Source organism: Terrapene carolina, unplaced genomic scaffold, assembly GCF_002925995.2.
Source record: "Terrapene carolina triunguis isolate 2854851 unplaced genomic scaffold, T_m_triunguis-2.0 Scaffold32200, whole genome shotgun sequence".
NCBI classification, from domain to species: Eukaryota; Metazoa; Chordata; order Testudines; family Emydidae; genus Terrapene; species Terrapene triunguis.
In genome coordinates this window covers 56,047-107,704 of record NW_020696551.1, presented here as the reverse complement: position 1 = coordinate 107,704, position 51,658 = coordinate 56,047, and the positions used below count along the sequence as shown (strand labels likewise).

General features: G+C 52.4%; 2 protein-coding genes and 1 non-coding gene across 3 annotated transcripts; 1 reads left to right on the top strand and 2 right to left on the bottom strand.

The window, feature by feature from the left end:
• Positions 1–21,168: 21,168 nt before the first annotated feature.
• LOC113409301 (uncharacterized protein C1orf194-like) lies at positions 21,169–29,715 on the top strand. Its single transcript, XM_026663063.1, has 5 exons — positions 21,169–21,249; positions 22,468–22,584; positions 25,572–25,687; positions 28,788–28,921; positions 29,645–29,715. The coding sequence occupies exons 1-5, from the start codon at positions 21,169–21,171 to the stop codon at positions 29,713–29,715; spliced, it is 519 nt and encodes a 172-aa protein (XP_026518848.1).
• A 4,768-nt stretch (positions 29,716–34,483) lies between these two features.
• Positions 34,484–34,890, bottom strand: LOC113409304. The gene has a single exon (XR_003370505.1).
• Positions 34,891–37,991: 3,101 nt separating this feature from the next.
• On the bottom strand, positions 37,992–40,191 carry LOC113409300 (protein kish-B). Its single transcript, XM_026663060.2, has 3 exons — positions 40,082–40,191; positions 39,700–39,831; positions 37,992–39,351 (listed from the first exon to the last, which is right to left on the bottom strand). The coding sequence occupies exons 1-3, from the start codon at positions 40,089–40,091 to the stop codon at positions 39,269–39,271; spliced, it is 225 nt and encodes a 74-aa protein (XP_026518845.1). The 5' UTR covers positions 40,092–40,191; the 3' UTR covers positions 37,992–39,268.
• Positions 40,192–51,658: the final 11,467 nt, after the last annotated feature.

Here is a 51,658-nt window from a genome sequence, read left to right as displayed (position 1 = left end):
AAGAGGAGAGGTGGCGTCAACTTGTAATCAGAAAGCAAGAGTCGATGCTCCGGCTGCTGGAGCATCAAAGTGATATGCTCCTGCGTATGGTTGAGCTGCAGGAAAGGCAGCAGGAGCAGAGAACGCCGCTACAGCCCCTCTGTAACCAGCAGCCCTCCTCCCCAAGTCCCATTGCCTCCTCACCCAGACGCCCAAGAACACGGTGGGGGGGCCTTCGGCCACCCACTCACTCCACCCTAGATGATTTCCATAGCAATAAGTTTTAAAGTTTTAAATTGGAGTGTGTCCTTTTCCTTCCCTCCTCCCCCACCCATCCCGGGCTACCTTTCCAATTATCCCCCTAGTTGTGTGCTGAATTAATAAAGAATGCATGAATGTGAAGCAACAATGACTTTATTGCCTCTGCAAGTGGTGCTCGAAGGGGGGAGGGTAGTAGGGGAGGGTGGGGTGGTTGGTTTGCAGGGAAGTAGAGTTAACAGGGTGGTGGGGGAGGGGCAGAGGGTTCATCAAGGAGCAACAAACAGAAGTTTCACTCCGTAGCCTGGCCAGTCACAAAACTGGTTTTCAAAGCTTCTCTGATGCGCACAGCGCCATGCTCTGCTCCTCTAACCGCCCTGGTGTCTGGCTGCGCGTAATCAGCGGCCAGGCGATTTGCCTCAACCTCCCACCCCGCCATAAATGTCTCCCCCTTACTTTCACAGATATTGTGAAGCGCACAGCAAGTAGCAATAACAATGGGGATATTCTTTTCGCTGAGGTCTGAGTGAGTCAGTAAGCTGCGCCAGCGCGCTTTTAAACGCCCAAATGCACATTCCACCACCATTCGGCACTTGCTCAGCCTGTAGTTGAACAGGTCCTGACTCCTGTCCAGGCTGCCTGTGTACGGCTTCATGAGCCATGGCATTAAGGGATAGGCAGGGTCCCCAAGGATCACGATAGGCATTTCAACATCCCCAACGGTTATTTTCTGGTCCGGGAGGAAAGTCTCTTCCTCCAGCTTTCTAAACAGAGCAGACTGCCTGAAGACGCGAGCATCATGTACCCTTCCCGGCCAGCCCACGTTGATGTTGGTGAAACGTCCCTTGTGATCCACCAGGGCTTGCAGCAGCATTGAAAAGTACCCCTTGCGGTTTATGTACTCGGTGGCTTGGTGCTCCGGTGCCAAGATAGGGATATGGGTTCCGTCTATGGCCCCACCACAGTTTGGGAATCCCATTGCAGCAAAGCCATCCACTATGGCTTGCACGTTTCCCAGAGTCACTACCCTTGCTATCACCAGGTCTCTCATTGCCCTGGCAACTTGGATCACAGCAGCCCCCACAGTAGATTTGCCCACTCCAAATTGATTCCCGACTGACCGGTAGCTGTCTGGCGTTGCAAGCTTCCACAGGGCTATCGCCACTCGCTTCTCCACTGTGAGGGCTGCTCTCATCCTGGTATTCTGGCGCTTCAGGGCAGGGGAAAGCAAGTCACAAAGTTCCATGAAAGTGCCCTTACGCATGCGAAAGTTTCGCAGCCACTGGGAATCGTCCCACACCTGCAGCACGATGCGGTCCCACCAGTCTGTGCTTGTTTCCCGGGCCCAGAATCGGCGGTCCACGGCATGAACCTGCCCCAGTAACACCATGATTTCCACATTGCTGGGGCCTGTGCCTTGTGAGAGGTCTAGGTCCATGTCCATTTCCTCATCACTCTCGTCGCCGCGTTGCAATCGCCTCCTCCTCCTCTGCGCCTGGTCCTGGTTTTGCTTTGGCATGTCCTGGCTCTGCATATACTCCAGGACAATGCGCGTGGTGTTCATAGTGCTCATAATTGCCGCGGTGATCTGAGCGGGCTCCATGATCCCAGTGCTAGCTATGGCGTCTGGTCTGAAAAAAGGCGCGAAAGTAGTATCTGACGGACCAGGGGAGGGAGGGAGGGAGGGTCGAGTGACGACATGGCATACAGGTACAGGGAATTAAAATCAAGAAAGGTGGCTTTGCATCAGGGAGAAACACAAACAACTGTCACACAGAATGCCCCCCCCCCCAAAGATTGAACTCAAAAGCCTGGGTTTAGCAGGAGGAAGGGGGGGAAGCAAATGAATACAGAATAAATCTATTTTTTACATCTTAAGACGACGGTGCAGCATGACTGATAGCCCTTGGCATTTTCTGGGTGCTTGGCAGCAAATACTGGGCGCTTGGCAGTTAGCCTTCAGGTCTATTGCACCATCTGATACCCAGTATGACAACGATGGATACCAGTCGTAATATACTATCTACTGCCCAAAAGGCAAGGGGTTGCTGCTGTGTAGCAATGTTGCCCCATCCTGCGCATAATACGTCTGATAACCATCATCATCAAGGCAAGGGGGCTGGTGCAATGCAGCCCCACGGCTGCCAGCCCCATGTCTGCCAGCACCCAGATCGCCCTCGGCCTCTTCTGGGTGCTTAGCAGAAAACTGGGTGCTTTGCAGAAAATAGTACACTACGACTGATAACCATCATTGTCTGCCCAGGTGCCCATGATTGACAGCCACTGCTGTCCGATGAGGACGGTTACCAGTCGTAATAAACCATCTACTGCCAAAAGGCAAGGGGGCTGGTGCAATGCAGCCCCACGGCTGCCAGCCCCACGGCTGCCGGCACCCAGATCGCCAATGAAGGCTACCAGTCATGCTGCACCGTCTACCGCCAAAAGGCAGTTAGCTGCTGCTGCTGTGTAGCAATGCAGTCCCACGTCTGCCGGCACCTAGATGACATATGGTGACGGTGAGCTGAGCTGAGCGGGCTCCATGCTTGCCGTGGTATGTTGTCTACACAGGTAACCCAGGTAAAAAGGCGCGAATCTATTGTCTGCCGTTGCTGTGACGGAGGGGGAGGGGCCTGACGACATGTACCCAGAACCCCCCGCGGCACTGTTTTGCATCATCCGGGCATTGGGATCTCAACCCAGAATTCCAATGGGCGGCGGAGACTGCGGGAACTGTGGGATAGCTACCCATAGTGCAATGCGCCGGAAGTCGACGGTAGCCTCGGTACTGTGGACGCGGTCCGCCGACTAGAGCACTTAGAGCATTTTATGTGGGGACACACACAATCGGCTGTATACAACCGATTTCTATAAAACCGGCTTCTATAAATTCGACCTAATTTCGTAGTGTAGACATACCCTTTGATTCTAAAGTCCAGGGCTGAGCACGGAGCCTTCAGCAATTCAGGGGTAAGATTTCAAGTGCAGCCACTGAATTTGAGGCCTCAGTTTTGGGAAGCCCAGCAGCAGATGCCTGGGACTTTATTTTCAGAAGGTGCCAAGTGTCCACCTGAAGCCAGTGGGGTGGTGGGTGCCCAACACGTCAGATCAGGCCCCAGCATCTTACACAGGGATCCAAAAACTGAGGCATCCAGGAAAAAAAAAAAAAAAAAAAATCAGTGGCCACTTTTGAAAGTTTGGACTTTAACTTCCCCGTGCCCTAGCTTGCCCACCTGCAGCACAAGGCTGATGGCCTGCCTGCTTCCCAAAGGGGTGGGGAGCCTGAAGTCACACTGGGAGGGTGTTTGAAGATTAAAGGCTAGGAGCTCAGTCTCATTTCTAGTCCATGCCACACTGCTCCGAGAACAGGACCAGGCTTGGGCCCGGACAGCTCCCTTTCCCACAACCAGGGCCCTTGGGATATTACTGCATGTCCTGGAAACGATCCTGCTGCTCACACATGCTGTGCTGAAGGCACCTGAGATGAGACTGACACCTGCTGCTGCAGGAAGAATGTGCCACGTCTTATTTGGCTCATGTTAAAGCAGCCCTGCTCCTTTGTGACGACTGGTCCCGCAGGAAAGGGTACGGCCTCCGCATGGCTGGCGAGCCAGCTCTGCAGAGGGTGAGCTATTGATAATTATTACTCATCCATCATGTGCATTACAGCAATGCCTAGGCACTCACCTCCTGGCTTAGGGCCCCATGACGCTAGGCTCCAGAGGCGTGACACGGATGACAGTCCCTGCCCCAGCGAGCTTACACTTCAGATGATCTATTGTTCCTGCCATCAAATACAGACTAGCTGCAATCACGGCTGGGATCTCCTCCCTTGTCATGCCAATTCCGTGAGAGGGCTCAGAAGAGGGTGAGATGGACACACCAGAGGGTGTCACACTTTCTGTGGTAACTACACACTAGGGCAGGCTATGGATGAAAGCAAAGCCTTGCTTGGAGGGGCTAGGATCTGCCCACTACTCATCCCTCATCTAGTCCATCTTCAGAGATCTCCTTCATCCCCAGTAAATAGCTCCCATGCTTATCTGCTGCGGAGACCTTTCCCAAGCCGAAGCAGAGTGTTCACCTTGTTCATGTCAGTTTCAGGCTTCTCCCCACAGGGCTGTGAAGAAAAACGGTGAAGACGTACAAGAATTGGAAAAGCACTGAGGCACTGCTCTGCCTGCAGACTCAGGCAGCGAGCCTGGCACCTGGCAAAGCTAGCTCCGCTGGGAAGTTTGTCTTCACAGCTCTAGTGGCTCAAATCTTTGTCCAGATTCGACAGCAGTTGATGATGCCTGCCTGGGACAGAGCCCTGCACACCTCACCAAGCGGCATTTTCAGACCTGGAAAGCCTGGTTTTAGAGCGCAGGGACCATGAGTGAGCAGATCCCACCCTGCTCTCCTCCCCAGCCCAGGGAGCAGAGAGGTGCGGGAGCAGCTGGTATGGCTGAGTGCCAGGCTAGCTGATGCTGAGCTATTCAGCGATGCAGATGTGTCTAATGAGCCAGGGTGGTTTATGAGCCACAAGATGCTGAATCTGCTCTATGCAGAAGCACCAGCTGAGTGATGTATAAACCACATTCATCTGGGCTTTAGAGAGCTGCTACGCCTAGGGTCCCAGGGATCACACCTCCTCTGGACACCGGGCACCACGCTGCCGGCTCCCCCACTGTGCACGTGTCTGGCACGCCCAGCTGGGGCAGGCTCTGTGCTCTCTGAACACCAGGGTAGCTGGCCCTGCAGCGAGATAACACCAGGGGGAGCCTCTCAATCCCCCCCGCCCCCGCACCTGTAAGGGGGCTGGGTGTAACGTGGCCCTGCTGCTGCCAGCTCCTTGTGGCAGGGTCCAGGTGGTCCCATGACCACCAAAGAGCCACGCTTTGTAGGTGAACAAACTCCGCCCCAAGGAGGGGGTCTATTGATATCCATCCTTTGGGATGTACAGCCCCCATCTCCCCACAACAAGTTGCCACCCCCCTCCCAGTCCCCTTGCCGCAGGCAGCGCACCTCACCCCCATCAGCCAGTCTCTGAACAGCCCTGCTACTCTGTTCGTGCCAAGAGTCCCTGCCCCCCCAGCTGCTGTTGCCTTCATGAGCCGCCCTCCCCCTTCCAATTCCAGCAGGAAGGGGGCAGGGAGCAGCACCTGGCGGCAGGGGGAGGTGGGGCAGAGAAAGAAGGTCGATTGGCCCCAGGTTTGCCCAGATTGCCTGCTGAGGCAAATGTTAGCTCCCTGGCCCAGAGCCCACAGACGCCTCCTCTACAAGCTGCAAAGCTGGCCTTTCCCAGGGGAGCAAAACACTTCAGAACCTGCCCGTGTGGGAAGGGTTAATGGCATCTGCTGTATGTAGCTGAGCAAACACGCAGGGAGCCTGGGAAGTGCCATGTGGGAGAGCTCGCTGCTCACACTCGCCCTCCTGGAGCAAACACCCCCCCCTGCAATGGAGGGACCGGTGGGGCAGACGGACACTTTCACACCAGCTGCAGAGCAGAACGATTCTCTGGAATCAAAGTCCAAACTCTGCATGGGCCAGCCCTGCCCCCACATTCCCAACGGGACCCCCACCCGACGCCCACTTCCCAGCATACAGCGCAATTCCCCCAGGGGCCCATCTAACCTGAGCACTGTAGCACAGGGGTGGGCAAACTACCGCCTGTGGGCTGCGTCTAGCCTGTCAGACCATTTAATCCGGCCCTCGAGCTCCTGCAGGGGAGCAGGGTCAGGGGCTTGCCCTGCTCCACACAGCTTCCAGGAAGCAGCGGCATGTCCCCCCTCCGGTTCCTATGCGTAGGGGCAGCCAGGGGATTTTGCACGCTGCCCCCGCCCCAAGCGCTGGCTCTACTGCTCCCATTGGCCAGGAACTGCGGCCAATGGGAGCTGCAGGGGCAGCGCCTGCGGATGGGGCAGTGCGCATAGGAGCCGGAGGGCGGACATGCTGCTGCTTCCGGGAGCTGCTTGAGGTAAGCGCCACCCAGAGCCTGCACCTCTGACCTCCTGTGCCCCACTCCCCTGCCCCAGCCTTGATCCACCTCCTGCCCTCCGAACCCCTCGGTGCCAGCCTCGAGCACCCTCCTGCACCACAAACCCCCCATCCCCCCCCCCCCCAGCCTGGAGCCCCCTACCCTCCACCCCACCCCCCCACCCCAGCCCAGAGCCCCCTCCTGCACCCTGAACCCCTCATTTCTGGCTCTACCCGGAACCCACACCCCCAGCCCAGAGCCCAAACCCCCTTCCATACTCCAAACCCCTCTGCTCCACCTGCAGCCCCCTCCCGCACCCCAACCCCTAATTCCATGAGCATTCATTGCACGCCATGCACTTTCCATACCCAGGTGTGGCTCTCGGGCCAAAAAGTTTGCCCACCCCTGCTGTAGCATCTGAGCCCCACAATCGTTAGTGCATTACATGCTGTGGGGCGGGGCAGGGCACAGCTGGGGGACTGAGGCCTTTAGCCTGTCCTGCGTACATGCCTAGGCTCTCGAATTCGGGGGCTGTGACAGGGAGCCAGTGTAGGAAAGTCCATCCAGACTGGAAGTTACCCTGCCATCACCAGGGCAGAGGTGCCCAATGTCATAGGAAGAGTCTGTGGTAGAGCAGGGAAACGAAGCCCAGGCTGGCCCTGAGCACTCCTCTCACTCCCTCAGACAGGCAAAATGCTGCACCTCCCCATGGATCAATGTTAGACAAGCTCATTCTTTGTACAGGGACCGGTACATCCTCTGCCTAGGAGATGGACAAGCAGCTACCCAACACCAAGGAAACTCACCTGCACCACTCGCGCAGTCCCACTGGGCCTGCTGAGTGCTGGAATCTGGCGTCAGGAAGGAGCCTTGTGGCAACACAACAGCCCCAGCCAGCAGAGACAGCATGCTCAGTCCCCAGCACAGGGCTCAGCAGCCACCTAGGCCTGCTCTCCCTGAGGTAAAATGGGGGGTTTTCAACCCGCGCCAGCACCCCCCTGGAGACAGGCAGTTGTGCTTAACACAAGTTAGCTGGCAGGCAGTTCTGCAGAAAAGGACCTGGGGATTACAGTGGACGAGAAGCTAGATATGAGTCAGCAGTGTGCCCTTGTTGCCAAGAAGGCTAACGGCATATTGGCCTGCATTAGTAGAAGCATTGACAGCAGATCGAGGGACATGATTATTCCCCTCTATTCCGTCTTGCATCTGATGAAGTGGGCATTCACCCACGAAAGCTTATGCTCCAATACTTCTGTTAGTCTTAAAGGTGCCACAGGACCCTCTGTTGCTTTCTACAGATCGAGACTAACACGGCTACCCCTCTGATACTTGTCCCCTCTATTCGGCACTGGTGAGGCCTCATCTGGAGTATTGCGTCCAGTTTTGGGCCCCAGACTACAGAAAGGATGTGGACAAATTGGAGAGAGTCCGGCGGAGGGCAATGAAAATGATCAGGGGACTGGGGCACATGACTTACGAGGAGAGGCTGAGGGAACTGGGGTTATTTAGTCTGCAGAAGAGAAGAGTGAGGGGGGTTTGATAGCTGCTTTCAACTACCTGAAAGTGGGTTCCAAAGAGGATGGAGCTCAGCTTTTCTCAGTGGTGGCAGATGACAGAACAAGGAGCTGTGGGGGAGGTCTAGGTTGGATATTAGGAAAAACTTTTTCACTAGGAGGGTGGTGAAGCACTGGAATGCGTTACCTAGGGAGGTGGTGGAGTCTCCTTCTTTGGAGGTTTTTAAGGCCCGGCTTGACAAAGCCCTGGCTGGGATGATTTAGTTGGGGATTGGTCCTGCTTTGAACAGGGGGTTGGACTAGATGACCTCCTGAGGTCCCTTCCAACCCTGATATTCTAGGATTCCACATACAAACCTTCTCCTAGCACAGACAGCCGCTAAAGGCGCCTGGACCCCCAGCCCTCTTCTCACTCCGAGGCAGTGCCATGACATCAGTGGGTCATTCATGACTCACACCAGGGTGGGGGGGGAGGGAGATCAGGCCCCCCCAAAGCATGAAGGCAGCAGACTCCCGGCCCCAGCAGACCTTCAGGGAGCTCCCTTGCAGACAGGCTCTGAATATTGGAACCAGGCACGTGGAAAGCTCCAGAGGCAGCTCCAGGTGCTGGGGCCCAGTCTGGTCTGATCTGGGTTGCAGGGGGAAGATGGACCAGGAAATGCCCAAGGCAGGCCAAGTGGGCACATGAAACACCAGGAAGAATTCAGGCCCACTCTCGCTCCCACTCAAGTCATGGGCAACTCTGCCATCGAGGCACTGGGCCAGGATTGGGCCCTTTGCCAGTTACACTGGCTGGAGTTGACTGTGCCGGCTGGATTCGTGTCCTTTCAACAGCAGCAGGGCTCCCAAGGGCCCATCCCGCCCCACCGTGGTCAGAGCACATGGGATCAGGCCCTACGGGTGTGATAAAGCCACAGCTGACCCCTCCCCGCCACACACACACACCCCCCAATGCTCACAGTGGAGATGGGCAGCATGGAATAAAACCTCCCTCCATCAAGCGAGCTCAGCTGGATACCCTCCCTAGGTTCCGTGATGAGAGTTAACGGGGTGTGTGCGCACACATCCATGTCCCCATACGTAGCAGCCAGGCCAATCACAGTCCCCTTGCCCCCCGTCCCCCGCTCAGGGCAAGGGGCGAGATATGTCAAAGGGCACGTGACACCAGCAGAGTGTTCCAGAAGTGGAGGAAGGAATACATAAAGTGATGCGCCTTGCTAGCCTGTTTTAAAGGGACAGTGCACATCTCACCAAGCTATTCCTTTTGAGATCTACATTGAGAACAGCTGGTGAGCTGGGAGACAGGACAATATAACTCCAGAGTCTAATCAAGAGGCAATTCAGTTTTGAAGGGGATCAGCAGGCTGCACCGTAACTTCAGAGCAGGGGACAAATCCCTCCCCGGTTTCTTATGCAAAACCAGGTTGGAATAATACTTCAGCACAAGCAGAGCTAATTGATCCCAGCTGCGCCAGCCTGGGGTAGGGCCGACCAATGCTTATAAACGCTCAAGAAGCTGTGTTTGATTTACATAGGGTCTACAGCCCTGGAGCTGACCAGCAACATCAGTGCTGATGCGCCCAGGTGGTTCTGTTCAGACTGACAGTGAGGCGCTCCCAGGACTAGGGCAGCCCACTGTGCAGCCTGTGGGCCCTGCAATACAGACAGCTGACTACAGGTCACAGCAGGCTACAGCCCCAGCTTGTGTTGGGAGATGGAACACTTTCAGGGGATGGATCACTTGGTGATTACCTGTTCTGGTCATTCCCTCTGGGGCACCTGGCATTGGCTGCTGTCGGCAGACAGGATACTGGGCTAGATGGACTTTTGGTCTGACCCAGTAGGGCTGTTCTTATGGGAGCCCCCACTCAGGCTAAGGTGGAGCACTGCATGCTGGGGCCTGTGGTCTCTGGAGGCAGCACCTAGGCTGCAGGACTCCCCTGCAATACAATCCAGGGCTTTGGAGTGGAGCCCAGAGCAGCTCCGGAGCAGTGGAGCTGCAGGTTTTTGCCTGGAGCTGGAGCGGAGCCAGAGCACAGCTCCAAAGCCCTGATACAATCTGCTCCATTTTATGTCCTCAGGCGCCTGGTGAGTTGCTGCTGCAGCCCCAGTTGAGTGCTGCTGGTGTGACCAACGCAAGCATGGCACCATGCTTGGCAGAGCTAAGGAAACTGGCTCCATACAGGACAGGGTTGATGCCTGGCTCCTATGACAAGGGCTTCAACAAGCTTGTCAGGCTGCGAATCACCCTTATTCTGCAGCTGTACCCAGGATCCATCACCCAGCTCTTCATGCGGGAGGATCCAAGTCCACTGCACAATGTTACTACTACCCACCATTCACAGGCCTTCCCATCTCTGGCACTAGCAGCAGATGCAGGATGGGAGCTGCCTAGATTTTCCCACAATGCACTGGTACAAACATGCTTGCACAACATGCCAGGTGCTGACAGGTGTATTGGGAAAAGGTTGGCTGCAAATGTGTCTGATGAGTGCAGCAGTTACATGGCTCTGTCTGTACACAAATGGCACCAGAAGCAGCCCCAGTAACCAAGCAAACATCCCCTAGGACAGGGGTTCTCAAACTGGGGGGCGGGACTCCTCAGGGGGTCGCGAGCTGACAACCTCCACTCCAAACCCCGCTTGCCTCCAGCATTCATTATAATGGTGTTAAATATATTAAAAAGGGTGTTTAATTTATGGGCGGGGGGGGTCACACTCAGAGGCTTGCTATGTGAAAGGGGTCACCAGTAAAAAAAGTTTGAGACCCACTGCCCTAGGAAAAGAGCAGAGAGGAAGGATGGCCGAAGACCCAGGTTCAATTCCCTGCTCTGCCACCGACTCCCACTTAAAGTGTGCCTATGCTTAAATGCTGCAGCTGCATGTCAGCATGGCAGCTCACCCCAGAAGGGCTCTCCCCGGGCAGCCAGGTCAATAGCAGAATCCTTCCGTTGATCTAGCGTTGCCTACACCAGGGTTAGGCTGGCATAGCGCCATCTCTCAGGGGGTGGATTTTTCACTCCCCTCAGAAATAGAGCGATGCTGATGTAAGTTTTCAGTGTAGACCAGCCTTCAGCAGGGGGGCTGAGAGCCATTGAACCAAACTGTAAACCCTGGGTATGATGGAAACCACTTCAAGCCAGGCAGTGCGACAGCACCTCCAGTTCCAGCACCTATGTGCTCTTGTGCCTTGATTCCCCATATGAATAATGGCAATCAGAGCACTTTTCTAGCTCACAGGGTTAATGGGGACCAGAGAAACACCTTTGCTGCTGAGCCAGTGATGACTAACATGTTTGCACACACAACAGCATGGGAGATACCGAATAGAAACTAAACTCTGTTCTGCTGGGGTCTGTCCCTGGCTGTGATCAGAACTGTGCTCACTACAGCCGGATTTCAAGTGAAACTGCTCCGAGAAGGGACACTACAAAGAGGGCATGGGGGGGGGGGGGGGGGCTCACAGCTCAGCCCCAGTCTGCTCCGCTGGCAAGGAATACGTTTTCCTTAACCACCAGCCCCTGTCTCAGCCGGAGCTCAGAGTCAAGCTGGGCTCTTTCCAGCACTTGCATCATCAACGCCACAGAGCCAACAATCAAGAATGCATAACGAACGTTACTGCAGATGCCTGAGGAGGAGAGGGACCAGCTCACTCTCCCAGCTCTGCTAGCCCAGGGGGCTGACAGGATTAGAGAGGTGAAAGCTTGCAGTAATCACCGAGTCAGCAGCTCCCACTGACATCCTGGGAACAGACCAGCTGGGGAAGCAGGGGTTGCTTTTACGTGGGCTCTTTGCAGAGTGGAACCCATGGATCCCTGCGGTCAGTCATTGCCAGCAGGGTTCTACCACCATTGCTCTAACCAGCAGAGACAAGATTCTTTGGTCCAAGCCCAATGTAATCAGCTGGGCCTGTGTCCATTATAGGGGCTAGCTCGAGAGAGGACTTCCTGAAAAGATTCTTTACATCATCCTGTTACCTATGTGGCTAAAGCCCTCCAGCCATTCTCCCCCAGCCATGGAACTAGTAGTCTCGTTTCATGCTTTTAAACCTAGTACAGGCTGCAACTCATGCAGAATATAAGGTATAAAAACAGGGTCTGATCTAACTTAAATAGGAATGCGGAGAAACAAAACCACTGTAGAGGGAACACTGCCACAGCCTAGCAGCTACAGCCAGTGATTTCTACACAGCTCCTTGCCGTGTCGGACTGGAATAAGATCCATGCTCCAAGCAGCTGGCCTCACCTGTGCTGAGGAGCTGTTCTGCAGCCCTTGTGTAGCTGAGGCTGCTATGTTGGACATCGGGTGACATCCCATGGCTCCCCCAGCTGGCGCCTAACCGGCTGATGCGCTGTCAACATCTATACTCTCGGCTCCTCGAGTCACGCTCACTGCATTATTTTTAGCGCTCATTAAGCTTTACGGCACTGCAGCTTCAGAGCATCATTGGCTGGGGGAGGAGGGTTAGCTTAAGGAACAAAGGACTTCATTGACAATTCATTAAATCTACTGATTGCTACCTACAAATGATTAGGAGAGAGGGAGGCTGTCCTAAGCACTAGGGCAACCTCTGGTATTGACTGGACCACCTCCCACCTCCACGAGGTTAAAACTGAGCACCTCATCTTTCCTCCATGGCCATTACCTTGGATTTCTCCTTCTCCCCACACATCCACATCATCACTAAGCCTTGTGATGTTTCCTCCATGACCACGCTGCTTGAGCTGAAGTAGGAATGTCTCTACCCAGTAGCAGTAGTAGACTCTTATCCAACAAGTCTGATGGCAAAGTGCAATACTGGCCCGCTGCCTCGATGACTGCAACACCCTGCTCCTCTCTGGCCTCCCACGGCCACTCTCACTCCCCTCCAGAATGCCCAGTACGCTGCTGCCAAACTGCCGTCCTTGCTTGTCAATTTAACACTGATCCCCCTTCCCAATGGAGTCCCTCTACTCCAGTCGTTCAGAGCAGGGATAAGCCAGCAGAAGCTCTGACTGAGGGCCATTTCTAGCCTAACAGCCCCTCAGATGTAGACGTACCTAAGTAACTTTGTGGATCCGGTCTCAAGACCGTAAGTGGGGATCAACCCTGGGAGATTCAGGACTAAAACCACCGGCCTTGCCACTTGACCTACCGTAGTAACTCCTAACTGGTAGCAGTAGTAGGCTCTTATCCAGACAGTCCCCCAACCTGAACCAAATACTCACCAGCAACTACACACCACACAACAGAAACACTAACCCAAGAACCAACCCCTACAACAAACCCCGGTGCCAACTCTGTCCGCATATTTATTCAAGAGACACCATGAGAGGACCCAACCACATCAGCCACACCATCAAGGGCTCGTTCACCTGCACATCTACCAATGTGATATATGCCATGTGCCAGCAATGCCCCTCTGCCATGTACATTGGCCAAACTGGACAGTCTCTAAGCAAAAGAATAAATGGACACAAATCAGACATCAAGAATTGTAACATTCAAAAACCAGTAGGAGAGCACTTCAATCTCCCTGGACACTCAATAACAGGCTTAAAAGTGGCCATTCTTCAACAACAAAACTTCAAAAACAAACTTCAATGAGAAACTGCAGAACTGGAATTAATTTGCAAACTTGACACCATCAAATTAGGCCTGAATAAAGACTGAGAGTGGCTTGGTCACTACAAAAAATAAGTTTTCCCTCTGTTGATACTCACACCTTCTTGTCAACTGCTAGGAATGGGCCACATCCACCCTGATTGAATTGGCCTCGTTAGCACTGACCCCCCACTTGATAAGGCAACTCCCATCTTTTCATGGGCTGTATATTTATACCTGCCTACTGTATCCTCCACTCCATGCACCTGATGAAGTGGGTTATATCCCATGAAAGCTTATGCCCAAATAAATTTGTTAGTCTCTAAGGTGCCACAAGGACTCCTTGTTGTTTTTACTGATACAGACTAACACAGCTACCCCTCTGAAACCTCTTGTGGCTAGTCTCCATAGTGGAGATGACACATTACATGTATTATGGTAGCACCTAAGAGCCCCAAATCATGCCCCAAGACCCCATGGGGCTAGGCACTACACGCACACAGAACAAATAGATAGCTCTATGGGGCAGGGATTGACCATCTAAACAGGTAATCTTAGCAAGCGTGCTGCACTGACTGCCCCAAAGCTCCCCTTACCCCACGTATCTAGAAGGTTTGGACAATTCCTTCCCTTGAATGGGTACATTTTGTGGAATAAGTGCCTGCAAATCAAATGACTGACAATGCCACTCGTCACATCAGCAACCTTTGCCATGAAGCGTTACCATTTTGGGGGGCAGGGATTTTTTCCTCTCAACCTGTCCAGAAAAGGTGGGTTTTTCAATCACCTACTTGCCATCAGTATCATGCGCACACCCACAACCTGCCTTGCCAGCTATGTCCTCTGCAGAGAGTGGTCTGTCTGTGACTCGGAAGCAGCAGGGTGAAAACACTAAAACAGCTTAATTAAAAAGGGGAAAAAAGCCGCTTTGCTGGCTGCATCAAAAGCGCCAGCTTTCCTCTGCAACCTCAGTTGAAAGAAACATGAGGAATTGCACTCCGACCTCAGTTACTCTACAATACCTCGCTGATGGGCATTATACTGCTGTGAATGCAGAGTGGCTGATCAGAATACAGCCCCAAGTTCTCTTGAATTAAAAATGCTCCTCTGGAGAACTCAGATGAAAGACAGAATTTGCTCCAGTTAACCAACAGGACCGCAGAGGAGGTGAATAGATTTTTATTCTAAAGATTTAAGATACGTCTTTTTTAAAAACAATTTTTCAAAAAACTGTACACATCCTCCACCCTCCTAATCCACTTGCCACTGTTTTTTCAGTGGTGTAGCCACTTCAAGCAAATATCACTACAACCCCAGAAGGCTTCATCAGCTTGAATTTGTATGCTGCAAAATTTTATAACTCAAAATACATGCACCCTAATTCATCACTGGTGTAATTGTATTTAAGTCAGTGGAGTTGCACCAGGGACAGATCCAGGCCAAAGATGCAGCTCTGCTTTATGCAGAGGAGTTCAATATAAAATCTAACGGCAAAGCTGCTCATTCCAAACTCCAGAGTAGTAGAAGGCAAATATGACCTTTCTGCTGCCAAGACTTCAGCCATGTTGCTGGGGCCAGGAAGGGCCCGGGCTTCCCTGCACTTGGGTGTGACAGAAGAAAACTAGATGTTGGCAAAAGTGGTGCCAAGGAAGCTGCCTGAACCCCTCGGTCTGGAAGGCAACCTGGTAGTGAGGTGGCTCCAGGACTTCTACCTATTCCTAGGAGCAAGAGGCATTGCAGAAAAATACAGGAGGGTGGGAACCCTCCCCACTGCGCTAAGAGACAACCCCAGAGACAACAGGGAGCTACCATACACCTTAGGGGAGCACCAAGGGTCTGTAACCCCATGTAAGAACATGGATACTCCAGTGTCAAGAGAGAAAAAATTCTTGCCCTAGGAGAATGTTACTTGGGAAGGCAAGTTTTCAACAAACCAGCTACCAGGCAAGACCTTTACATTACAGACCTACCGAAAGCTAAGTAATATGAATTGGAACAGTTAGTTCTACCACACACAACTGTGTCTCTAATTAGTCTGTCGAGAACCAGATCAGAGCAAAGTTGTATTTTGAGAAATGGTGCAAAGAGCACGTATCTGCACAGCTAGTGAAAACTCATCACTGATGTGTCTGAAATACAACATGGAGGCCTGTTGGGGTCCAACATGGGGTCGAGCACACCAGATGCTAGGTCATACATGATTAGCGATAGAACGACCCATTTGGCATGCATCTCTGTAGAACGGCAGACCCGCAGAAAGTGACTCCCTGGCGCAGCAGTTGAACAGCTGTCGCAGTGCAAATGACCAAATGGGTGCACAACTTGTCTGCAAGAGACACAAGGCACACCAAGTCCGAGGTGCTGCTTTACCGAACTCAGGGCGCTGGCAGAAACGTGGGGGCTACACAGAGTCTGTCACACAGAGAGAAAAGAAGAGTTGATGATGCACTAATATGGAGTGGTTCTTCAGGTCAGACCCAAAGAGCTCTGTGTAGCTCAAAAGCTTGACTCTTCCAACAGAAGTTGGTCAAAAAAAAAAAAAAAAAAAAAAATAATTCTCACCTCACCCACCTTAGGGATTCATGGCCACGTGACATAGCTCAGCAAATCCAGCACTGATTTGTCATGAGCAAGTACTACTCCACTCAAACTGCTTACCCTAGTGCCGTTCTGCTCCGCCCTTGCACAGCAACAAGGGAAAGGCTACCTGCACCAAAACTCCAACACTAAACAAAGACTCCGATCTCCATCTGGGCAAGCTCGCCTGGGTGGGGAGCAGTCTTCTTTCAAGACGATCGCTCGAAGACATGGCACAGCTATGCCCAGATTGAAAAACAGAAATGCTAGCCATTGTAGAAGGATTGCAGGAGGTTTTGTGGATACGTTAGTGGGCAGAAACTGGTTGAGGTAGAAAGACCATAAACTGCTGGAAGCCGTATAACAGAAGCCATTGGCAAGAAGACTTCAGCAAGGGATCAAGCACCGAAGTGTGAAATACAAGCCCAATAAGTGGCTTCATGTAGTGCCCCTGCTTTCAGGAACGTCTGTATACAGGGAAAGCAAGGAACTGCAGCAGGAGTTTGAAGTAAATACGACTCGAGCACTACCCACTTGCCAGACAGAATCTGACAAGCAGAGACAGAGTGACCCAGCCTCACACCTGCTTGGGAGAATAACTGTAGATGGAGGGCCAAGAGAAAACGCTTCTCAGGCACTCCAGCTAGAGGTGAGATTGCCACGTATGCCAATATTCAGTACAGAGGACACTGTGCCACGCCACCACAGCAGGAATCAGAAACAGCATAATCCACAGTGCTCATCTGGGGATTTGAAGGGTACGGACTGAGCCAGAGATGTGCTATGCTGTCTAGGCACGAATGCTGCCAGCAGAGACCAGGTACCAAGTGTGACATCTGCAATCGAGTGCCAGAGAACCACTGAGAACACGAGAGTCCTGACCATCCTTGATCCAAGGGCGGCACAGCTCTAGCTGCATCGAACAGGAAAGACGACCTCTTATCACAGCCTGCTAGTCAGCTTTTCAAACTGACCTGTTTCGCAACACACCGATTAGCAAGAGAACATACATTTTAAAGTACCAATAACAGCGCAAGATTAATGAGCTGCTCATACTGACAGTTCTCCAATACACCAGTTCCAGTACTGGTTGTCTAGCCCTTGTCAAACACAGTCAAATGGGTTAGCAGAAGACAGTACAAAGAGCAAAGAACTCGGTAATATTAAAAGCTTCAGTAGGCTCAGGGATCCATCCATAGCACTGTCAGGTGTCCCGGCACAGCTCGCCAGTTCACACACTCCTGGGCAGAAGGACAAAACCCTCAGTGCCCACCACTAAGGAGCTCCTTGGGCTACAGGCAATGACCCTGGCACAGTTACAGGAGAACCGTACGCCAGGAAACTAGACCAGACATAATACTGTTACAGGAGTGTCAAACATCCCATCCCCCTTGCAAAAGAGAAGCTGGCCAGCAGCCTGCCAAGCCCCATGGATCCCACCTCCCCAAGCCATAGGTCAGAGCCCCTCCGAGAGCCAGTCCTGAAGCAGGAACAGAAGAACCTGACTAAAAGCAATGGGGACCCTGTTTCTGTTCCTTGAGGACATTCCAGATGCTGCTGATAGTTGTACACAGTCACCAACGAGGAAATCACCCTGGGATAGACCCCCAAGTGGTGAAAGCTGGAGTCAGCAAAGCTATGCCCATTGATACCAGCAGATGATCTGGCCCATCAGCAGAAGCAAACAGGCACCAGAGGACATATCCATCTCAGTAGCCAAACGTGCCACTGAGGGAGGAAGTGCTCCAAGAACAAGCGGTCGTGGGCTCAGACAGCCAATGAGATTCTGAAGACAGCTGCTTTAGACACATGTCCAGCAAACAGCAGACACATCATACCAGGTGATCTCCCCCAGCCTAGAGATCTCCATTGGTGTGTTATTAATTAGCTGCATTCATTTACGGCTGTTATATTTGGTGGGGATTTTTTTTTTAAATGAAATGCAAATCAAGGGGGAAATGTTACAGCAGCCACTGCATCACCAGATCCTGACCCCTGCCACGTGACAGGAATATTACCCTAATAACCCTAACCTCCTCACATGACTAGAACTGGGAAGTCAAGAGCACTCTCTGACCATATGACAAGGATAAAGTTGTCAGAAGCATGAAAAAAATTCATTAGTACAATCTGATGATTTAAAAAATATACCGATGCAATATGGCAAAAAGCATCCCTCTCTTCTGGGGAAAAATACAAATACACAGAGAACCTGATCTCAACTTCCACTTAAATCGGAAAAGCTTTGCCTCAGCCTTGCAATGGGAAAAGGATCAGATCCTGGAAGAGACAGCCAGTCTGAGCCCGTACTGTCGTGAAAGCAAGCCTCCAACGGCAAGCCTTCCACCGATCATATAAAACCTAGTCATCTGTGTGCCTGCGCCGAATCCAAAATGTTCAGAAGGGCCTGAGGAGAAGGCACACAGCTAGGCACAGACACGGTAACATGTTTAGTAAAGGAAAATGTAAAGCCACAGACAAAAAGAGACGGTGACTAACACAGAAATACACTCTACAATGGAGGAGTAAGAACCCAATCCAAGTCCCCCTGGTCCATGGGGTCCTTCCGCTGGGCTCATTGATTGCACTGGGCATTGGACCGGGCCCTTAAGGAACAGATTGGGGGAGGGGGTGAGAAAGCACTGGAAGAGGGGTATTTCCCCAGCAACTCCCTTTACTGTAGGGGCTTGATCCTGCTCCCACTCAGGTCAGTGGAAAGAAACCTCCATTGACCAGAGTGGAGCAAACTCAAGCCATAGGTGTCAAGAAGCAGCTGATGGAAGCTGCTCTCTTTCTAGCTGAGCTTTGACTTTCTCCAGCCTCCTTTCCTTGTACCCTCTTTTTCTTTCTGCTACCCCTACTTTTCAAAGACATTTTTAGATACGAACCAACAAACACACACACACACACAATCAAATTCCTTCCATTCTCCTAGTAGAAAGTTACGACCCAATTTACAGGCAGCCTGCCACAGTAGAAAGAAGAGACCATTTGCCAGGTGGGATTACAGCCAATGGTCAATGAGAAGGAAGAGCACGGGTCGCAGGCAGGGCATGGGGAAGTGCCCCTCTGCTTTTAGCAGGGTAGGGGCAATGCACTCCACTTTCCTGGAACCCCTGATCAGTACCAGCAAGGGGGGATATGGAGCAAGAATGCCAAGGGTTCAGCACAGTGGAGCCGAGTGCTGGGCAAAATCTGGCGTATAGAAGACCGGGCTGACTCTGTAGAATGGCATTACTCTGCCAGCAGCCGCACTCCTTGGGAAACTCCTTTGCCACCTGCCTGGGGTTTTGGTCTGGTTCTTGTCTCCATGAACATGGTCCCACTAAGTTTGAATCCCCCAGCAGGCTATTTTTAGGGACATGAGTAAACGGCACGTTTTGCTTCTGCCTCTAGCATTTTTAGTGGGCTGATTCCAGCAGTGGCGCCAGAGGGGCCGGAGAGCCCAAATTGGTAACTCTTCCAAATGATTTTGGAAGGCTATGTCAATTCTAGTGAGGCAGGGCAGCCCTGTGTGCCTCTCCCTCCCTCAAAAACATACAGGAATGAACCGTCAGGTGTGTCCACATAGCTCCTCGTCCCATACCACACCTGGCACTTTGCCATGTACGTATCCAGCCCAGCCTCACCACTGTCTGTCAGGCCAGTGGGACCTACAGCCCTAACCCCCCATACAGGGCAGGCAGCCCCTGCCCCCATATGAGGCATGCAATCACCTCCATAGCACCCCTTGTACTGAACAGGCAGCACCTCTCTCTCGGGCTCCCCTGCCCCTCCATATCCCCCTTATTGCATACAGGCCCCATCGTTACAGCCCCTTCCACTGCCACATATAGACCCTCACCTTTGTCTCAATGCCATCCCATACAGGACATGGCCTCTAACCCTCAGCCTAGTCCCCTCTCTTCAGCCCCATATGGGGCCTGCAGCTCTGTTGCCATAGCCCCCAAAGAGGATGCCTTGCTACCCAACCCTCTAGATCACTGCCCGGTCTAGGACAGGCAGACCCCGTCCACAGAGCCCTTCCTTCCCCACCTCTATAGCCCTGATCACCCCTTACAGGACCCCCCTCACTCTGCCGCAGTGCCCGTCTCTAGCACCCCGATGGAGAACTCAGATCCCCCCCCCCCCCAGACTAGGAGTCCCTCCCCCGCCTCCGGCCCCTCCATCCTGCAGGGCTCCGCCCGGTCCGCGCTCCCCTACCTCCTTGCAGGCGTGCAGCTCCCGCTCCTCGCCCAGGCTCCCCTGGATGGCGGCCCCCGCCCAGAGCAGCAGCAGCAGCAGCAGCCTGAGCCCAGCCCGGAGGCGGCAGCAGCAGCAGCAACCCGCGGACGGACGCAGCCGGCCGGCCCCAGCCATGGTGCAGCAGCAGCGACCGTGCTGCGAGGCGTCAGCGGGGCTCAGGTGCAGCCACCGCGGGGAGGCAGGAGGACGCCGGAGCCCCGCCCAGCCCCGCCCCCGGCAACCGCCGCCGCGCGCACCTGGGCCACGCACCTGCGGCTCGAAAGATGCGCCCACGCTACGCGTGCCAAGGCAGCCCCAGCCCCACATGCGCACCGAGCTCGGGTGCAACACGCCGCGAGGCCAAATCTGCGCTCTCCTGTATGCAAAGCCCCGGGCCCGTCTGGTCCCCGCCTAGCTCTGTCGCTCTCCTCGTGCAGCTTTAGTCCTTCCTGGAGGCGCGCACTGTCATCCTTTAGCCTCAGCATTAATTACCTATTTTTGCAAGTTCATTCCCCGCCCCCCCAATTTTAGCCCCATGTAGGTTTTCGCACTCAGGCCTTTGTTCTGCCTCTGCGCCGCGTGTCCCGTTACGCACATGGGCATCTTCCCTGCAAAATTAGATTCCCCCGCCCCCCTTTGCAACAGCCCTTTGCTTGGCTCGCGGATTTGGGTGTAGCCCCTCTACAGCTTGGGGAAGCAGGGCCATGCAGTGCCCAGCCATGTGTAACAAAGCGAGCGGGGGGGGGGGGGATATGGAGGCAGCAGGTTTTAAAATAAACGCTGTGCAGGCTGGTGCTTGGCCTTTCCAGGCGCAGTTTCCATCCATGCCTGAGTTTCTCCGCATCTTTCCCTGCAATCTTCCCGCACAGTCCTTCTATGCTCAGCCCTACAGCCCAGCGCGGCCCCCTGGATTGCTCTCACCCTCCCTGCAGGCCGACCCGCCGCGCTGCTCTTTCCAGCCAGCAGGGGGCGCCCCAGCGTCCGAGCTTCCTCCTCGGAATCCCCGGGGACCGTCACCTGGCAACCGCGGCCGGGCTTGCAAACAAGCCGCGAGGAGCGCTGCTCTGCCCGGCGCAGGATGCCGCCCACCCGGGACCCCTTCCCCTACCCCCGCTCCGAGAACGAGGACACCTTCACGGGCCGGGCCAGGTCGGGCCAGGTAAGGTCCCCGCCCCCTGCTGGGCTGCCCGAGTTCCTACCGGAACCTTCATCGGCCCAGCTCCGGCCCAACCTGCACCCCACTGCCCCCCCCCATCCCCGCTGCCAACATGCAGCCACCTCTGGTGGGAACAGGGCAGCTGGTGAGCAGAGCAGCTGCTAGGAAGGGAAGGATCTAAATTGGGGAGGCGGGATCCAGAATCCAGTGTCTGTTGTGAAAGATTTAGCCTCAGTTTCCCCTGTTGTTTGCCTGGATCTTTCACATGGCAACAAACTGGCGGGGGTCAGGGGAGAGACACTGTCTGAAACTATTTTTGACTCCTTTATATATATATATATATATAAAAATGCCTGGCTTGCAAGTCAGCTGGGTCCCTTTGAAATCAGCTTTTCAGTGTTTGAGTCAGGCTCAACCCCCCCTTCTTCATGAGCTACTTAGAAACGGGGCCTGAGTTCAGCTGCCATCCAGGTGCAAGTGTGCACAGCTCACTGTGGGCTCTGACCTTTCACCACAGTTTGATACTCCAGCCCTGTGTTAAAAAAGGAGCAAACTGAAAACAATCAAGAATCCCACAACTCTGCAAACAATTGGAGTGAGGCCAGATCTTCACTAGCAGAGGAGCAAGGAATCTGAGTAGGCAGAAAGCAGCAGGGGGTTTCTTGCGGGATTTAAACTATGTCAGAGGTTTGCCTTGGGCAGTCACTGGAAAGGGCTCTGGGCCGGGGAGAGGTGGAGAACAGGAGTTACTTGTTTGCTCCCATGGGCAGTGGCTTTCACTGCCAATTATTTTTAGCCCCCCCCCTAACAGAGCAGTACAGACCCCATAGCTCTAGGGGCTGCACAAACACAGAACAAGATGGTCTCCGTCCCAAGAGAGCTGTTATGGGTCCTAACAGCCCAAGTGATGCCAGAGGCATAAACCTTCCTTGTTGCACCAGTATGACAGGTCTAGGCAGTGGCCTCCTGCACAGCCCTGCTGGCATGTAGAGGATGGGGGGCAGTGGATCCCCAGGGGTCCCAAGTGCCTGCAGTCAAATCAGGGTTCCCCTTGCACCAGGCTGGGGCCAGAGGGCTAACTTCCTCTACAAACAGAATCACCCACACACCCACTGGAGTAGGGAGCGGTGCATGTGTCCAGAGGATGCCCTTATGCCAATGGCAAAGACCATCTGACAGCCGGTGTTCAGAACACAAGCGGCTGATTGTTGTTTGTTCCAGACAGGCCCTTATGCTGAGCCCACCCACCTGGCCCAGCAGCAGGACCCCTGGAATCGCCTGCACAGAACACCCACCCTGTCCAGCACCAGAAAGGAAGTCTGGTATACAGAACCTGAGGTAGAAGCCCCCCAAGTGCCCCTCCGTCCCGCCCTTTGCTGCTCCCTCCCCCTCCTCACCATCCCACATCCTCTGGTTACCCTCTCGCAAAGGGCACAGCCTGAAATGGTCCAGAATTAGCAGATACAAGTTCCCCAGTGCACAGCCATCTCCTCGCCCAGGCTGGGCAGCCGCACTGGCCGTGCCAAGGGCATAGTAAAGCCTTTCACCCGCAGCTGCATTGGTTTCCTTTCTGTGCTCCACTTGCTTCTCTGGGATTTGCTTTCTGTCCAGCAGCATCCCAAGCCATGCCCGTGTGCTGTCCCCACCCCAAGCAGCAGAGAGGAAGCGTGTAACATCCATGCTGCGAAGCATCCTGGACACCTCTCGGAACACTTTGCAGCTCTCTAGATGCTCTCCAAGCGCTTGACAAACATTAACCTTGCCTCACAATCCTCCAGCCCTTGGGCAGAGGTGGATTAAGATTTACTGGGGCCCTGGGCACAAAACACCCCATTAAAATCCCAGGCCTGCCTACTTTTTAATATGGGCGTAGTTTGGGGGCAGGGGGCCACGTTGCCCCCTCAAACCACAAGCCCGGGCAGGCGCGGAGTGGTACTGGCAGAGGCTGTGCTTCGTGGGGGAGCCGATAAAGTGATCAGCTCCCCCTTCATGAAGCAAGGTCCCTGCTGGCAGCACCAGCCTCTGTCCAGGGAATGAGGGGAATCTTAGCCACCCCTCCGCATGAGAGCCAGCCCCTCTCCATGGCCCTGCCCCCTCTCTTCCCCCTGGAGGCCCCGCTGCCTGGCTGGGGTGGGGGGGGTGTGGGGACACGGGCCAGTATTCTGCTCTCCGGCAACCTGGCCTCCTGCCCAGGGCAAGTGGAAGATCTGGGACTCCCCACAGCAGCCTGGACTGCATGGGTGGCTCTTACCACCACCTGGCTCTCGCTTCCAGGCAGCCTGAGCAGGGGGCACGGCCTTGGGGGGGGGGGGGGGGGGAGAGGGGGGGCAGGGGCAGGGCCACAGAGAGGGGCGGGGCCTTATGCCTCCCCTCTTCTACCAATGTTCTGGCGCTCTTGCTGAGGGCCAAATTGGCTGGGCCCCTGGGCACGGGCGTTGATCCCCCACTGCCCTTGGGTTAGATCTGTGTTACAGATAGGGAAACCGAGATGCAGAAAAGCAAAACAACTTGCCCAGGGTGTGATGTTATAAGTGTAATATAATATCTCATTGAAAGATGACAGGGCCAGAAAGAGTTAATTAACTCACAAACTGACCTGACACATGGCCAAACTTTAGAGACTGGTTAGGAAGATATGTAAATGAATAGAACTTTGAAATGCAAGTCTGCATTGCTAGAAATAGAAGGGTAGATTGATCGAGTGACCTCAGCTGGCTCCCACAGGCAGCATCGTCACAGTTCCTGCCGACTAAGCCACTGTGACAATGCTGCCTGTGGGAGCCAGCTGAGGTCACTCGATCAGGGTCAACTGCAAACAGAACGGGGCAAACAAACCCCAAACGCTGGTGGATATTCCAATACTTTGATTTACCAAGCCAGCACAAAACAGCTTCTATAGTACCTCACTGGTTACTCAGAAGTCCAAATAATGCAGTTCCCTTAAAGTACCCAGCCTCAGGCCTCCATCCAGACACACATTAGATATGATGATGATTACTGAAAATCTTATCTCATCATATAAACGAAAAGGTTCTTCCAATCCCAAAGGATCAGCCACACACCCAGGTTCAATTATAACTTAGATCTTACCCAAAATACACGCTTATAGCCAATTCTTATTAACTAAGCTAAAATGTATTAAAAAAGAAAAGAGAGTGTGTTGGTTAAAAGATCAATATACATACAGACTTGAATTCAATTCTTGAGGTCCAGATACACAGCAGAGATGAGCTTGTAGTTGCCAAAAGTCCTTTTAGAAATAGTCCATAGGTTATAGTCCAATGTCCATATTCAGGGTGACTTCAATCAGTGACTGGGGATCTCAATCCTTGTGGCTTAAGGTTTCCCCCTCTTGAAACCTAAAGCAGATCTGAGATGAAGAAGGATCGTGTCCCAGGGTTTTTATACATTTCCTGCAGCCTTTTGGCCTGAGAAAACAATAGGCTTAACTCTCCTTCTCCCAAACATCCTGGCAATTAGCACAGGGTAATTTATCCATTAAACAGTTCAGATACAGGTTACCACAATCTTCAAAGAGACATATAGACAATAATACTATTTCACTTAAGTGTCTTCCTAAATGTTAATATTCCTTTTTTGATCTTTGAATCAAAGCTATAGCAATAGACAAGACTTGTTTGCTTACATCACAAGACCTAAGCAAACATCTCCCCTTCTACCTCTAACAATGCAGGCTGCATTTCAAAGCTCTATTCATTTACATATCTTCTGAGGGATAGAGCTCAGTAGTTTGAGCATTTGCCTGCTAAACCCAGGGTTGTGAGTTCAATCCTTGTGGGGGCTGTTTAGGGATCTGGGGGAAAAAATTTGTCTGGGGATTGGTCCTGCTTTGAGCAGAGGGTTGGACTAGATAACATCCTGAGGTCCCTTCCAACCCTGATATTCTAAAGTTCGGCCATGGGTCAGGTCAGTCTGAGCTAGTTAACTCTTTCTGGCCCTGTCACCTTTCAATGAGATATTATATTACACTTATAACATCACAACAGGGTCACACAGTGCGGCTGTGGCAGAGATGAGAGAGTAGGACTTAGGCGTTCCAGAGCTCTCTGCTCTAACCACTCAGACCCATACCCTCCCCAGAGCTGGGCGCACAGCTTAGGAGTCCTGACTCCCAGGCCCCTGCTCTAACCAGCAGAATAACAGAGAGAAAGTCTTCCCTGTGTAACTCCCCACAGCCAGTGAATGCAGCAGAATGTAATTTGTCCCCTGCCTCAGGTGAAGCCCACACAGCACCCAGGGATGAGGCACCTTTACCAGGCTTGTCAGAGGCGCGGTCTATTGACTCTCTCTGAACCCTTCTGCAGGTTCCCAGAGACAGCCTGGATTTTAAGCTGACCTCACTCTACAACCACCACAAGGAGCAGCTCAGAGACAAGAGCCAGATCGTCATCCACAAGGAGACACTCTTGGATGTCCATGGGTGAGCAGGAGCAAGCGGCCTTTTCTCGATCTCAGGCAGGGCACAGCCTCCTCTGGGAGCAACTATTGGTGACAGCGAATGCCCCAGTCTGCTCACAGCTGCAAGGCTGTTCGCCCCATCCCCTTTTGGGGGCAGAGCCAGGGCTACTGCAGTCCTGGGGCTGACTTCGCTCGTCCCCCCCTTAGCCTCAGGGAAGTGTGGCCTAAAGGTCAGAGTCAGTCCGACTGCCCTGGGCTCTCTGGTAGGGCGGAACGTTAAACAGTCGAGGGTCTGATGGCCTGGTTCAGCAGACGAATGCAAGCCTCTTGGCCTAAGGTGGGAAGACTGCCACCCCGAGGGTGGGGTTGGCAGCAGGGGGCAGGAGAATCCAGGCCCACCCTATTCCACCAGGTCCCAGCCTAGGGCCCTAACAGTGGCAGAACCTACCGCCACTGGGTATGGGGGGATCCCACCGCAACACAGTGACAGCATTCAGCCTAATAGGTCGTCCCCCTGAGCCACTTCCTACCCCATCTCCTCGTGTGGTGGTCCTGGCATCCCCAGCGTCCCAGGGTTCATCAGTGTGGGCAGTTCCCAGCAGCTCCAACCCCTCTTGGGCATCTTCCGTCACATCTAGCTTCTGTGGTCTGGAGATTCATCAGCTCCTGCATCCTTCCTCTTCAGCGGTCAGCCCTAACTGAGCTGAGTTGCTCCCTTTTATACCTGGGTTCCAAGTGGCTCAGGGCCGTGGCCTCTTTGGCCCATAGGGTGGGCTTAACTCCTGCTGGACCAGTGAGGGGCTAGCAGGAGCGCTGCCAGCTTTTTTGCCGCCCTAGGCGGCGGAAGGTCCCACCCCGAAATGCCACCCTCCACAGAGGCAGCGGAAAGTCCCACCCCGAAATGCCGCCGCGGTCGCCGCCCCCCAAATTGTAGGTCGCCTAATGGGTTGCGCCGGCCCTGGGGGCCAGTGTGCCCTGTCACAAGTCTACATCCTGCAGAAGCTTCTGGCCTCTTGGCTTGTGCATGGAGGAGGTCTAAGCATAGGTTCAGTGGTGCTGCAGGGTCACTATGGGGAGGGAAGGCACCTCCCTGGCAACAGTTCCCAAAATGACCCTGCCCCAGTAGCTCACCTTCAGTCAATAGAGATGAAGACTCCAGCTCCTGGTTCCCAACTTCTGCAGCCATCTGCCCCAATCAGCCAACTGTACCAGGCAGTGCCCAGATTCCCCCGCATTCCAACCCACCATCAGCCTTGGGCTGTGCCCATTTACCTGGGGTTTGGAGCAGCCCAGACTCCAGTGTACAGGAGCTGGGCACCACCCTGGGGCAGATGGGGAATGGGGTGGGGCAGAAGTTCTCAGTCACAAAGTCCCAGTATTGGCATGTAGCCCAGCATGCTGCTAGCCCATCACAGTGTTGGCAGCACCAGGGACGGAGAAACCTAGGAGAGCTGGTATGGACAGGTCTGATGGTGCCCTCGGTACCACAACAGAAGAGGGGGTGTTTGAAGTTAATGACTAGTGGGGGGCTTCAGAGTCCATATGCGGCAGCTAGTTACAGAACAATGCTACAGAGAGACAGGGGGTTTCAGCCTAGACCCAAAAACGCAGGACTCCCGGGACAGAAGAGCTGCTCTGTTTACCTCAGGTTTGGCCATTCGAGGCTCATGGGAGGATAGCTCCTTTGAACAGCCTGCTGCCTTGCCTGGGGCTCCTGCGACATTTCTCCCCAGCAGCACAAATCCTGGCCCGGCAGAGCATTATGTAAACTCAGGGCAGCCCCAATATCAGCAAGTCACTTAGCCAGCACATGCTTAGGCACTACCTTACCTGCTGCCTACCTCGCCAGCTTGCTGGGTGCTTCAGGATGAGTGGCATGGCCTTGGTCACACTGACTGGTGCTCTGAAAGGACTCCATTGTTAGGCAGCACACTGGTGAGTCCCCACTAGGTACCAGCTGATCACCGGGATGCCTGCGGTTTGTAGCTAATTGCACTAAGAGCCTGTGCCTGGGATACAAGCCAGCTGGAAGGATTCCATGGTAGCTGGTGGCAGCCTCTTGCTGGGCCAGAGAACAGCTACCAATGCTGCATAAAGGCTAATGGACCCCTGCTCAGGAGAACAGAACAGAACAGAAACCTCAGCCTGAGCTTGCTTCCTCAGCCCCCCACGCCACATCCTCCTAGCTCTGCCTCCAGCTCCCTGACCAATAGTCACCCTGCCCTCTTCTCATACGCTGGGGTGGTAACAAGCTGCACTTGCCTCTGGGAGCCAGCAGAACTTATTCGGCAGCTTTTTACAGGCGTCCAATCCCTGCGGGCCTGGGGGGGGGGGCTGTGGCAGAGCCTTGTGTCCCAGAGGTGCAATCACAGACCCTGGCCACAGTGTTGCTGTTAATTGTCAATTTCTCCCGCTCCCTACAAATGGAGGAGGAGGAGGAGGCAGAACCAGGCAGGATATTATGCTCTTTGCAGTGTTGCCAACTGTTGTGATTGTATCACGCCTCTTGCAATATTTGGTGTTTTTCCTCAAGTCCCAGCTCCTGGAGTGGGAGATTCTCAGCTTTTATTTAAACAAAGTACATTTCCAGCCCTCCAGGCTGCAGAGAAAAGCTTGGAAATGTGCCCTGAGCCTGGCCAGAGAGGCTCAGAAAGCAGGAGGCAAAGAAACCCAAAAGCATCATCTGGAAAGTCTTGTGGCTTTGGGGGGGCCTCGCTCCTGACTTTTGAACCCTTGGGGCCAGTGATGCTGCACCTGACAACAATCAAGAGGCAATTAATACATGCAAGATGACCACATTATCGTTACCATGGGCATGTTGCCACACGGGGAAGAAAGGTCTGATCAGGTTTTTCCCCTTTGAAAGCTCTCAGTCCTGCAGTCAGACCCAGTAGCCTGGATAGCTGCAGGGAGCGGCTGTTCCCTTTGTCGGGAGCCCTGAGCGAATGCACTAAACCCACCCAGATGGTTCTTTGTGTTACAGTAGCGCCGGGGGGCACAACCAGAATGCAGGTGGCATGGTGCTAGGTGCTGGACATGTACCTAGTAAGAGCTGGCCTCTGCCCCAGGGAGCGCAGAGTCTGGAATTCTAATGCCTCTCCCTCCCCTCCTGCCTACTCCAGAGCACTGAAGGGTCTCGAGCCTGTGAAGGAACCCGAGCTGCCCCCAGTGGAGCACCGTACAGCCAGGGGCCTGTCTATGAGATGCTGGGTCAGCCCCACAAAGGAGTCGATCCACAGCATCGAGGGAGCCATCGGTAAGGGCAGCAGGCAGCTGCCTGTGCCTCCATCTTAATGGAGATCAGCCAATGGGATGGGCCTCAAAATGTGTCGCAGCCCACAAGGTTGAGAGTCTGGGAGGGTCAGGGACCGGCTGGCGGGGCAGTAACAAAGGGGCCGCTCCCTTAGTGCGGGGCACTGTGGAGGCTGCTCCTCTGCACTGCTACCGTCACAGCCACGTGGGGATCCCAGCTCCAGTGTGGCTGTGGTGTGGGGCTGCCTGGGCAAACCCTGTCCTAGCTACGTGACAGGAACTATTCTGCAAGGATCAGTGGCTGCCATTACTTATCGGCAGGACCCCAGGCAATGAGGCCCAGAGATTAGGTGGCTGGCTGGCTGTCAGAGGCACCGAGTACCCACTGAAGAGACTCCCCCAAGGCCACCAGTGAGCCTGTGTCAGAACTGGCGATGCATGAGGCAGCATGACCTTATGGATAGAGCACTGGCCTGGGAGTCAGGAGACCTGGTCAGTGCCACCCACCTGTGTGACTTTGAGTGAATCAGGGCACATCTCTGCCTCAGTTTCCCCATCTGTATAATGGGAATAATGATGGTTCCCTTCCTTTGTGACATATTTGGAGATCTACGGCCACCATGATAACTACTAGAACCAGAGTCCCCGTTCACTCCAGCATGAGGCCCGGCCTGATGCCACCTTCCACACTTGGTAGTAGTAATCACATGGCTTTCTCCTTCCCTAGAGTGTCCCCACACAGCTGCCACCAACAGTGGATACTCCCGCAAGGAGAACGGCAGCTTCTTCTCTCAGTAAGGAGTTTTCTGGCTTGTGCCCTGGCTGTGCGGCTCTGGACCCACTTCCAACTTGAGTGAACCTTCTTCTGTCTGCTCTGTGTGCATTAAACCCCTTCTGGTCAGCAAAGCTCGTCCAGCAAAACAGCCATGAACAGGGAGAGATTTTAATTTAATTTCAATCTTGTTTCCCTGTCCTCTTTGCTGCATTCATCCCTCCATGCTGGGTAACTGTGGGGTACACAGCATCGCAGCAGGCAATACTGACCTTCGTGCATCAGCCCAGAATATTTTGTGCTACCTCTCCACCTCCAACATGGCTCCAGTCAGCCACCCAGGCTGGTCCTCTAATTCTGGGGGTCCAACTTGGTGCTCAGCACCCACAACCCCCAATAAAACCTGTAGGAACAGTGGGTAACCAATCAGACCCTTTATTAACTTGGGCTTCCAATAATCAGGGCTCCTAAATTAGAGGCTGTTTTCTAGAAGCTGGCCTGTGGGCATGAGCAGGCACCGCACGTGGCAGCGTGGTGGTTTATTCATTAAAGAACATTGGGGCATTCAATAAACTGAAAAGGCGGCAAATTCCAAACTAATACAAGGAAATATTTTTTTTCACACAATAGATACTTAGTCTATGGAACTTGCTGCCACAAGAAGTTGAGGCCAAGAATTTGCAAGAGTTTAAAAGGATTGGGGATTTTTCTATGGAAATGAGAAAATCCAGAGTAGAGTTAATTCTGGCAAGGATATTAACCTTCCTGCTGCAGGGCTCAAACTCATCTTTATTAGAGACCAGGATGAGACCTAATGTGGGGGCAGATTACCCCCATTCTACTATCCTAAGATTCTTACACCACCCTGTAAAGCAGCTGGGGCTGGGCACTGCCAGAGACAGGGCAATATGGAGCCATGGGCTGATCCGTGCTGGGGGTTCTTATGCGCCTGCTGTTTGGGGATCATGGACAGAAATCCAGCTTCCCCACAAGATGCTTTTTAAATTATTTGTTTGGTCTCTTTCATGGCAGCGAGCTCATGCCTTGGCTCTGCCCTCTTGGGAAGAGTTGCTTTTCTTTGTCCTTACAATGGTTCCAGCATGGCTACATGTATGTTGCTCAAGTGTCATAGAATCATAGAATATCAGGATTGGAAGGGACCTCAGGAGGTCATCAAGTCCAACCCCCTGCTCAAAGCAGGACCAATCCCCAGACAGATTTTTGCCCCTGATCCCTAAACTGCCCCCTCAAGGATTGAACTCACAACCCTAGGTTTATTAAAATGATGGAGTCATGGGATGCTGGCATACATCCTCTCCATGGTGAGCCAATAGTCTTCAGCAAGGTAATTCAGGCCCCATGCGTAACACTCAGCACTAGCATGTCTCCAGACTGGGGCTCGAAAACACACCTGATGCTCAGTGCCGGGCAGCTAAAGGAGCCATCTCCCAGCTTTCTAAAATGAGCCAGTTTGGGGGAAGCCCAAACCAGGTTCATTCATTAAATTACCAGGTTAAAATAACCCAGATTAAGTGGATCTATAGTGGGGGTTTACACCTGTGCAATTAAATGGATTATTTATACTGGTGCAAAACAGCCATGTGCAGATCAGTGGCTATACATGACACATCCAGCCCCAGGGTCAGGCCATAGGTGAAATGAGTTTGATGATCTCAGGTCTACAGCTGCTTTATATTTGTCTGAACTCCTCTGGGGAATAGTTGGTCTCAGAGTAGGAGCAGCCAGTCAGAGGTGAGGTGAGTAGAGTGAGGCAGATAAGGCTTGACAGAATTCAAGCACCTTTCCAATGTGGAAGATGCTACTGTAGCACTTGCCTGCATTACACCTCACTCACACCAGCAGCTGCTCATTTCCCCCTCCATGTATGCCTCAGGAACAAGAGACCCACACACCAGTTTACTGCAGCTGTGGATCAGCTCCAGTGTTTATTCCTCTGCACTCATTGCTGGGCCAGCCCTGCCTTAGCCTACACAACGGGGAAAGAGCAACGGTAGGCTCACTACATGATTCTTCACTCGTTTGAAAAACTCTGTAGTTTCCATTAAAAAAAGTTCCTTTCTTGGCAATAGAAGAGGATGGCGGCAGGATGAATGGGCAGCTAACCAGCCTTCCAGAACCATGGCTCCAGCCAAATGTTACAGCAGCCAAAGGTGTGAACCTCACCACCCCCAATTAGCTTCAGTGCCACGTTAACCTCCAACTCCAGGCAGGGCTAAGGCATCTCTATGCTACAGGGACTAGCACCACAGCAGGGGGTTCTGACTAGCATGTCCCCAAGCCTAGGAGCTAGGTTGATGGACACTTTCTTCCATTCACCTTGCTGTGTCTACCCTGGGGTCGGGCGTGGCACAGCAACAGCGCTGGAGTGTGGGTTTTGCACACCTGTGAGCACCATAGCGATGTCAACCCAAAATGTAGGCCAGACCTCAGCAGAAGAGAAATCAGCTTGTGGGTTTGTTGCAGAGCTCCCCTCTGCCGGGGGGAGAAGAAGGATTGGAACAGAGGTCTCCCACCTCAGGAGCTTACCCAAATCTCTGGGCATTCTGCTGTGGGTCTCCTTCAATCTCTGAAGCCACTCTGCTTTGGATAATTAAATGTGAGTGGTGCATGGGGACTGGACCTTGGCTGTCCCTGAGCTAGAGTCAGTCTCTCTCTGGTCCAACACAACTTTCATAATTTAACCACAGTGGACCAGTTTCAAGAAGAGGGATTGAGAGAAACCCACATCACAGTATCCCCAGCCCTGCAGGCAAGATGGGCAGCTGAATTCCTTTGGGATTTAGGCAAGAGACAGGCATCCACCCCCCTAGAGGGAAGCAGCAACAGGCACCCAGGAACTTCACCCTGAAAACCAAGCAGGGCACCATGTTCAGGCTCAGTGAGAGTTCTGTGGATTACAGTGAGCTGAAAACTGGGATGTAGGAACCTGAATGCCAGCCTGAGCCCCCCAAGTCCCTTTGTGGATCTGAGCCTTCATGACTTGCTTTTCCTGGAGCAGTGAAGCTCTCCCTGTGAGAGGCCACCAAGAGGCTGCTTCACCTGCTTGTATGGGGGTGACTAATGTATTACTACAGCTCATCAGCTCTTACACAGACTCACTGAAGTCAACATGCTCACTCACCTGCTAAGGGCTGCAGCCCTGGGGGCGGGTTCATAGGATCAGGCCCCATGATATGCGTGGTCAGAATGACACCTGCTAGGGTCTTGCCAGTGAAGCAGACAGTACCAGAGGGGTTCAGAGAGGCCACTGAAAGCACGCTCTGGGAGGGAGAGCTGAGCTAGATTTCAGTGCCCCTTTAACACCATTATGTTTTAGTGATTGGGGGTGGTAATAAGCCATTGACAGAGAACCTCAGTCACTGGGCATTGCTGTTTCTCCACCCCCTGCCTGAAACCAGCTTGCTCTCACACCCATTTCAGCCCTGCTCCCCACATTTGCTGTAAGATCATCCCAATTACCTTCAAGCTGTTTGCACTAGGCTGTGCAATGCAAGTGTCCCCAGGATACTCCTGAGCTACTCCTCAGCTCGGCAGGGTACTGCGCTCCCAGTGCTGGGAGTTCACACAACACACCCACAATACCAACCCGGTCACCCCAGGACACACATGCCAAGCAGGAAGCAGGATGGCCTTGGGTGCCAAAACAAACACGTACTCTCAGCAATTGGCCTGGAAGGGCCAGAAGTGCAGGAAAAATAACCAAAGGCTGGAGCCCTTGAAGTGGTTTTAATACTGAGAGCTATAAACTCTTGTAGGAGCTTTGAGCAAAGACCATCTCCCCCCTTCCCTCCCCCCCCCCCCCCAATTACAGTCACCCATTAACCTAGGATCAGGATCATTTATTTTCTTTTGGAGAATATTCAGCTACTCCAGCCTGCATGCAATTTGGGGAGCTGAACACCAGAGATTACAAAGAGGATATTAAGGAGTGGAGGGTAGCACAGTGTGGCTCAGATTTTGAAAGCTCAGTTCCCTTCACAGCACTAAAACAAAGGGCCACATCTTCTGTACGCTGCATGTTGAGCCTGCTTGAAAACCTCCTCCCATTGTGAGTGCAGAGCACATCCAAGTGTGGTCTTGTTACTGGCAAAGCAAGGTATCTAGGGGCACTGCTGAAGTCTAGCTAAATACCAGAGCCACACAGCTGTATCACCCTGTGGCCAATGGGGCAGGATAACAACAGGCTACCCCCCAGCCACCGTGGGCACCACCACCACGTTTAAATGCAGATTTACAAGAATTTTATTTGTTTATTATGAGCTTGATCCCCATCCCCTCCAACCCCCCCGCCCAGCAGGAAGTCCCCAGAGCGGCATGCATTCTTTAGGGAGGAATGAAGGGCCATGTGTTCCAGGGACAGATGGAGCCCAAGCTTGGCTGGGGCTGCTGGCCAGACACCATAGGGCTCCAGGGTACAACGTTTCACAGTGAACACAGCGGCCTAGGCGGCTCATTGCAGTCGGCTGCTCGTGGGCCCAGGAGGGGTGATCGGGGTCTCCCCACGTGCAGCCCCAGGCAGGGCTGTGAGGCTGCCCAGCAACCCCGCTCCTCGTGGGCCTCCCGCGGGCGGCTGGAAGGGGAGTTACTACCCTGGGGCGACCCTGTGAACAAAGCCACCAGCGGCTGCTCTGCAACACTTGCCCCGCGCCCTGAGTGTCAGCGCTGCGCTGCCCTGCCCGGACCCCCCCCCCCCGCCCCCCCCCCCCCCGGCTCGCGCCGCGCGCGCGCACACACAGCGTGGGGTTCGCGCCACACCCCCCCGTGCGGCCGGGCTCAGATCAGAATCGCCTCGATACTCATGGGCCGGGGGCTCGGGCCAGCGCGGACCCGCCCCGCGGCCTCGTCTATCTGATCGACTCATCACGTCTGAGCGCCGGGCGGGCCGGCTGCGGCCTTCAACTCTGCCCCGCACAGCGCCCGCAGGCTTCGCGGGAGGGGTCTTCTCATCTCGGGCCGGGCGGCCGCCCCCGGCCCGATCGAATAAGATCAACGTGTAGGCGAGATCCCAGCAGGGCCGCACGCTGCACACGCACCCCGCCACCCCCGCACACGCACCCCACGCACGCTTAGGTGCACACTCGTCCCCCCGCACACTCACTCTCCATTCGCTCCCCTGCAAGGCTCCGCGAGCGCAGCAACTCCCTTTTATACAGCCTAGGGCCGCACTGCATCATGGGAGCACCAGCTGCCTCCATAGAGCTTTCCCCAGACGGGCCGCGGCCTCTCGGGCGCCCTCTTTGGCCGGGAGGATTCCACGCAACCCTCCCATGCGAACCGCTGCTTTTCACCTCCAGCTCCTTTTGCCCCCAGCCAGGACCGGGGCCGGGTGAGCGGGAATCGGGACATCTCCGCATCTCCAGCCAACAACATTATTTTAACATAACTTAGAACCAAGGATTAGCTGAAAACATGTGTGTTTGAGGGGAGATGTTAACACACTAGGAGACTTAAACATCCCATTGGCTCACCCACACTGCAGAAATTCTTCTGCAGAACCGGGAAGGACCTTAAACACCTTCTAGCATCAGTCCCAAACCAGAGAGTGGGCAAAGTCCGCAGTGGCTGGGGAAGCTCCACAGTGTGAAATCGTCTTGTTTTAGAGAGACAGACAGAAAACGTAAGCTGCTCAAATACAAATGTGAGGTAGATCAGTGCCCAGATCTGTGCATATGCAGGAAGGCCAGGGAAAGTCACTATCAATTCTCTGGCTCTAAATATTTAATTATTTTCCGTGCAGGTAGATTTTTTCCCCTCTGTATTTTTCTGTGATTTGCATTATAGTCTGATAAATGTATTCTGACCTCCTAGTTTACTTGGTTCATAGCTTCCAGAGCTTGTGTGGTTTCTGGTTTTGTCTGTGCAGAGTAGATCACGCCAGACGCAGGCATGCACAGCCGCAGTCTAGCACAATTCAGTGACATCAGTCACCCTATCTGTGCAGGCCAGAACACACTGCTATAACATGCTAACTCACTTCCATGCTGTAGCGGGGTCTGGGAACATGTTCGTTTTGTTAGTATGGAAGTAGGGTGACCAGATGAGAGGAAGAAAATATTGGGACACTGGGGGGGAAAGGGGGGGAAGCCGAGTGCTGCTGGCGGGGGGGGGGGGGGGGAAACTGCCGGCGGAGCAAAATATCGGGACAAATTGTGTTCCAACCAGAGATCGGTCGGGATGCAGGACAAATGCCTAAAAATCGGGACGTCTGGTCACCCTAGAAGGGACATAATTTGACTCCTGTGGGTTGTAATACTTGGGTCTAATATTGGTTCCTGGGTTTAGTGTGTGGGTGCTAGAGGAGGTCAGTCAAGATATTCTGCTGGTCCCTTCTGGCCTTAAACTCTATGGTGTAAATCTTAAAACTTTGTTGAATGAAATTCCTGCATCTGTTCAACTGCATAGTCAGCCCACTCCCACATTCTGTCCTGCAGTGCCCTCTGCCATACCCATAAGGCTAGTACAAGCTCCATATAGCCAGTAACCAGATTATAGAGAGGGGTTGTGTTTTCCAGGCTCTGCTACAACAGGGTCAGTTTAGACTCCATTCTAGGTGAGGGCTGAAGTTCTGTTTAGCAAATCAAAACAGTGGATTAAGAAGCTACCACATTCATTCACCAAGGAGCAAAATCAGAGAAGTAGAAAGGGGCCAAGTGAGAGGAAGGGTGGCACAGTAAACAGGGTGCTAGCATACAACTTAGAAGACTCAGGTTCAAGTCCCTGCTTTACCACAGTCTTCGTGTGTGACCTTGGGCTAGTGATTTAGTCGTATTGTGCCTTAGGTCTCCCTCTGTACAATGGGAATCATACTGCCCCCCTTCATAGGGGGAGTGAGGATAAACACATTAAAGATTATGAGCTGCCCAGATATTAGGGTCTGGGTGCCCTAGAAGAACCTACTGTGGATGTTACACCATCTTCAGCTTTCACAGTCCCTCAGAACACCAACTTAAATGTCTGATACCCTCCCCCTAACACATCTGAATCTGTGCCCAGACCTCCGAGAAGAGTAGCCATGCACAAAAATCCCTATTTCAACTGGGCTTTCCTAATGGCTATTGTGGGAAAAAGAGGGTTATGAAGCTCACATGCTGGGTTCCATCCACACAAGTTTTCATGGGAGCTACATTGAGTCCCCATCATAGAAGATTAGGGTTGGAAGAGACCTCAGGGGGTCATCTAGTCCAACCCCCTGCTCAAAGCAGGACCAGCCCCAACTAAATCATCCCAGCCAGGGCTTTGTCAAGCCGGGCCTTAAAAACCTCTAAGGATGGACATTCCACCACCTCCCTAGGTAACCCATTCCAGTGCTTCACCACCCTCCTAGTGAAATAGTGTTTCCTAATATCCAACCTAGACCTCCCCCACTGCAACTTGAGACTATTGCTTCTTGTTCTGCCATCTGCCACCACTGAGAACAGCTGAGTTCCATCTTCTTTGGAACCCCCCTTCAGGTAGTTGAAGGCTGCTATCAAATACCCCCTTACTCTTCTCTTCTGCAGACTAAACAAGCCCAGTTCCCTCAGCCTTTCCTCGTAAGTCATGTGCCCCAGCCCCCTGATCATTTTTGTTGCCCTCCGCTGGACTCTCTCCAATTTGTCCACACCCTTTCTGTAGTGAGGGGCCCAAAACTGGATGCAATACTCCAGATGTGGCCTCACCAGTGCTGAATAGAGGGGAATAATCACTTCCCTCAATCTGCTGGCAATGCTCCTACTAATGCAGCCCAATATGCCGTTAGCCTTCTTGGCAACAAGGGCACACTGCTGACTCATATCCAGCTTCTCATTCATTGTAATCCCCAGGTCCCTTTCAGCATCACATACTTGGAGAATGTTTCACAGGGAAGTGTTGTCCCATTAACTGATGTGTACATTAATTGAACAGCTGCCTTTAAGGGGGTCACTAGGCTTAAAAGAAGGTGATAAACCTAGCTAAAAATGCCATCTGCATTCTAAGTATTTCTAGAACTCCACTGCTCTGGAAACGAGAAACTAAACAGCTAGATAACAGTTTGCGACACCAAATCCCTGAGCTGCTCTCCAAGCTCTTGGTAGCACATGGTTAACCAGACCCATTCACATCCCTGCCAACCCTAGTCAAACAGGCGCACAAATAAGGTAGCACATAAAAAACTCCATATTCTACTGAGACCAGATCCAAAGCCAACACAAACCAATGGAAAGATTCCCATTGACTCCAATGGGTGCTGGCTCCTAGAAAGGCAAAGTGAGGCTGGGAAGGGAATACCTCAGCCTTTGCCAAATGAAAATGGACAAGTCAGTAGGGAAAAGACATTTTATTGGCAAGTTTTTTATTCAGGATTTTATAAACAATGGAGAATTTTAAAAAACTAAGCTACAAAAAAGTAGTTGAGTGATCCCTTCACTGAAACTACTGTAGGGGATTGATTCCTACATTTCAATCTGGGTGTGTAGAAGCTGGAGAGAACAGCTCAAGAGAGGTGGAAAACAAACTGAGAAGGTAGGCCCATTAGAGATGGAAATAAAATGCAGAATAACATCAGTATAGGAGGCATTTGTCTTTAACAATCTATACACTTTCCAAATATACAAGTTGTGATGTTAAAATGTGGCTTAAACATTATCTTTATTATTAAGTTTAGTTACATAGTGTTCCCATCCCCTCCCCACCTACTCCCTCCTTAGTATAAACATCAAGGCTTGTGTCGGCTTCTAAACCACTTTAATCCATGACATCGTTCAAGGACGAGGATGATTTGTACAGTATGTCAGGGTCCCAGAGAGCAAGCACTCTTCTAGTCACCTCTATCTCGTGCTACGTTTACACCAATGACACACTGCTATCACTGAACAGTGATTTGCTGCCCACTGCAATCCAGATCTACTTTCTGCTTGAAAAACCTTCTTACATGAATACAGAAGGTAGAATACAGAACCACGTTAGATGGGTTTCACTTTGTTACCTATTGAGAAGTTTCAGTTGAGGTCTGTGCCTTTAGGATATCATCTCCCTAGTCTTAGGCCCCAAAATATGTAGCTCTAACACAAGAGTGTCATTACGGTCAACTTATCTCCCTCCCCTGCTGTTCTTACTACACTTATTGGGACTTAAAGAAAGTATCTCTAAAATAGTTTAAATGCAACCTGTTCCCATCTATGTTCTGCCAAACTGAAAATTTTATCCATTTTGGTAGGCCCAAGCAATTAATCGTGAAACAACACAAGGTTTTCCTTAAGCAGACTGTATAATGTTATAGGAAAGAGGATTTGATCTGTATACATCCATACATTAAGTGATCTTTGCTGATTACTTTATAAAGGGATAGGAAAATAAAAGAACATCTTCTCACTTTGCTGAAAGCACAGAGAACTTGGAGCCGTTGTGAAGAGCAGAGGATCACTCTCTTGGTTTGGAAAAGGCTTGGTAATGGGGGCATTTCCTCTTGGCATCCCCGCCAAACTGGGCTCTGTCCATTCCTTTAAAGAGATTAAATATTGACCTCTCTCTCCGCCTCAGGTAAGTCCTCATTTTCAGCAGCTTCTCCCAAACAGACTTGTGTGTCTGAAGCCTTGAGATTCATTTTATGAACAGAACATAAAAAGCCATCACAATGCAGGATATAGCCACTGCTGCATGAAGTCTGGTGCCAATCACTGCAGCTGAAAGACAAAATGAAGATAGGTAGCATCTCCAGCACACGTCTCAGGGTGACACTCACTAAGGCTCATAACACCTATGTGTAGGTAACTGTCAGACCCATTTTACTGACGGTTTAGTGACGGAAAGGTTAAGCAGCTGCCTTCCCCCAAGAAGAAAGTTACAGTGAATGAGAAGCAAACTCAGAAGCAGGCCCCAGGTGTCTTGGCTCCCATGCCTCGCTCTCGCCTGCCCAGGGGTTTCCCAAAGCAGATTGCCTCGCGCCCCCGGTGAGCGGAGCTTTGCAACACTGGGACCCCTCGGTGTTTTTGCCCCGCGCCCCCGCCGGCCCGGCCCAGCCCCCGCCTTACCTTTGTAGAACACGCCCCAGACCCCGCGCTTCTCCGAGAGCAGCCAGGCCTTGAGCCGCGGCACCTTCCGGAAGTAGGCGCAGGTGCAGACGAAGAGCAGCCCGAACACCAGCACCCCGTCCAGCGAGTAGGCTGCAAGGCAAGGGGAGCAGAGCGTCACCGGCTGTAGCGGGCGCGGGCCCGGGCCTTCCCCCACCCGGCCGGCCCCGGGTCATTCTCTCTCTCTCCCCCCCACTCCCCGGGTCATTCCCCCCGGCTGGCTCCGGAGGCCCGGCCAGGCGGCCACTGTGCAGCGCCGCCGGGCCCGAGGGTCCCCTTCCTCCCCGCGGAACCCAGGCGTCCGAGCACGGGCAGGACACACCGGGCTACGCCCGCCGCTCACCGTTAGTCATGGCGACACCGGGGGGGGGGGGCGGCCGCTTTGGAGTCCCGAGCGGCTCCCGTCACCGCATCTCACAAACCGGGGCGCCCCGTTCCACTCTGCGCATGCGCCACGACCGGCCGCCCACAGCCAACGCGACAGCCGGAACCACCAGGCAGAGCCAGCCGAGCGCAGAAAGCGCAGGTCAGGCGCAGCCAGTCGAAGGCCGAGCGGCTAGGTGACGCCAATCAACCGACTTAGCGCGATTAGGCCTCCTCAATCGAGTACCGCTAGGCGACGCCATTTTTTTTTTAAATTGAATGGTTATTGTCCTGGAATCTCAAGGAATTAAAGATGAATCTTTAATGAAAGGTTATGTCATGGGATGAAACCAACCAGAATTGGTAACCCTAGGTACAGAGTGGGAGGGTAAACTGAGGCACAGCAAGGGGAAGGGACTGGCCATAAGTCACCCAGTAGTAGGGTGACCAGGTGTCTGTTTTTTGACCGGAACACCTGCTCGAAAACGGACCTTGGTGGCTCCGGTCAGCACCGCCAACCGCGCCGTTAAAAGTCCGGTTGGTGGTTCTGTGGCACTAAGGCAACCTAGTCCCAGCCTATCCTGTCTCTGCGCTGTACCCCGGAAGCGGCCAGCAGGTCCGGCTCCTAGGCAGGTGGGCCATGGAGCTCCGTGCGCTGCCCCTGCCCCTGCCCCTGCCCTGAGCACTGGCTCTGCACTCTCATTGGCCGGTTCCCAGCCATTGGGAGCTGGGGGGGGGCAGTGCCTGCGGGCAAGAGTAGTGCGTGGAGCCTCCTGTGGCCCCCCCCGCCTAGGACCCGAACTTGCTGGCTGCTTCCGGGGCGTGCGCAACATGGTGCCAGGACAGGCAGGCAGCCTGCCTTAGCCCCCCCCGCTGTGCCGCTGACTGGGAGCCACCCGAGGTAAGCCCATGCCCCAACCCCGAGCCCCAACCCCCTGGCCCAGCCCTGACCCCCTCAACCTGGAGCACCCTCCTGCACCCCAAACCCCTCATCCCCAGCCCTATTCCAGAGCCTGCACCCCCAGTTAGAGCCCTCACCTCCTCCCACACTCCAACCCCCTGCCCCAGCACAGTGAAAGTGAGTGAGGGTGGGGGAGAGCGAGCCACTGAGGGAGGGGGAATGTAGTGAGCGGGGGGCGGGCCTTAGGTGTGGGATAGAGGTGGGGTCTTGGGGAAGGGGTGGGGCTAGGGTGTTCCATTTTGTGCAACTAGAAGGTTGGCAACCCTACCTGGCAGGCAAGTGGCAGAGCTGGAGAAAGAACCCAGGTGTCCTGACTTCCAGCCCAGTACCCCATCCCCTCGACACCTCTAAATCACGCCGCAGTAGCTGCACAGAGACATCCCTGTTTTCATTACTAGCGCTTAGCTGCTGCTTTGCTGCTCAAGTTAATGGTAGGTATAAGTGAGGGTAGGTGAGTGTGTGTGTTGTGTGGGGAGCTTTGTGTTGATTTGTGCGGGTGGTTAATGAGGGGTGTTTGCTGCAGCAAAGGGCTATGTGTAGGAGCAGCTAAAGAGGCAATTCTTGATTTAGTCCCACATGGAACACAGGATCTGATCCAAGAAGTCAATATAGCTGAGCCGCTTAGTAATAGCAACCATAATGTAATTATATTTAACATCATTGTAGGGGGGAAATACCAAAGAAACCTACCACAGTAGTATTTAACTTGAAAAAGGGGAACTATTCAAAAATGAGTAGGCCAGTTAAATGAAAATTAAAAGGAGCAGTGTAATAGGGTCCTTGGTGGACTGGAAGGCCTAGGGGTTAGCATCCACGCAGTCATGGGGAAGTGGTAGGGGAACCCTGGCCCACCAACTCCACCAGGTTCTGACCCAGGGCCCTAGGAGGGTCAGCAGTGTTTGACGTCCGGGGCAACCCTCTGAGTTACTCTCTGTGACACTCTATGCCCCAAAGCAACACCCTGCTCCCCCATATTCACCACTATCATATAATTATGTTTTGTACAAAGTATGCCTTGTGAGGTATCGTTCTAAAAGTCTTGATCTACTAAACATTAATATCTCATTGGATTGTATGCTCTATCACTGTACGTGAAGTTATGAAGTTTTGCTATGTATGTGTTGCTATGTATGCGCAGGGCCAGTTAGACAGGTAGAACTGCAGAGTCTCACTGCGTGGATGGTGTAGGGAGGAGGAGTTTAGATTTATTAGGAACTGGGGAAACTTTTAGGAAAGGGGGAGCCCAGGACCGTCCCTAGCCATTTGGGTGCCCTACACAGCCCTCCCCACGGGGGGGGCTGTGTGGGGCCCCAGGCCTCCCCCCGGGTCTGGGAGGCAAGACCTGTGGGGGGCCACTTTTGGTGGCCCTACAGGCCCAGAGTGGCCTGGGGGATTAGCAGGGGGCTGGGAGGAGCCCACTCCGCTTCCCTTGCCCCGACTCCAGGTGTGTCGCTCGGGGGAAGGGGGTATGGGGGAAGGGATCCCACCCGAACTCACCGGCAGTGGCGGGAAGCGGAGCAGCCTGGCCCCAGCCCACTCTACTCCGCCAGCTCCCAGCCACAGCGCTCCACTTCCCGCCGCCGGTGAGAGCGGGGGCAGTCCTTTCCTGAACCTGAGCGACATGGCTGGGGCTGGGGCAATGGAAGCGGAGTGGGCTGGGGCCGCGTCACTCCGCTTCCTGCCGCTGGTGAGTGCGGAGGGCGATCCTTTCCCCGCAATCACCGGGATCCCACCCGCACTCACCGGCAGTGGCGGGAAGCGCAGCAACGCGGCTGGGAGCTGGTGGAGTAGAGCGGGCTGGGGCCGGGTTCCTCCGCTTCCCGCTGCTGCCGGTGAGTGCGGGGTCGCTGGGGGATGAGGTGGAATGGGGGCGGGCCGGGGGCGGAGCAGGGGGGAAGGGTAAGAGGCAGGGCGGAGGGAGTTGTCCGGCACCCCACACCCCCTAGGTACGGCTCTGCCTCTTGCAATGGACGCAGCCCGCGGGGGGGCCAGCCGAGGGATAGGGCTGGTCACTGGGGCTGGTGCTTCCACATATGCAGCACGCAGCTGCCGAGAGCACCATGAAATTTGGGGCAATTTGGTGCCCAAAATTTCATGGTGCCCTACGCAGCTGCGTATGCCTAAGGACGGCCCTGGGGGAGCCTATACAGGAAGGATGGGCTCCACCTAAACCAAAATGGAACCAGATTGCTGGCACTTAATATTAAAAAGGTCGTAGAGCAGTTTTTAAACTAAGGGCTGGGGGAAAGCCGACAGGTGTGGAGGAGCACATGGTTCGGACATCCCTTAGGAGAGGATCTATTAATAGAGAATCTCTATGTCCTAGTGAGGATGAGAAGGTGGAAAATGATAAAATACAGGCAGGGTCTGATCAGAAACAGTCAAATAAAGAAGAGTCCCATTCAATTACATCGTGTAATGGCAGACAGCTAAAAGGAGACAAGTTTTTAAAGTGCTTATATACCAATGCTAGAAGACTAAATAATAAAATGGGTGAACTAGAGTGCCTCGTATTAAATGAGGAGATTGATATAATAAGCATCACAGAAACTTGATGGAATGAGGATAATCAATGGGATACAGTAATACCAGGAGTACTTGTGGCACCTTAGAGACTAACAAATTTATTAGAGCATAAGCTTTTGTGGGCTACAGCCCACATCTTTGGATGCATATAGAATGGAACATATATTGAGGAGATATATATACACACATACAGAGAGCATTAACAGGTGGGAGTTGTCTTACCAAGTCTGAGAGGCCAATTAAGTAAGAGGAAAAAAAACTTTTGAAGTGATAATCAAGATAGCCCAGTATATATATGTTCCATTCTATATGCATCCGAAGAAGTGGGCTGTAGCCCACGAAAGCTTATGCTCTAATAAATTTGTTAGTCTCTAAGGTGCCACAAGTACTCCTGTTCTTTTTGCGGATACAGACTAACACGGCTGCTACTCTGAAACCAGTAATACCAGGGCACAAAATATATCGGAAGGCCAGAACAGGTTGTGCTGGTGGGGGAGTGGCACTATACGTGAAAGAAAGCATAGAATCAAATGAAGTAAAAATCGTAAGTGAATTAAACTGTACCATAGAATCTCTATGGATAGAAATTCCCTGCTCTAATAATAAGAATATAGTGGTAGGGATATATTGCCGACCACCCAGGGCCAGTGCAAGGAAGTTTCGCGCCCTACGCGAAACTTCCACCTTGCGCCCCCACCCTCACTCAGCTAACCCCACCCCCCCACGGCAGCTAACCCAGCCCCCTTCCCAGGGAGCCCCACCCCCGCAGCAGCTACCCCCCCTCCGCAGCAGCTAACCCCGCCCGGGGAGACTCCCCCTCCCCCCCCGAAGAAGCTAACCCCGCCTGGGGAGCCCGCCCCAGCTCACCTCGGCTCCACCTCTTCCACTGAGCATGCCGGCGCCACTCTAATTCTCCTCCCCTCGCAGGCTTGTGGCCCCAATTGGAGGAGACTTAGAGCGGGGGCTGTGTGCTCAGCGGAGAAGGCAGAGTGGAGGTGATCTAGGGCGGGGAGCGGTTCCCCTGTGCGCCCCACCCCCGTTACTGCGGGCGGCCCTCCCCGCGCCCCCCCACCCCAGCTCACCTCCACTCCACCTCCTCGCCTGAGCGGGCTTTTAGGTGCCCCCAACCACTAGGCGCCCTAGGCGGCCGCCTAGTTTGCCTAAATGGTTGCACCGGCCCTGCAACCACCTGACCAGGATGATGATTGTGAAATGCTCAGGGAGATTAGAAAGGCTATTAAAATAAAAAACTCAATAATAATAATGGGGGCTGTCAATTATCCCCATATTGACTGGGTACGTCACCTCAGGACGGGATGCAGAGATAAAGTTTCTGACACCTTAAATGACTGCTTCTTGTAGCAGCTGGTCCTGGAACCCACCAGAGGAGAGGCAATTCTTGATTTAGTCCTCATTGGAGCACAGGATCTGGTCCAAGAGGTGAATATAGCTGGATCGCTTGGTAATAGTGACCATAATATAAGTACATTTAATATCCCTGTGGCGGGGAAAAAACCATACCAGCCCAACACTGTAGCATTTAATTTAAAAAAGGAGAACTACACAAAAATGAGGAGATTAGTTAAACAGAAATTAAAGGGTACAGTGCCAAAAGTGAAATCTCTGCAACCTGCGTGGAAACTTTAAGGACACCATAATAGAGGCTCAACTTAAATGTATACCCCAAATTAAAAAACATAGTAAGAGAACCAAAAAAGAGCCACCGTGGCTAAACAACAAAGTAAAAGAAACAGTGAGAGGCAAAAAGGCATTCTTTAAAAAGTGGAAGTTAAATCCTAGTGAAGAAAATAGAAAGGAGCATAAACACTGGCAAATGAAATGTAAAAATACAATTAGGAAGGCCAAAAAGGAATTTGAGGAACAGTTAGCCAAAGACTCAAAAAGTAATAGCAATTTTTTTTTAAGTACATCAGAAGCAGGAAACCTGCTAAACAACCACTGGAGGATCGAGATGCTAAAGGAGTGTTGGTGTCACTAGGCATAGCTACCAGGTAACTCAGGGGAGTGGAAGGCCAAAAGAGCCGATGAAGCTCTTCTGCTCTGGGCCTACCTGAACCACAGTGACTCCATTTTGTGAACTCTCACCTACTTCTGTGCTAACTGCTTACATGCTGAAGCAGAAATGTAAGGGTCAGCTTTTCTAGCAGGCAGCTGCAGTAAACAGGCCTTGCAAGGCCAAAAGATAAGCAGACGAATGGGAATTTTTCTAATTGTAACTGTTAGAGAAGGGAGGGGTGGGAGGGGTAAGAGGGAGTAACAGAACAAAGGCTTACACAGAAACAGCTTGGAATATAAAAGGGAAAATTGTATTTGTATGTGCTGCACTGGATTTGAGACATGCTGGTCTCCTAGTGCCATTTCAGAGCTCTGAAATAAACTTGGCTTGCTTTCTCCCCTCGGTGTCTTTATTGGTGCCAAGCACACCGGGCAACGAACCCCTGTTTGCCATCTCGAGGCCCGATCTGGGCAGGCAACAGGAGCACTCAAGGACGATAAGGCTATTGTGGAGAAACTAAACGAATTCTTCGCATCAGTCTTCATGGCTGAGGATGTGAGGGAGATTCCCAAACCTGAGCCATTCTATTCCAGATTGCGGTATCATTAGAGGAAGTTTGGAACAAATTGATAAATTAAACAGCAATAAGTCACCAGGACCAGATGGTATTCACCCAAGCGTTCTGAAGGAACTCAAATGTGACATTGCAGAACTACTAACTGTAGTCTGTAACCTATCATTTAAATCAGCTTCTGTACCAGATGACTGGAGGATAGCTAATTGTGACGCCAATTTTTAAAAAGGGCTCCAGAGGTGATCCCGGCAATTACAGGCCTGTAAACCTCACTTCAGTACCAGGCAAACTGGTTGAAACTATAATAAAGAACAATATTGTCACACATATAGATGAACATAATTTGTTGAGGAAGAGTCAACATGATATTAGTAAAGGGAAATCATGCCTCACCAATCTACTTGAATTCTTTGAGGGGGTCAACAAGCATGTGGACCAAGGGAATCCAGTGGATGTAGTGTACTTAGATTTTCAGAAAGCCTTTGACAAGGTCCCTCACCAAAGGCTCTTACACAAAGTAAGCTGCCACGGGGTAAGAGGGAAGGTGCTCTCATGGATTGGTAACTGGTTAAAAGATAGGAAACAAAGGGTAGGTATAAATGGTCAGTTTTCAGAATGGAGAGAGGTAAATAGTGGTGTCCCCCAGGGTCTGTACTGGGCCCAGTCCTATTCAACATATTCATAAATGATCTGGAAAAAGGGGTAAACAGTGAGGTGGCAAAATTTGCAGATGATACAAAATTACTATAGTTAAGACCCAGGCAGACTGCGAAGACCTACATAAAGTTCTCAAAACTGGGTGACTGGGCAACAAAATGGCAGATGAAATTCAGTGTTGATAAATGCAAAGTAATGCACATTGGAAAGCATAATCCCAACTATACATATAAAATGATGGGGTCTAAATTAGCTGTTACAACTCAAGAAAGAGATCTTGGAGTCATTGTGGATAGTTCTCTGAAAACATCCACTCAATGTGCAGTGGCAGTCAAAAAAGCGAACAAAATGCTGGGTATAATTAAGAAAGGGATAGATAATAGGACGGAAAATATCATGATGCCTCTATATAAATCCATGGTACGCCCACATCTTGAATACTGTGTGCAGATTTGGTTGCCCCATCTCAAAAAAAGATATCTTTGAATTTGAAAAGGTTCAAAAAAGGGCAACAAAAATGATTAGGGGTATGGAATGGCTTTCGTATGAGGAGAGATTAATAAGACTGGGATTTTTCAGCTTGGAAAAGAGATGGCTAAGGGGAGATATGATTGAGGTCTATAAAATCATGACTGGTGTAGAGAAAGTAGATAAGGAAGTGTTGTTTACTACTTCTCATAACACAAGAACTAGGGATCACCAAATGAAATGAATAGGCAGCAGGTTTAAAACAAATAAAAGGAAGTATTTCTTCAAACAACGTACAGGCAACCTGTGCAACTCCTTGCCAGAGGGTGTTGTAAAGGCCAAGACCATAACAGGGTTCAAAAAAGAACTAGATAAATTCATGGAGGGTAGGTCCATCAATGGCTATTAGCCAGGATGGGCAGGAATGATGTCCCTAGCCTCTGTTTGCCAGAAGCTGGGAATGAGCGACAGGGGATGGATCACTTGATGATTACCTGTTCTGTTCATTCCCTCTGGGGCACCTGGCATTGGCCACTGTCGGAAGACAGGATACTGGGCTAGATGGACCTTTGGTCTGACCCAGTTGGGCCATTCTTATGTTCTTATGTGTTACTGAAAGATGTTGTGAAGTTGGAAACACCCACAACTAGCCTTTCAGGTACAACAACGGAGAAGCTAAAAGTGCTAATGGCCCATCAACAAAGACAATGGACCATGGAAAAGGTTTGTCCTCACCTTAGAACACTTCAGCCAGCCTATGAATAATTGCTGCTATGATTTAGCAAGGCATGCAAGGGCATGTGACCAGACCACACGACACTGAACTCCATTTTGATACCTGTATTTTTCCACAAACTTGGCTGGGAATTTAGCTTGGAACAAAGGGGTTCCCGCCATATGGAGAAACTATATAAGGTGGGTGTGACATCGTGAATTGTCTTCACAATTCTACAAGAATCTCTGGAAGACAAAGGACTTGGAACGGGGGAGGGGAACCGAGACTGTACAGCGAATGCAGCCTGTGCCTCAAGAATCTGCAAGCCTGCTTGTATCATTAGTCAGGGTGAGATATTGCTAATTCAAATCCTATCTAGTATATTAGGCTTAGCTTGCGTTTTTGTTTATTTGCTAGGTAATCTGCTTTGATCTGTTTGCTATCACTTATAATCACTTAAAATCAATCTCTCTGTAATTAATAAACTTTTTTTATGTTTTATCTTAACCAGTGTGTTTTTGAGTAAAGTGTTTGGAAAAATCTCAGCTTGGTTAACACAGGCTTGCTGCATATCTTCCCCACATCAAGGGGGAAGCGAACTAATTTAATGAGCTTGCACTGTACAGACCCCTGTGCAGTGCAAGACGGTATAATTCTGGGTTTATACTCCAGTAGGGGTACAAGGCTGAGGAGCTGGGAAATTGGCTGGTGTTTCCATAGTTGATCCTTAAGTGGCTTAGGTAAAGCACTCAGGTAACTCAGTTGGGTGTGTGGCGCCACCTGCTCTCTTGTTGGGTAATAACAGGGCCTGGAGAGGCTGGCTAGTATCATCAACAGAGCAGTGTGAGAGAGGTCAACCCAGCTGAATGGTTTGGGGGCACAGTGGTTCCAATGGCTCCCAGACTGCACCCTCCCTGGGTTCCTAACACTGCATCCCTCTGCTCCCGGTCCCAGATAAGGAAAAGGAAACCAAGCCATCAATCCCAACCTGTGTACAGTCCTGGTATGTCAAGGAGGCATGTCGAGCCCCTTTTGGCAGGAGCCTTCAGGGTAAATCTCTATTCCACCTCCACCTCCTAAGCTTGGTTACTCCCTTGTCAACTGTGTCTCCAGTTGGAGCCTGCTCTGCAGGCCTGGTGGGGTGGGGCTAGCTGGGCCCACTACTGTCCTGTAACCCCTTCCTTCCCAGTTGTATACCCCATCACAGTCACAGAAAGGTCGCCAATTTTGGCTGGACATATTTCTGGAGGTTTCATCACATGACAATTTTTAATTAAATATTAATCTTTAATTCCTGGAGACTCCAGGAATATCCTGGAGGCTTGGCAACCCTAAGTCACAGGGGTGAAATGCATGCAAGCTGTATGAAAACTTTTTATAAACTCTATAACAGAGGCTCAAATTAAATGTATATGCCCCCCCCCCCCCCCAACAAAAAACAGTAAGAGGATCAAAAAAATTCCACCATGGCTAAAAGAGGCAGTAAGAAACAAAAAGGCATCCTTTAAAAATTGGAAGTCAAATCCTACTGAGGAAAATAGAAAGGAGTATAAACTCAGTCAAGTCAAATTTAAAATTATAATTAGGCAGGCCAAAAAAAGAATTTGAAGAGCAACTAGAAAAGATAAAAAAAAAATTGCTATTAGTTTTTGTAAGTACATCAGAAGCAGGAAGCTTAACAAACAGTCAGTGGGGCCACTGGACGATCGAGATACTAAAGAAGCACTCAAAGAAAACAAGGTCATTGTGGAGAAGCTAAATGAATTCCTTGCATTGCTCTTCACTGCAGAGGATGTGAGGAACACTCCCACACCTGAGCCATTCTTTTTAGGTGACAAATCTGTGAAACTGTCGTAGTTTGAGGTGTCATTAGAGGAGATTTTGGAACAAATTGATAAATAGTAATAAGTCACCAGGTCTAGATGGTATTCACGCAAGAGTTCTGAAGGAACTCAAATATGAAATTGCATAGGGTTGACTACTAACTGTGGTATGTAACCTATCATTTAAATCAGCCGCTGTACTGGAAGACTGGAGGATAGCTAATGTGATGCCAATTTTTAAGAAAGGCTCCAGAGACAATTCTGGCAATTACAGGCCGGTAAGCCTAACTTCAGTACCAGGCAATTTGGTTGAAACTATAGTAAAGAACAGAATTATTAGACACATAGATGAACACAATATGTTAGGGAAGAGTCCACATGGCTTTTGTTAAGGGAAGTCATAGATTCATAGACTCTAGGACTGGAAGGGACCCTGAAAGGTCATTGAGTCCAGTCCCCTGCCCTCATGGCAGGACCAAATACTGTCTAGACCTCCCTAATAGACATTTATCTAACCTACTTTTAAATATCTCCAGAGATGGAGATTCCACAACCTCCCTAGGCAGTCTATTCCAGTGTTTAACCACCCTAACAGTTAGGAACTTTTTCCTAATGTCCAACTGTAAAAGGTTCGTGCCGGGGCTCGACCCTCCGGGGCAGGAGGGGTGCCACGCCGACTCACTACACGATCGGTCGCATTTTGCTGGTGCTCTGGCTCCTTTCTCCCTCTAGCCCTCCCCTGCCGTTGCTGCCGTCGCTGCTGAGGGAGGGAGGGAGTGCGGAGGGGGGGGCCTTGCCGGCCTGCCCCCCCCCCTCGCCTCCGGAGGGAGAAGCACCGGCCCCCCCAGCATTAACACCGTCTGGGGGCCCCCCTGCCTGCCTACTTGCTTGCCTGCCCTGCCTGGCCGGACGCCTGCCGCCCGCTGCTGTCAGCGTGGGAGCTGCTGTCTCCGTCATGGAGTCCGGAGACCTGTGTTCCTGATTCGAGAGACTGTGGAGGGGTTTGTGTGTTTTGTTTTGAGTGACTTTGCCAACTTTGCTCCTGGGGTGGTGTGGTGCCTCCGGTCACATTCGGAGGGTGGACGGAACTGAGCCTCTCGCCCGTAATTCCTCGGAGTGGGTGCCATCGCGTACGGAGAAGCCCTGGGGTCGACGTGGGGTCCTTTTGTCCCGTCCCCCGACGCAAAGCGTCTGGAGTGTAGACGGTGCTGGTCCTCTCGTTTGTAATTCCCCGGAGTGGAAACCATCGCGTGCGAGGAAACTCTGAGGTCGCCGTGGGATTCTCCTGTCCCGTCCCCTGAGACGGACTGTTGAGGAGGGCACGGGGGGGGTGCGGTGCCCCCCCCCTCGCCCACCCCCCCCCCCCCCCCCCACCACCACCCCCACCGCCGACAGCCCCTCCACCGCCCCGCGTGTCGTCTGAACCTGTTTTTCGCCCGTCGGCGGGGCTGTTTGCTCCCCCCGCCTTTTTCCACCGTCCGGGACTGTTTTGTCTGCTGCAGCGGGCGGCAGAGCCTACGCTTTACGAGCGCTGTGGGTGATTTTTCCCCCCCTCCTGCGTTTAGCTGGTGGGGTCCCCTTATTGTACCCCCCCCCGGTGTTAGTTAGCCCTATCCTACCCCGCCCCCTCCCCCCGTCCCTTTAGGCTTTTTCGGTTTGTCTTTTCCCCCTACCCCCGCCCTCCTTTCTTTTTTTTCCTCCTCCTTATCAGCTTCAAGCCTGCTGGCTACGTTCCCAGCTCAACCTGGCCTTGAATTTTTTTAGATCACAGGCATTTTTGAATCGCTGCTTAGGAGCGTCCGTCCCCGCCCCCCCC

What these genes read in the sequence shown, in the direction of transcription:
- LOC113409301 (XM_026663063.1), top strand. Translation starts at nt 21,169, where the DNA reads ATGCCGCCCACCCGGGACCCCTTCCCCTACCCCCGCTCCGAGAACGAG. An exon ending in GCCGGGCCAGGTCGGGCCAG is followed by an intron (nt 21,250 to 22,467) that starts GTAAGGTCCCCG and finishes TGTTTGTTCCAG; the next exon opens with ACAGGCCCTTATGCTGAGCC. An exon ending in TCTGGTATACAGAACCTGAG is followed by an intron (nt 22,585 to 25,571) that starts GTAGAAGCCCCC and finishes ACCCTTCTGCAG; the next exon opens with GTTCCCAGAGACAGCCTGGA.
- LOC113409300 (XM_026663060.2), bottom strand. An exon ending in CTGGGGCGTGTTCTACAAAG is followed by an intron (nt 39,352 to 39,699) that starts GTAAGGCGGGGG and finishes TTTGTCTTTCAG; the next exon opens with CTGCAGTGATTGGCACCAGA.